Genomic DNA, 72,089 nt, shown 5'->3' on the forward strand with positions numbered 1-72,089 from the left:
TTCTTTATAGGTGGAATCCTCTGCAGCAGCTACCTCATGGTCCCTTGGCAGGGTTGTTCTGGACTGGTTCTTCATGTTGCCTGGAGTTTTCTGCTGATTCTTCCTCATGTGTGATTTCTTTTATCTGTTTCCTTGCCCTAATTTTCCTTTCACTTCCTCTTGCTGTTTAAGTTCTCGTGCCTGTGGACTCTGGGCGCCAGATCCCAGGGGCGCAGTCCTCTGGCTCCGCTCCAGCACTGCGCAGCCGCTGCTGCCGCCTCGGGCGTCTGGGAGACTCCAGGGAAGGCGCACGGCCGCCCGGAGCAGGGGCAAGCGCATCTCCTCTGTTTTTTTCTATTCTCTTTTTTTCTTGTTATTTTTCTTCTGTTCCTCTATTTGTTTTCCTTCCTCCCTCCTTCTTTGTTGTTCTGTCTCTCTCTCTCTCTGTCTCTTTAAAAATTTAAAGTTTTACTTTCTCATTGAAGACAAATTGAGTATATAGAACATAAAATTTTCATAGTAAAGACAGAATTAATAAGCCTAAATATCAGTTTCAGAATAAGTATTTCCCTAATACCTATAAAAATCATTAACATTTAAAAACTGCAATTATAAACTAATAAATTTTATATTTTTTCCTAATTAAATACATTTTAATTATCATTCATTAACCCAAAAAAACTCAAGTCAAAAACATAAAATTTGTTCCTGAGTCCTTCTGTTAGAATCCAGTGGTCTATGACATATTTCTCACTTTCTGGGATATGATTTCTAGGATAATTAAACATACCATAGAGAGGTCCTGTAAGTAAAATTTTCACTGGTTATTGATCTGTGTTTACTGTGTTTCTTTTTAAAAGTAGCAAAAAATCAAATGCAAATGTGCATGCCCTTATTTCCTTCCTTTCTTACTCCAATGGCTATATATGTTTGGGTTTATATGTTGCATGTATTCATATCCATAGGTATTGAAACTTTTTCTAGTACTTGATCTGATACATCTATACTCACCCATTTTTAGTCAGAGTTATCCTTTTTGAGTAACTGTGTTTTATCTATGTTTATTGTACAAAGTATAGAACTGTATTTTCCTTTTTGAGCAAATCTAAATTTTTTTTTTACTTGTAATTATTCAGTCAAATTCATTTATATTAACTTCAGTGACTGATGTGTTTGGTCCAAATTCTGTCATATTACTTTATTAATATTTTCCTACAGTATTAGATTTACTGTTTCTTTATATAGCTCATTTTAGTTGCTTCTTAAAATATTTCTTTTGGTAGTTAATATAGCTTACATTTTTGTTTTAGTTATTATCTTTATTTTAATACCTTTGTTAAATACCCACTCCCCTGTTTTTGTATTCATAATGCATATTTGGTTTCTCTTCTTTAAATTATTCTTTGACTACCTGTAGTTCTTATATGACAATTGGAGAGCAACATACCAGTCAACAGCTGCATCTTCTATTCTAGCTCTCTCCCTTCTCCTCTATTTACTTGTTTATACTTTTTATTTACTTTTTATTATTGACTTTAAGTTTATAAGATGGCACAGAGTTCCCACCTACACTTCCCCCAAGTGCTTTAGATGTGAACATCTAAACTGAGCTGTTAACAGTCATGCAATATTATTAATTAAACTACAGCTTTTATTTTGGATTTTAACAATTTTCCACTAATGTCCTTTTCTGGCCCAGGATCCTGTCTATTCAGGGACATTCTTCTTCTCCTTTGGGGATCACTATGATTCATATGTTTGAATACTTCGTGAAGTTCCATAATTCTCTAGTGAATGTTCTCCTTTCTCTCTCTTCTTTTCTGACTCTTCAAATGCTTGGGTTAGCTCAAGAGATTTATCCTCTAGTTCTGCACTTCTTTCTTCTCATAGTTTGATCTGTTACTGATACTTTCTACTGCATCTTTAAGTTCTATTATTGATTCCACATAGCCTTTCTATATTCTGCATATCTTTCACCCATTTTTTGGTTCTGTTTTTTCTACTTTGTCATTAGTTCCCTTTACTGCCTTTGCCATCCATATTTTAAATTCCCTTTCTGTCATTTCCATTATTTCTTATAGGTGGAATCCTCTGTGGTAGCTGTTTCATGGTCCCTTGGAAGGATTGCTTTGTTTTGGTTTTTCATGTTGCCAGAACTTTTCTGTTGGCTCCTCCTCATGTGATTTTTCTTCTTATTCACTTCCTTCTCCTACTTTTTTCTTCTGATTGCCTCCTTCACTTTAAATTACCTTGTCTCAGAGCTCAGGTGTTGAAGTGGTCTTTTGGTATAAGGCCAAAAGGAAGAGAAGGATAAAGAGTGAGAAGGGAGAAAAGAGAGAAAAAGAAAAAGAGGGGGTAAAGAAAAAAAGAGAGAGAGAAGAAAGAAAGAAAAAGAGGGGGTAAAAGAAGAGAAAGAGAATGACAGGAGAAATAGTGTTGTTCAGTACCATGCTATTGCCTGACCCACAACTCTAGGACTTTGGGGGGTCATATTGGACCATTCCTTCGAAGTCAAGAGCCCCTTATCTGCTGTACAAAAGGAAGATCCCACCTCCACCAAACATGGAAAGAGAAAAAAACAAAAACTTTAGACATTCAGCAGTACATTGCAGTGGAGACCTGACATTACTGTCTTTCCAAAGGCTAAGCTAAAGAGGTACCCTATTCTGTGAGCTTGTGACCTCCTTGAGCCAGACCAATGTGTGTATATATATATTGCTGTTTTGCTGTGAAAAATTAAGGCTGGAAGCCACTCTCTAGTTGCAAAGGAAGGGATTAGTCCTGTCTCCATGATTTAGTTGCCTTCAATCAGCATTCAGTCCCTGTAGGACTAGGGTCTTAAAGCTCTTACCAGACTCCTTAGGAAATCACACAGTGCCCCCTGATAACAATTCCCAGGGTTGCTCAGTTGACCCCCAAGGATTGATGCCTGCGCTGAGCAGGTATGCCAAAATCAGCCATGCCCTAGGACCCTGCAGACTATTTTGCCCATACAGCCTTCCCACATTTGCCTGTGCCCAGCTTCTAGCCAAACTAATGGGAGATCTACACCCCCTCCCATCTAGTATTCAATTCCAGCTCCTGAACACTAAGTCCACCCACTTGTTTATGTCCTCAAAGGCTGCCTCAAGTGAGCAGATTAGCCCAAAATCAAAAAACTGCAGTTCAGCCCTTTCTTGTCCCTATTCCTCCACAAGTGGGCTAGCTGGCTGATCACCATCCATTTCTAAGCACTCACCTTCTGTGTTGTTTTTCCTCAGCTGTAGACCTCCCCACTGGCTCCTGCTTCACTGTGCCCCCAGAGTGATGTTCCAGGGTGGGTTCCCCCAGCCAGAGGTGGGTGGAGTTTTCTTTCCCCTTCCTTGCCACAAGTAGCTAGTAAATGGGAAAAAAATCTGGACTTACACTTTTCCCTTTGAGTTTACTGAAAATGTGGATCCACACTTATCTTGTTTATATTTTGCTTTTGAGAAGCCAAATGCCAACCTGATTTACTTTCTTCAGAAGTGAAGTTGTCTTTCTACTTGAAGGTGCAGATAATTGATTTTTGTCTTAAAATTCTAACACTTTTACAAAGATTCACTTTTCTAGATCTATGATCCCAGCTATATTTCAATCTCAATAGGTATATTCAGTTCTTGTATTATTCTCCTAACTTTTCTTGGATTTTAGTTTCAAATACTATTTCTGTCCAATGAGAACGTCTTACCATATAGTTATCATTGTTTTGGTGAGAGGAATATTTGTTCCTTTGTTTTAGTATACTTCACCTTGGAGAATAAAGTTCTGAGATTTCAATTTTAGCTTAGGAAAACCGTTTTATCAATTTGTTAAGTCAGGAGAACTTCTGTGTAATCTTACGTATGATAGAAACAGAGTACCATGTAGAAATCTTTCACCCCTTTGGTTAAGCATATTGTAAAAGAATAAATTTTCGCAACTATTATAAATGGGATTAAGTTCTTGATTTAATTCTCAGCTTGGTTGTTAATAATAGACAGAAAATGCTTCTGATTTGTGTACATTGATTTTGTAACACAAGACTTTACTGAATTCATTTATCAATTCTAGGAGTCTTTTGGAGGAATCTCTGGGGTTTTCTATATATAAGATCATATGATCAGCAAACAGAGATGGTTGAATCCCTTTCTTCTTACATAAATGCCCTTTATTTCTTTCTCTTGCCTGATTGTTCTGGGTAGGACTGGAATATTGTGATAAATAGAAGTGATGACAGTAGGCACCTTTGTTGCACTCCAGTTCTAAATGGGAATGCTTTCAATTTTTTCCCATTTGGTATGATGTTGGCTGTGCATTTTTATTATTTAGAAGTTTGTTAAGGGTTTTTATCATTAAAGGTGCTGGATTTTATTAACGGCTTTTTCTATGTCTATTCAGATTATCACATGGTCTCTTTTTGCTATGGTTTATGTGATGAATCACATATATTAACTTTCATGGTTGAACCATATATACATTCCTTTACTTTGAAACCTATTTTACATTGGCAAATTATTTTTTTCATGTACTTTGGATTTGGTTTGTTAGTAATTTGTTGAGTATATTCTGCATCAGTCTTCCTGAGGAATATTGGACTACAGTTTTCTTTGTGTATGTGTGTCCTATCCTGGTTTTGGTAATAGAGTGACACTGACTTTGTAGAACAAATTAGAGAGCATTTAGCTCATTATTGATGAATGTTATGGACCAGTTTCAATAAGACTTGTGCTAGTTATTCTTTGTAAGCATGGCATAATTCAACCGTGAATCCTTTTCTATGCTTTTTGGTTGTCTGGTGATTCTTCATTATTGATTCAATCTTGCTACTCAGTATTGATCTGTTTGGGATTTCTATTTAAATGGATTCAAGCTTGAGTGGGTAGTATGTTTCCAAAAATTTATCTATTTCTTCTAGCTTTTCTAGTTTCTGTGCATAGATGTGTTCATAGTACTCTCAGAGTAGCTTTTAGATTTTGGTGGTATCCATTGCAATATCTCCCTTTTCATTTCTGATTGAAACACTGACGAAAGAAATCAGAGATGACACAAACAATTGCAAAACAGGAAGAACCAATATAATTAAAATGCCCATATTGCCCAAAGTAGTTTATATATTCATACAATTCACCAACATACAACATAATTTTTGACAGTATTGTACAAAACAATCCTAAATTTCATATGGAACTGAAAAAAAGACTTCCAATAACCAAGACAGTCCTAAGCAAAAAGAACAGATCTGGAGGCATCATACCAAATTATACAAGTCTATCACAACCAAAAGAGCATGGTACAGACATAGAAAAATGGACAGAACAGAGAACACAAAAATAAAACCATCTACCAGCAACCAACTGATCTTCAACAAAGCAGACAATAAAACACTGTGGAGAGGACACCCTATTCAATTAATGGTTCTGGGAAAAACGGATTGCCGCATACAGAAGAATGAAATTAGATCCCCACCTCTCACCATATAAAATAATTAACCCAAGATGAATTAAAGACTTAAATGTAAAACATAAGACCATAAAAATTTTAGAAGAAAACTTAGGAAAAACTCTGCTGAACATTCACCTAAGCAATGAGCCCAAAAGCAAATAGAGCAAAACCAAAAATGCATAAATTGACTTAATTAAATTAAATAGCTGCAAATCAAAGGAAATAACAATAAAATAAATAGATAATCTACAGAGTGGGAGAAAATATTCACAAACAATACATCTTACAAAAGGCTAATATCCAGACTCCATAAGAAACTCAAGCAAGTCATAAAAGAAGAAGAGGAGGAGGAGGAGGGGGAGGAGGAGGAGGAAGCACATTCTTCTTAGTAAAGTATCACAAGAATGGAAAAGCAAGTGTTCAATATACTCAAAACCAATATAAATACAACTACACTCCTACACTGGAGAAAAACACAAGTATAAGTATATTGTGGGGGGGGGAGAGAAAAGGAGGGAAGAGGATTGGTAAGCTCTCACCTAATGTGTACAATGTAAGGGTATACTGCAAAATCCTTGATGAAAGGCTCAACTACAGCTTAAACTATATCCTAGAAGTGCAAACAATGTAACCTAATCATTTCTAGCCTCATAGTCACTTGAAATTTTAGAAAGTGAGCAAAAGACATGAACAGACAAAAGAAGATACATATTTGCAAATGACCAAAAAGCATAAGAAAAGATGCTCAACATCACTAATAGTCATTAAAATGCAAATTAAATCCCGTCTCAACCAGCCAGAATGACCAGAATGACCATAATAAGAAGTCAAAAAACAATAGGCATTGTCTTGGATGCAGTGAAAAAATAATGCTTATACACTGTTATTGGAGGTGTAAATATGGAAATTAGTATTTCCCAAAGAATCAAAAATAGACCTACCATTTTATCCAGGAATCCCACTAATGGGTACCTTCCCAAAGGAAAATAAGTCATTTTATAAAAATGACAACTGCACTCAAATGTGTATCACAGCATAATTCACAAGTGAAAAAGGTATGGAATCCTCTTAAGTGCCCATCAACTAGTGAATGGATAATGAAAATGTGGTATATGTATATCATGAAACACTACTCAGCTATATAAAAGAATAAAATACTGCATCTTGCAGTATTGATGGAACTGGAGGTCACTATTCTAAATGAAGTATCTCAGGAATGAAAAAACAAATACTGCATGTTCATAAGTAGGAGCTAAGCTAAGAATATATATAGTCATACAAAGAGGCATAATGAAAATTGGAGACTCAGAAAGGAGGAAAGTGAGAAGGAGATGAGGGATAAAAAATGACTTATTGGGTACAATGTACACGATTCAAATATTGGTATTAGAGTGACACTGACTTTGTAGATTAAGAGTAGGATTTGTATGATTTCATCTGAGTAACAAAAAACATTTGTAACCACTAAATCTATTGAAATTGAAAATAGAAAGAAAGAAAGCGTGTATAAGTCATTGCCTATTACCATTTTATCTTTGCTGTAATCAAAGTTTCTTGGTCAAATGTAATTTTATACATCACTCTTTCAGTCTCAGATAGGGTGCTTTTTCAGAACTTGAAGAAAGGAAAAGTATCCAATGCCTGGATTTTGATAACTTCGGTCAACGTAACCTTCTACTCTCTTCAAAATAAAAGGCATTAACAGTAGTCAACTTGCTGCCAAGGGTCTAACCAATTGGCTTGTGGATGTTACCATATTGTGGTAGGCATATTGGTCTCTCCTGTTGTCAGATCTGAAATCTTGGAGAAACAGCTGCTCTATCAAACTTGGAAAGTCAGAGCCCATGTTGTTAGGCATGTTATGCCCCCATGCAAACACTATAGCCACTTTGCCCTCTCGGCTAGCACTAGAATTGTAGAAGATCAGAATTGGATGATGTCATTTCACCGAGATCAGACTTGAGATTCTCTTTACTTTGCTGTTTAGTGGCTCTTCCATGATACTCTCTTGGGAATTTAAATGTAATGTGAAGGCCTCCTCACTTAATACTCACTCCAGTACATTCATCCACATGCCCCTTCCTCAAATCTGACCCACTGTAGCCACTGACAACATCCTACCTATTCACTTCCACCCTTAATCTACATGTTTACCTTGGGACTTTTTCTTCTATACAGTGGAAACAGGTAATCATTTCACTGCCAGAAGGGAAGATTTCTCCTTATGGATGATGTTCAAAGTCAAACTAAACTATAGTTCAGAAACAAGATGTCTTGGCTTGCATGAACATTCCAAGCTGACTACCTAAGAGCCAAACTTGGCCTTTTGAAACCAGATATGTAAGCTGAGGAAGGAGTGTCAGTATAATGGTGGTAGATGACATGGGGTTCTGGGTCACTTGCTTGTGCAGCTTTGGTATTCTGTGCCCTGCTAATAATTGATCCTTGAATATGTCTCTTTTAAGGAATTTCTTCTGGGCCCACCCAGTCTCATACTTAGTCTGACAAATTCCTAGTTAGTTATGATTGGCAGGCCTTTTCCCTTAACCACTTAATGCCCTAGTGTCAGAAACTCTAACTCTATCTCTACAGGCCAGGGCTGGATTCGAACCTGCCAGCTCAGGTGTATGTGGCTGGCGCCTTACCCGCTTGAGCCACAGGCACCAAGCCAAAAAGTTTAGATTTTTAGTGTAGACTGAGTTAGATCAAGATTTTGCAATTTCTTTTAGTTTTATGCTGCCATCAGTATGGGGAGCATAGAGGAGGAGGTAAAATAATGAGAAAGGAAAAGAAAGGAGATGTGAGCGGGCGGAATTGCATAGAAAGGAAATGTGTAGCAGTGCTGTGGCCTGGCAGTGCAGGTTTTTTACAAACATCAGAGAGCTCAATGCAATGTTACCAGCAGTTCATCCTCCCAATTATGTTTTGTTTTTTCTTTGTGGTTTGAAGTACATGTGGTCCCAAAGCAGGTTGAAAACCACTGCTTGCTTTAACCTGATGATTAATGTACAGTCCTGGTGTTTCTAGGGTGCATATGCACCATCTCCCCTTTTCTGTGTGTGTTTAAACAATCACCACTGTTGGAGTGAAGAATCACTGTGTAATTTCAAAAGGGAAATTCTCATTTCCTCCAGAAGGAATAAGGACATTAGGAAATTTTTTGGAGTTATACCGGGTGGAAAGAAACTTGGAAGTGAAACTGTAAAGAAGATTGAGAAAACAAAGTCTGCTGAAGAAACATTAAAAACAAAGAAAGGAATAAAGGAAATCAAGGTAAATAGTTCTTCTAAGGAGGATGTCTCCAAACAGAAGCAACCAAACAAGAAAAAGAGGATCGTCTATGATTCAGATTCAGAATCAGAGGAGACAACACAGGTAAAAAATGCCAAAAAGCAAGAAAAATTGCCATTGTCTTCTAAACGTGGTAAAATTTTACGGCAGGATCCTGTTACGTACATTTCAGAAACAGATGAAGACGACGACTTTATCTGTAAAAAGACAGCCTCTAAGTCAAAAGAGAATGGAGGATCTGCAAATAGTTATCTTGGAGCATCAAACACGAACAAGAATGAAGAAAACACCAAGACCAAGAATAAGCCTTTATCAACAATAAAGCTTACACCCACATCAGTGTTGGATTATTTTGGAACTAGAAGTGTCCAAAGATCAGATAAGAAGATGGTGGCAAGCAAAAGGAAAGAGCCTCCAGAAAACACAGATGATTCTGCATTAAATGATGAAGCCATCGCCAAGCAGCTGCAGCTTGATGAAGATGCAGAGCTGGAGCGGCAGCTGCATGAAGATGAAGAGTTTGCCAGAACATTGGCCATATTAGATGAGGAGCCCAAGACTAAAAAGGCTCTAAAGGACACAGAAGAGGGAGAGACATTTTCATCTGTCCAAGCCAATTTAAGTAAAGCAGAAAAACATAAATATCCTCATAAAGTAAGAACAGAACAATTTTCAGATGAAAGAAAGAGCTACAGTCCTAAGAAGCAAAGTACATGTGAAAGTTTAATAGAAACTCAGCAACATTGCAAGCCATCAACTCACAAAACAGGCGAGTCCTCTTCTCAAAGGCCAGTTCTAAGCTGGCTCTTACGAATAAAAAAGAGAGCTCTTATAAAGAAACAGAGCCTGCAACCTCAAAAAGGAAAGACAATGCCATTGAATTGAAAGGAGAGACAAAAACTCCTAAGAAAAACAAAAGTTCTCCAGCTAAAAAAGAGTCTGTAAGTCCTGAAGATGCTGAAAAGAAACAGAGTAATTATCAAGCTTATCGAAGTTATTTAAATCGAGAGGGTCCCAAAGCTTTGGGCTCCAAAGAAATACCAAAGGGAGCCGAAAATTGCTTGGAAGTCCTCATATTTGTAATCACAGGCATGCTGGAGTCCATTGAACGAGATGAAGCCAAGTCTCTAATTGAACGTTATAGGGGGGAAAGTAACAGGAAATGTCAGCAAGAAAACCAGCTACCTTGTCATGGGCCGTGACAGTGGACAGTCCAAGAGTGATAAGGCAGCAGCCTTGGGGACAAAAATTATTGATGAAGATGGCCTACTGAATCTGATCCGAACTATGCCAGGCAAGAAGTCCAAGTATGAAACAGTATTTGAAGCCGAGATGAAGAAAGAAAAGTCCACATTGGTGAAAACACCCCAAAAAAATGAACAAGGAAAAAGAAAAATGAGTCCAACCAAAAGGGAATCAGAATCTAAAAAAAAGAAGCTGACGCCGAAAAGGGACATTTCTGTAAAGCCGGTACAAAAGGAAACAAGTGAGTTTAGGAGAGGCCTGGACTTCAAGAAGCAGGTGACCGAGGAGCCAAAGGCTAGGAACTCGGCTGATGACAGCAGTGAAAACAAGGTGGAAAACAAGGTAGATAAATATAAGCCAACCTCACTTAAGACCATGATCGGACAACAAGGTGACCAGAGCTGTGCCAACAAACTCCTACGCTGGCTTCGAAACTGGCACGAGAGTTCTTCAGAAGATAAGAAACACGCAACAAAGTTTGGTAAATTCGCTGGCAAAGATGACGGCTCTAGCTTTAAAGCAGCATTACTCTCAGGGCCCCCAGGTGTTGGCAAAACCACCACAGCTTCTCTGGTGTGTCAGGAATTGGGATATACCTACGTGGAACTGAATGCAAGTGATACTCGGAGTAAAAACAGTTTGAAGGCAGTTGTTGCCGAGACCCTGGATAATACCAGCATCAAAGGCTTCTATTCAGATGGAGCAGCCTCCTTAGGAAGCATGAAGCACGCCCTCATCATGGACGAGGTGGATGGCATGGCAGGCAGTGAGGACAGAGGAGGGATTCAGGAATTAATTGGCCTCATAAAACATACTAAAATCCCCATTATATGTATGTGCAATGATAGAAATCATCCCAGGATCCGCTCTTTGGTTCACTATTGTTCTGATCTTCATTTTCAAAGACCTCAGGTTGAACAGATTAAGGGTGCTATGATGTCTATTGCATTCAAAGAGGGTTTAAAGATTCCCCCTCCAGCTATGAATGAAATAATTTTGGGAGCCAATCAAGATATCAGACAGGTTTTACATAATCTGAGTATGTGGTGTGCAGGAAATAAGGCATTGACCTATGACCAGGCCAAGGCTGATTATCATAGAGCCAAAAAGGATATCAAACTGGGCCCATTTCATGTTGCCAGGAAAGTGTTTGCAGCTGGAGAGGACACTGCTCATATGTCACTTATGGATAAGTCAGATCTCTTTTTTCATGATTATTAAATAGCACCCTGTTTGTCCAGGAGAACTACCTACATGTGAAGCCTCTAGCTGCAGGGGGTGACATGAAAAAGCACTTGATGCTTTTAAGCCGAGCAGCAGATAGCATATGTGATGGGGACTTAGTGGACAGTCAGATCCGGAGTAAGCAAAACTGGACTCTTTTGCCTACACAGGCCATTTATGCCAGTGTTCTTTCTGGAGAGTTGATGAGGGGCTACATGACCCAGTTTCCTAGCTTTCCGAGCTGGCTGGGGAAGCACTCATCTACAGGCAAACATGATCGTATCACTCAGGACCTAGCATTGCACATGAGTCTCAGAACTTACTCCAGCAAAAGGACTGTAAACTTGGATTATCTGTCACACATGAGGGTTGCACTTGTACAGCCCTTGACCTCACAAGGGGTAGAAGGAGTCCAGGATGTTGTTGCACTTATGGACACGTATTACTTGATGAAAGAAGACTTTGAGAATATCATGGAAATTAGCAGCTGGGGTGGCACACCTGGTCTCTTTTCCAAGCTGGATCCCAAGGTGAAAGCAGCCTTCACAAGAGCTTACAATAAGGAAGCCCACCTTACTCCATATTCACTTCAGGCAGTAAAGACATCGAGACACAGCACAGGCCCATCACTGGATTCTGAATATAATGAAGAGTTACGTGAGGATGACTCTCAAGCTGATGAGAAAGACCAGGATGCTATAGAAACTGATGCTATGATCAAGAGAAAGACAAAGTCTTCAAAGCCTTTAAAACCAGACAAAGATGAGTCCAGAAAAGGAAAAGGAAAATGTTTGAAGAAATGAAATGATTTTTCACTACCTTCCAGTAGCCACTTCTTACTCACCTTTCAGACCAATCAAGCTGGTGTAGAGAAGGCCTTGTTTTTCCCAGAGCAACCATGTTTTAGCGTAATGATGATGGAATAAAAAAGCTTACTATATACCTTACTAACCAGTTGTGTGAAACATAACGTTGATGGTTGAAGAGTCAGAACTCTTAATTCCCAGCTCTACTCTGTGAGCACTGACCACATCTCTGCTGTGAACAAATCTCATGGAGAGGCCTCTGTTGTTACTAGAGGGTACAGGGGACTGCGGAAGGATGGTCAGACATTCTTACCCTGGAGTCTCAACCTATCAGGTTCAAGCAAGTAGGGCCCAGGCTGGGTCAGTCTTAGGCTCACTCTGTCATGTGACAACACTGGCTTTGTTCACTTGGTCCCTGGGAGATCTGGTCTTGTCCTATGGTTGATTCCACAAACCCCACTGGAACTTAAGATTGTTCCTGTATTTGTTGTATGGCCCTGAGGCTCTGAATCTAGCCAGCTATTTTTAAATCTTGACGGTAAATGCTCAGAGGTACGTGCTGTGCTGCCTCTGTGAGGTATGTGCTAAAAGGAATGTAAATAAGGATGGTATTCCTTGCCATCTCTGTTTCTACAAAACAGAGAGAGGACCATACAAGGATGGTACAAGATGGTATTCCTTGCCATCTCTGTTTCTACCAAACAGAGAGAGGAGAGGAGGTATAAAGTTCTTGAGACATTTAAAGTCTATTTACCAGTGTGGAAAAATGCCCTTTGTGGAGATTAATTCATTATGAAAATAAAACATGTCCTTAAAAAAAAAAAAAGAAAAGAAACTTTATCTCTATCAGGAATAATTATTGTTTTTTTTAATATTTATAATTTACTGCTATGGAGAGCAAAGCCTTGATCCAAAACCATAAGAGTCATTGTTAGGATTCTCTCATTGGAGTATTCCATAATCTTTCCATTTCTTCCCACTTTTGACAACCCTAACAGGTCTGTGAAATCATATGGCCTAACTGCCAGAACTGCTTATACCACAGTATGGACCTGCTAAAGAGCTGTATCCTGTTCTGAAATCCACTAAAAACTGTTATTCTTCTCCCATTTAGACAAATGTTTCTGCGTGAAGGTTCTTTTCCAGCTGCATCAGACATCCAAAAGTATTTGTAAATACATTTAAACAAGTCTTTGAATTAGTGTGTCACTGCGCTAAGACTCAAATATTGTAACACCGCTCTGGTCAGTGACAGACTACATATATGACAATGGTCCTAAAATATTAAAATTGAGTTAAAATTTTTCCTTTTTTTTTTTTTTTTTTGTAGAAACAGAGTCTCACTTTATGGCCCTCGGTAGAGTGCCGTGGCATCACACAGCTCACAGCAACCTCCAACTCCCAGGCTGAAGTGATTCTCTTGCCTCAGCCTCCCGAGTAGCTGGGACTACAGGCGCCCACCACAACGTCTGGCTATTTTTTGGTTGCAGTTCAGCCGGGGCCGGGTTTGAACCCGCCACCCTCGGTATATGGGGCCGGCGCCTTACCGACTGAGCCACAGGCGCCGCCCGAGTTAAAATTTTTCTATCACCTACTGATGTCATAGTTGTCATAATGTTTTAGCACAATGCATTACTCATGTGTAGATGGTGATGCTGGTGTATAAACATAACATGTTGCTGGTCCTATAAAAATATAGGCCACACAGTTATGTTCAATACATGTATTTGCTAATAATAATAAATGACCATGTCACTGCTTTGTGTACTTACAATACTGCATTTTTTATTACTATTTTAGAAGGTACTCCTTCTACTTATATTTTATTTTTTACTTTTTTTATTGTTTGGTATTCATTGAGGATACAAAGAAATAGATTGCACTGATTGCATTTGTTGGATAAAGTCCCTCTTATATTTGTATCCTGCCCCCAAGAGGTGTGCCATACACTATGTCCCATAACCCCTACTTATATTTTAAAAAGTTAACTGTATAACAGCCTCGGGCAAATCTGTTAGATGATATTATAGAAGAAAATGCCATGTGTGTTATTGCTCCTGAAGACCTTCCAGTGAGACAAGATATGGAGATAGAAGACAGTGATACTGATGATCCTGACCTAGCACAGGCCAAGCTAATGGGTGTGTTTGGACTTTAGTTTTATAAAAAAAAGTTTAAAAAGTAAAACAAAAACAATTTTAAAAATAGAATAAAACTTATAGAATAATGATATAAAGAAAATCCTTTTTCCAGTTGTATAATGTGTTTGTGTTTTAAGCTGAATGTTCTTACAAAAGAGTCAAAAGTTAAAAAAAATTAAAAGTTTATAAAGTAAAAAAGTGACAGTAAGCTAAAGTTAATTTAGTTTGAAGAAAAAAGTCCTTTATCAATTTATTGTAGCCTCAGTATACAGTGTTTATGAAGTCGACAGCAATGTACAGTAAAGATTAGCAACAAATTAATTGAAAAAGTGCACAGAGCAACAGTGAACAGGTGGGTTCTGTTCACTGGCCGAGTGCCCTGTGATACAAGGTAGAAGACAAGGGGATGAGTGCAGAGAGACTGTGGAGTAGCTGGGGTGCCAAATAAGAATAACAGATTTAGTTTGAAAAGTAGTGAGTAACCATTATAAATTCCAGAGTAGAGAAGTATCATTTTTTATTCATTCAACAAATATATATTGAGCACTACAAAGTGCCAGACACCATGGAAGGCGTTAAAATACAGGAATGAATATAATAAAGAAATTCCATCCCTCTAAGGTTAATGCTGGGTGGTGATAGGGAGTGATCAAGTATAGAAGCATATGCTAAGAAATAAATGTTTATAGCATATTGAGAGTGATCAGTGTCATGAAGAAAAGCCAGAGTAGAAAGGTAAAGGGCGTCTGTGGTGAACAGGAGAATAGTCTGTAATTCACATTGAAACTGAATAATAATATCAGAGTTTCTAAAGAAGGCTATGTAAGATATAAGTACAAAACTTGTAGGCTTCTTCAAACCTTAATTATCTTTATAAACTATATTAACATTGCGTCTTTCATTAAGGGATCAAACCAGCCTGAGACTCTTTTCTACCCACTTCGTGATTTATGTGCAGAATAGTAGTGAACATTAATTGCAAAAATGTGGTCAGTTACATATGAATCAGCAAGATATACTGAGGTCAGTTATACACAAATCACTTTTGTGAAGGTCATTTGTTTTCACCTCATTGTCTCACAGGGCACCTTCAATAATTGCCACAAGGTTTATAGCTTTTGGCGACTGAGTCTCTCCAGAGAAATACACTGATGCAGGAGAATCTCTTTAGGATTTTATGCAAAACTTTAACTTTGCATCGTAAGGAACATAGTTATTGACACCAACCCATTAGTAGTCTTCTTGTTTCATTCTTATAATGCCAATTGCTTTAGAGACCAAAGTTTATATAATGGAATTCTATGGGACCTCACATGGTATAGCGAACAATGAACTCTTACAGAGTTCTTGTCAGTGAAAACCAAGTAAGTATTCTACTTAATTCTTACCTGTAATAATACCATACATAAATATTTATTTCTCTTCATTGTTATGGCTTTTTTCATCATTCTCACATTCTATCCTCTAGCCTTCTCAAAATAGACATCTCTGGAAAACCAACAAGACACAATACTGAAATTCACCTATTTTTGATTATAAGATATAATTCCAAAGCATACAGGTAAGTTCACAAAGGTATTCTGTTAAATACCAATTCCAGCCACATACTTTGAAAGTTGTTTCTAACATACTTGAATAATTAAATGATTTATATTTAAACAAATAAATATTATTTATAGCCACTGCATTTCTAAATGTTTTGATTATGTAAAAATATCCATTTTGACCTTAGAAATTATATGATTAGAATTGTGAGCTAATTACTTAGAGTTAAAAAAAAATTTTTTTTATCTTAAAAACTGTAATGATATTTAAAGAGTTTCCTCTTATTTTAAGTGTTATAAAACTAAAAATAAAGGCAAGGTTGCTTTTATTTATTAGCAAAATTATTTATTTTGACATACTGTGGATCTACAGAAAATCTTATGTAATCATCTCAGTAAAGAGAAAAATAGTAGGAATCAATTCAAATTAAATAAAGGCACCATAAATTTTTTATGCAGTGACTTTTAAATCATTTCCTTCAAAGTTAGTAGTCTCAATTTGCAGAGGTCAAAGAGAACTTAAAGAATCACCGGTAGGTATCAAAAGCAAGGTCACCCATCCCAGGTCATTGGGGTACAGCTGCTTTTCCCCCTCGCACTTACAGCTTGTTTCACAGAAGTACAGGCCAGAGCTAACAACATACTTCCAATATAATAAGGAAATTGTGCAGACATACATGAAAAAAAGCAAGGTGGATCTTATATAAATAATTTTGTATTGTGTTGGCCGTATAAGACATGTTCCACACCTTACAGGGCAGTGTGATCAGGGGGTTTAGTTAAAACTTTATTAACTAGCATTATACATAAACTTTGCCTTACAAAAGAAGGAAAGGAATTAGATCTATGGGTGAAAATTATTGGTAATAAACTGTGGATAGCATCAGTGTTCAAAAAAATGAATATGACACTAGGGAAAGGGATGAGAGAAGTGATAATCTATACAAATTTATTTCTTTAGCTTTCTAAGGTAATTTCCTTTAAGATGAATAGTTCTCTTCTTAATTCTTAGTGATCTTTGTGAAATAGCTAAGATATAAATTTAACATATCTATAGCATGCTCTTTTAAAATATTCATTCCAGGCTGTGTATGGTGGATAACATGACTGTTATCCCAGCACTCTGGGAGGCCAAGGCAGGTGGATTGCTTGAGCTCAAGAGTTCGAGACCAGCCTGAGCAAGAGTAAGACCCTCTCTCTAAAAACATAGCCAGGTGTTGCGTTGGGCACCAATAGTCCCAGCAACTTGGTAGGCTGAGGCAAGCAGACGATTTAAGCCAAAGAGTGAGGTTGCTGTGAGCTATGATGGCACATCACTCTACCCAGGGTGACAAAGTGAGACTCTGTCTCAAAAATAAATTAAATTAAATTAATAAATATAGAAAATAAAATTTTCACTCTACTGGGAGTGCATATATGAACAATTTCCTAGTGGAAAAGACTTGATTGATAGATAGATAGATAGATAGATAGATAGATAGATAGATAGATAGATAGATAGATGTTCATATATACTGTATTGAATATTTATTTAATATTTTTTTAAAGATCTTAAATATAAAAATGACTTTGAAGTTATTTGGAAATAGTGAACCAAATATATCCCCTAGATTTGTACATTTTCTTGCAAAAATTCATAGACAAAAACTTTAAGCATCGTCCCTGGGATTATCAAATATATCCTTTTGAATACTGAGGGTCAGAGCTTGAGGTCACAGAGGCTGAAACTATACTAGAAAAAATGTTTCCCTAGAATTCTGTGGGTGTGTGTCTCAGAGACAGTAGGGGAAGCATGAAGAAGATGCTCATCTCCTTGTCATAAAAGGAAAAAATGTAAAGGAAAAATTATACGCTCTATATTATAACCTTGTGTTTCCATAATTCCTTTCTCAACAGACAAGGCTAACATGAATGAACATAACCACTCCTTGACAACAGAGTTCCTCCTCACAGGATTTGCAGACCACCCAGAGCTGAAGACCCTACTGTCTGTGGTGTTCTCTGCCATCTACGTGGTCACCATGGTGGGGAATCTTGGTTTGGTGGCGCTGATTTACACAGAACATCGTCTTCACACACCAATGTACATCTTTCTGGGTAACTTGGCTCTGATGGATTCTTGCTGCTCCTGTGCCATTACCCCCAAGATGTTACAGAACTTCTTTTCTGAGGACAGAAGGATTTCTCTCTATGAATGTATGGCCCAATTTTATTTTCTCTGCCTTGCTGAAACTACAGACTGCTTTCTTCTGGCGGCAATGGCCTATGACCGCTATGTGGCCATATGCAGCCCACTGCAGTACCACACCAAGATGTCCAAGAAGCTCTGCATTCAGATGACTATGGGAGCCTACATCGCTGGAAACCTGCATTCCATGATTCACGTAGGATTTCTGTTTAGGTTAACTTTCTGTGGGTCTCATCAAATCAATCACTTTTTCTGTGATGTTCTTCCCTTATACAGACTCTCCTGTGTGGACCCTTATATCAATGAATTGATGATACTTATCTTTGCAGGATCAATTCAAATTTCTACCATTACCATAGTCTTCATCTCTTATCTCTGCATCCTTCTCACAATATTCACAATGAAATCCAAAGAGGGAAGAAGCAAAGCCTTATCTACTTGTGCTTCCCACTTTCTCTCTGTCTCCATATTCTATGGCTCTCTTCTCTTCATGTATGTGAGACCAAGTTCAGTTAAAGAAGGAGATAAAGACATACCTGTCGCTATTTTTTATACTTTAGTAATTCCTTTATTAAATCCTTTTATTTATAGTCTAAGAAACAAGGAAGTAATAAATATTATGAGAAGAATTATGAAGAAAAAAAGTTTCATGACATTCTGAATCAAGTATCATTCCCTTTAGAAAATTAATTATATTTGATAAAATTTCTTTGGAAACCAAGAAATACTGTGATAGTAGAAAATGAAAACTTTAATATAAAACATGATGGCATGTGAATTGAGTCAAATATAAAATATATTAGTTTTGAAATCAGTGTGCTAAAATGCACTTTAAAATTAAGGTACTAGGGGCGGCGCCTGTGGCTCAGTGAGTAGGACGCCGGCCCCATATGCCGAGGGTGGCGGGTTCAAACCCAGCCCCGGCCAAACTGCAACAAAAAAATAGCTGGGTGCTGTGGCGGGCACCTGTAGTCCCGGCTGCTCGGGAGGCTGAGGCAAGAGAATCGCGTAAGCCCAAGAGTTAGAGGTTGCTGTGAGCCGTGTGACGCCACGGCACTCTACCCGAGGACGGTACAGTGAGACTCTGTCTCTACAAAAAAAAAAAAAAAAATTAAGGTACTAGGAGTAAGTAGTTGTATTTGGGGTCACAAGTAATTGCACTCTGAATCAATTGTGTCAATGTAAATAGTTATAATTTTCAATAAAATACTAGAAATAGAAGTCAATATACACAAAGGAAACTTCCTTTTAAAATTGGTGGCAAAATTTCAGAATATCAAAGTGTAATCTTGAAAAATTCTGTCACATTCCAAGTTCTAAAAAGTTAATTCCTTCTTACATATCATCATCTGTGGAATGTATATTGCATGTTTGAATTTGATTCTCGATTTTCTTTGAAATCATTCAAGAGGTTAAATTCATTGAATATGGATTCAAATCTGTATGTTTTAATCAAGAACATTCTCATTTTCAGTGATAGGAAATTAGACTCTCCAGTTCTCTGAAATAGAGGGTCTCTATAATGGTGGTTTATCTATGTGTTGTTGAAATTTGGTCTAAATGTTTTTCGCCTTGATATTACTCTTTGACTTTTTCTATACTGGGAGTATCACTAACATACACTTATTCCTATGAATATTAATTATGTGTTCATAACATTCACAAAAAATAGAAATGCTGAATTCAAGCATAAATGTGGCAGAAAATAGTTAAAATTCATAATACCCCAAAATGTTTATTTATCACTTAAAAATGCAAATGTGAAAGAAAAAATAATTACAAAACTATTACCTGTTAGGTCCTATACTAGACTTTTTATAAATATTACCTACCAATCAGTCAGGTTCTATTTTTTATGCATTTCCTTAGTAGAAATTCACATTTTAAAATATGGAGTAGCTTGCTCAAGATCAGACAGGTCACCTGGAAGGAGCTAGATCTTTGATTCCATATTGCCTCTTCTCCACATACTTTGGAGTTCAGAAAATAGAAATCCATGTAGCACAGTAGATTGCATTGTAAAGCAGCAAAAGTAAACCAAAGGAGGCCAGGCACAGCAGCTCATGCCTGTAATGCTAGCACTCTGGGAGGATGCCTGAGGTCAAGAGTTCAAGATCAGCCTGAGCAAGAATAAAACTCCATCTCTACTAAAAATAATAGAAAAATTAGCCAAGCATGGTTGTACATGCCTGTTGTCCTTTCTACTTGGGAGTATAAGACAGAAGAATAACTTGAACCCAGGAGTTTGAGGTTGCTGTGAGCTAGGTTGATACCAGGGCACTTTAGCCTGGGCAAGATTCTGTCTCAAAACAAACAAACAAACAAACCAAAAAAAAAAAAAAAAAAAAAGGAATTTCGAAAGTATACTGTGCCTAGTAAGATAGAAGGAATTTTTATATTTGGGGGGGGAATAGGAAACGAGCATGACCAGGGTTCAGTAATTATGGAAATGAGTGTAGAAGTAGAAGTTAGCCTGGGGGGTTGTCCACAAAGAGGCCAGACTGTAGGGGAAAGCTCTTGGTGAGTGTGGGAAGCAAGGATGGAGGTAGATCAGGTTACTGGAACCTTACATGCCACCCTAAAATACCTGAATTTATTTAGAGGTGTCAGACATTGGAGTCTTTTTGGCAACAGAGTAGTATGATTGTATCTTTTAGGAAACTAACCTGGAAATTGATTTGAAAGAGATTGAAAGTAATGAAACCAACCCAATAAATCCTATATGAGGTTATATGAGCTGGAACTGGAGAATATCCTAAGAAAACAGAGGAATGAATAGATATGAGCAACAGTTAAAAAGAAAACACTAAATTCTAACTATTGGATAATAAAGTCTCACCTTTCTGTATCAACCATGCCATATCTGATCTTATGTTACCAGTATTCCAATAGTGCCTGACATATTTGGGAACTCAGAAAATACTTTCTTCAAAATATTTTAATATAGTTATGCAAATTATTATGAAATGGGCTTTTTTATTTTGAATGATTAATAAATATTTTTAAATTTCTCAGTTTTAATCTCTAATACTACAGAGACTGATAGGTATAATCCACATAAACAAGAAAGCTCTTTAGGATCCTAAATACTTTTTTCAGAGTATAAAGGAATTCAGAGACTAAAAAGTTTTGAGAAGCTCTGGTTTAGATGGATATTGTATCTCTTGAATTCACTCTCTATTTTAACACACATTTTTAGTTGTTGGATTAATATTCATTGATTTTTTTCCCTTTTCTAAGTACCATGAGTTTTGTTATGTATTTCTAGAACATCCACTTCCAGCTTGTAGCAATAGTAAATTCCAGAGGTCCATCAAGAGAAGAATATGTGATGTATTTGGGCCAAAGAAACAGAAGCAGTGATTTTTCTGAAAGTTACTGAGAAATACGTTCCTTTTCCTATGAGTTCCACAAAAATGGCAGTCTTTCTCTCTGAATGTCATGGGGTATGGATGTGGAATACAGCACAGCTGACATCATTTGCCATCAAGAGGAAAACTAGCCTGGGGAGAAAATTGATACACAAAGAAGGCACAGCTGAGGGGCTCACACAGAAAAGAGACCCAGAGTCACCGGAATAAACCACTCCCGTTTGTATTATCCAGTAGATCTTATCATTACTTAAGTACATTTGAGAAAGATTTTTTTTGTTTTTGGAAACTGAATAAATGTTGATTCCTTCACCCTTCTGCCTTGTCTTTTACACTGCTCCCTGTAGATACGATTTTATATTAATCTTCAGACATTCTTTTAATTTACAGATAACTTTTCCATTTGGTGGAATCCATTTCAATATGAAAGCACATCTATTAACTCTTTTACTTTCATAACTATATTTTAACTTCCAATAGTCCCTTTTTAAAAAAATTTAGAGTCATAGAGATTTCATACTTTGTCCACGGACATACTTGTATGAAGGTGGAACTCAGGAATCAAACTCAGGCTATCTGTTTCCAGAATCTACAGTCTTAGCCACTAAGTCATACTGTATATAACATCAAGTAAATATAGTAAGAAAGGAAAATTTTTTAAGACGCTAAGAGGAAAAGCTTTGAAGTGGGAGAGAATTAGGGCAAGGATTCAAAAGAGATGTGGATGAATAAGATTTTTCCTTCAAATTTGTTTTGAAAAGTTTAAAACTTATGGAAGATTGAAAGAATTATGTGATTAATGCTAATTGCATTTTAACTATTTAAAAATCAATTAAGCCGGCGGGACCCGTGGTTAAAAGGAGTAGGGCACCGGCCCCATATACTGGAGGTGGCAGGTTCAAACTCGGCCCTGGCCAAAAAATGCAAAAAAAAAAAAAAAAATCAATTAAGCTACCAAACAATAGTAACTGCATTTGAGTCTCTAAATGTGTATAAGCATATACACATATACATATATAAATATAATACATATATAGGTAATGATATCATAACGCTTTATCCATAAGCACTTCAAAGCATATCACAACAAAACAAAGACATTTTCTATATGTTCATATTGTCTTTATTACCCCCAAGACATTTAACATTAACTAATATGTAGTTCACATTAAAATTTTTCCTAATTAGCTCAAAATTGCTCTCTATAACTATTTATTTTTTCATCAAGGATGTCATTAAGAGTCATTATTTATTTTTAGTTATTATCACATTACAATCCCCTTTATCCTAAAAAAAAAAATTCCTTTTAGATTTTTTTTTCCCTTTCATGACATTTAACTTTAAAGTATTTGGGTTAGATATAATATATCCCATAATCAGTATTTTTCTGATGTTTCCTCATACTACTAATTGGTTCAACTTGGGTAGCAACAGGTGAACTTATGCCTTCCTTTCTTATGGCAAGACCATCATTTTGTCTTGTTACTGGTGATGCTAACTTTAATAACTTCATGAAGGCAATACATCAGATATTTCCATGGTAAAGATAACTTGTTTCTTTGCTAATTAAAATTTAATCTGCAGGATGATACATTGATACTGTGTGAATTTCCTGTTTCCTAATAATTTTTAATCAATGTTTTTAACATCAATTGTCAATTTTTGTTAGGATAAATTCCTCCATTCGGTAGTAGAAAAGTGGTGATTTTTTTCCCCTAACTGCTATCTGGTAGTATTCTAAAATAAGAGATTTACCTCAAAGTTTTAAAAAAATAATGAATTTCTTAAAAATCTTAGAACATTGTTAGTTTCATAGAAAGTTACAAAGTACTGAGAGTTCCTGTATACTACACACCAATTTTCCTATATTATTGATATCTTACATGAGTGTGGTACACTTGTTACAGTTAATGAACCAATATTGAAACATTATTATGATCTAAAGTCCCTACTTTATTTATATTTCCATAGGTTTTACCTAATGTCTTTTTTTGGTTCAGAGCTCTATCTAGGATACTACATTGTATCTAGTCCTTTTAGGCTCCTCTTGGCTGTGACAGTTTCCTAAACATTACTTGTTTTTATTACCTTGCATATTTTGAATACTAGTGGTCAGATTATTTTGTAAAATGAACTTCAACTGGGATTTCACTGATTTTTTTCTTATGATTAGAGTTGGATTATGGGGTTTGGGGAGAAAGTCCACAGAGGTAAATTGCCATTGTCATCACATTGTATCAGTGGTAAATACTATCACATAGTAACTCATAACTCTTAAGTTCACCTTGACTCCCTGGCTGGTAAAGTTACTCTTTTCTTCCTTATCCATCTTGTACACAAGAAGGATTCATTATACGTCACCCATGTTAAGATGCAGGAACTTAGGCACCACCTCTTTCAGGGCAACATATCTACATAAATTATTTGGAATTCTGTGCAGGAGATTTGTCTATTCACACACTTATTCTATCTTGTATCTACATAATTTTGAATGTAATGATGTATATTTTGTTCTTTGAATTATAATAAAGTATTAACCTTGCTCATTAACCTTTGGCCACTGAAACTCTTTATTTTCTTTTTCCTGTATGTTTTTGACAAATGCCCATCACTGTGTACATGAATTGGGTTTATGTTTGTTCATTTTTAGCACTTTTTAACTGACTGCTCCCATCTTGGATATTTCCTACACCATTCCTAGAATCAGCCATTTCTCAAAGAACCCTGATTCTTTTTTAAGTGGAGAATGGTAGTAGAAAACAAGATCTGAAAGATACATGTGCTGCTTTCTTGTGCAGATTCACCTACTTCTAGGCCCTATCGGCTGGCAGGGTAAGGATATATTGATGTCTTCCAGTTGCTCAACATTCTTGCCAAAACTTGGAATTCAAAAATATTTTTTATTGTAGCCATTCTTTTGTGTCCAATTATTGTTTTAAATTGTAACTGCCTGAAGATAAACAATGCACATGTATATCTTCTTTGGTCAGATGCTTCACATTTTTCCTTTTTAAAAATTATGTTTTTTGTTTGCTTATTGTTGTTTTAACTGAACTTTGTATATTATTCCTACCCTGCTTACATTCTGTGACCTCTCGACCCATTTTTTTCCACTTCCCCATCTATTCTAAGTACTTGGTAAAGGAAAAACAGAAATGAAATTTTAGCAATGAATATAGGAAATACGTATTATGGATCTAGTGCAGTTTTCTGTGAAGCACCCAAAATATCTATGAAATGGCTCATGACTTAAGGACATTTAATCAAGATTTACATATCCATGAAACATAAGTACTCAAATCTTAAATGACATGTATATTATAAAAACATGAGTATTGTGTAGATCAGGAAGACAAAAAGCCAATTTGATTTCACAGATTAGAAAAGGTTTGAGGAATGAGATGATAGCTGAGCTAAAAAAAAAAAAAAAAAAAAAAAAACAGTAAAATTGAGATGGAATAAGAGGGAGAATTTGTTTTAGGTGAGGGAAACCTTGCTAGCATGTTAATTAAAGCAAGCACATGAGCAGAAATGAAGGGATGCACATGGCCAAGTTCCCTGAGATGAGAGAGAAAAGAAGTTGGTAAAATACAGACAGATTGAACAGGCATCTAGAACACCAGGATAAGAAAAATGGTTTGGGTTTGAAAAGTAATGACAAACTTTATAAATTTTTGGCAAGGCAATATTATTTTCTCCCTTCATTCAACAGCTATTTATTGAGCACTACAAAGTTCCAGACACTATTCAATGTTTTGAACACAGAAAAAGAAAAAAAATTCCCTCTAAGCCAGTATGCTAATGGTAGTGAAGTGAAAGGAGAGACCAATTACAGGTGTATATAGGTGTCCTAACACATAAATGTACAGTTTATGGAAGAGTTGCTAATGGTATTGAGAAGGAAAAAGCACAGGGTAAAGGTTTGTTTATTCACATATGAAACTAAATAATGATATCAAAGTTCCACTAAGGGCATTGTAGGAAGTAGGGACAAATTCAACTCACAGAGAGAAGCTGGTGAGCCTAGCTGAACCTTCTACACATTCCGTCATAATATCCTCTTTAAATGCTATTTTTCATGAACCATATCAATTCCAGTTGCTCCAGTAATGGGTCACACTAACATGAGACTATTTACTGCCTGTTTTATATTTTACGTACAGAATGGTGAAGAAAATAATAAAAATGAGCTTAGTTACATATGAATCTGCAATATGATTATCAAATAGACTTTAGTGAAGTCATTTGCTTTCGCCTCATTGTCTCACAGGGCATCTTTAATTAATTTCAAGTGGATTATATGTTTTTAGGACAGAATCTCTCTCCATAGAAATACATTGATGTCAGTGCAGGGAAATCCCTTTAGGATTTGATGGAAAACTTAACTTTTCAGTATAAGGGACATAATAATTATTGATGCTAACCTATCAGTAGTACCCTAGATTTTCATTCTTTTAATCCCAAATGTTTTAAAGACCCAAGGTTCATATTCTTAAATTCTATAAAACCTAAACAATGAGCTGTGACAAAGCTCTTCTCCACTAAAATCCTGGTGAGAGAAGTATGCTAACTTATTTTTACTTTTAATTTTAGCAACCATAAATATTTACATCTCTGAATTATTTAGCATTTTTCAATGTTCTTAAATTTTATTCTTCTTTTATCTTTCTAGCTCTTCTTAAAATTGAACACTGTGGAGAACTAGGTACAATATTACTGTTCATCTGCCTTTCTTTCTGATCATGAGATAGAATTTCAAAGCATAAAGGTAAGGTTACAAAGAAATTTTGTTAAATAATTCAGCCATGTGTACATTAATAATTATTTCTAACTTAACTGACTAATTACATGGCTTATCTTTAATAATTTTAATGCTAACTAAAAAAATCTTCAGCCAGCATCTTTTGTTTTGATATGTTAATTATAAAAATATAAACCCATTTGACCGTATTTACATGACTAAAATTATTAGTCAGTTTATCCTAATGAATCAATAAGTAATGTGAGGAAATAGCCTATTAAAGCAAAACAAAATTTGAATTCAAAAACCCATTAATATTTGAAGTTTTTTTCAAAGTGTTAGGAATTTATAGTATAAAGGTGAGCTTGTTTTTACTTATTAGCTTTTAATCTACTGGTATACTTCAGAAAATTTTATATAATTTTCTAAAGAAACAGAAAAGAGTCATTTCACATAAAAGAAAGATGCCTAAATATTTTTATATGATGATTTAAATCATTTTCTTTGTGGTCTCTTTTTTACCATTAACAGTCTTACTTTGCAAAGACCACAGAGGTCAGGTCCTGGGGGTAGAGAATGATAGAAATTAATACTACATACTCACTCCCAGCATTTTGCAACTCTTTCACAGAAGTGTGATTACTAGCCTAAAAATGGTTACAAATAATAAGAAAATTAGGCAGACACAGATGAAAAAAGGCAACGTACATTATATGCAAGAAATTCTGAATTGTGTGGGGTATATAAGATTGCTGCACTGTTCAGAACATGGAGATCTGAGTGGCCTGGGGAATTCAGTTAAAACTTTATTAAGTAGCATTACATGTTAATTGTGCCTTTAAAAAAGGAGGAACGATTTAGACATTTCAGAAAAAAATCAATGGTAACAATGGCATGGACAGACTCAGTGTTTAGGCAGATAGTTTTGACACTGGGGAAAGGGATGGGAGAGGTGACAAGCTATGGCTGCTTAGTTCACCTCAAACTTTGGTGAACTTTATGCAGTCCCTAAGATACAAATTTAACATAAATGTCATATGCTTTAAAAAAAATTTACTACACTAAGCGAAAACATAAAACTTCTTTTCTCAGTTATGTATATACACACATACATATAACATGCATACGTACATAGAAATATTAAAATGTTACATTTATTTTAATAATCTTTAATTCTAGGCTGAGAAAAAAATGAGCTCACTGTTCCCAAATAATTAAATAAATAATGATTAAATATGGGTACACTAGATCTTTACGCTATGCAGACACAAATTCATAAAGATGAACCTTTCCACTTTAAATCTCCTCCCTAGAATTATCAAAATGTCCTGTGAATCCTATGGGTCACAGCTTGAGGTCATAGACACTGACACTTAAAGAGAAGAAATGTTCCCTAGTAGTATGTTCAGGTGTATTTCAGAGGCAGCAGGGAAAGCACGAAGAGGAAACTCCTTTACCTCCTGTAAAGAGAAGCTATTATGCACTCACGGCTTACATGATTTCTATCTCAGCAGAGACTATAGAGATGCGCGAGGACAACCGCTCCTCCACAGCTGAGTTCCTCCTCACAGGATTTGCAGACCACCCAGAGCTGAAGACCCTGCTGTCTGTGGTGTTCTCTGCCATCTACGTGGTCACCATGGTGGGGAATCTTGGTTTGGTGGCGCTGATTTACACAGAACATCGTCTTCACACACCAATGTACATCTTTCTGGGTAACTTGGCTCTGATGGATTCTTGCTGCTCCTGTGCCATTACCCCCAAGATGTTACAGAACTTCTTTTCTGAGGACAGAAGGATTTCTCTCTATGAATGTATGGCCCAATTTTATTTTCTCTGCCTTGCTGAAACTACAGACTGCTTTCTTCTGGCGGCAATGGCCTATGATCGCTATGTGGCCATATGCAGCCCACTGCAGTACCACACCAAGATGTCCAAGAAGCTCTGCATTCAGATGACCATGGGAGCCTACATCGCTGGAAACCTGCATCCTATGATTGAAGTAGGGTTGCTGCTCAGGTTAACTTTCTGTGGGTCTCATCAAATCAATCACTTTTTCTGTGATGTTCTTCCCTTATACAGACTCTCCTGTGTGGACCCTTATATCAATGAATTAGTGTTACTTGTCTTGGCAGGGTCGATTCAAGTCTTCACTATTGCTATAGTCCTAGTCTCTTACTTCTACATCCTTTTCACAATATTCACAATGAAATCCAAAGAAGGAAGAGGCAAAGCCTTATCTACTTGTGCCTCTCACTTTCTCTCTGTCTCTATATTCTATGGTTCCCTTCTCTTCATGTATGCTCAACCAGGTGCAATTGATGAAGGGGATAAAGACATACCCGTTGCTATTTTTTATACCTTAGTAATTCCTTTATTAAATCCTTTTATTTATAGTCTAAGAAATAAGGAAGTAATCAATGTTATGAAAAAAACGTATGAGAAAGAAAAAGTTTTGTAACATTTTAGAACAAGTATCATCTCCTCTGGCAAAGTGATTTCAGGTTCATTTATTATAAATCAAGGAACACTGCAAAGATGGAAAAAGGACACTTTGAATATAAAATATTAAATTATTAAACATGATGACATATGAGTCAAAAATTTGAGAAAAGGATTCTGCTAAAATGTGCTTCAAAGTCTAAGCTACTTAGACTTTGGGTTAATCAGGAATAAACTAAATAATTATTTATGAGATCATAAATTGTGTCAGAATATAATTAGTCACAATTTTCAACAAATCAAACAAATTCTAGGAAGAATAATTTGTATAAATATAGCCTCCATGTACTATTGCTGACAAATTTCTATAATCCCGGAGCATAATCTTATAAATTCAGGCACAATTCAAGTTCTCAAATATCAATCCCTTCTTAAGCAGCACTGTCTGTGAGAAATAAACTGCTTAAATTTGATTCTCAACTTTGAGTTCTTTCAAGAGATTGTATTTGAAAATGTATTCATGAAGAATATGCATTCTGTAATCAAGAATATTTTCTTAGTTAGTGTAGTTATTTTACTCTCAAGTTCTCAAGTAGAGTATCTGTATAATGGTGATTTATCAATCTGTGGTTGAAAATGATGCTATTCATAATGATACACCTATAAATTTTACCTTTTTTCCATGTGACTTGCTCATCACTTATTGTAGTACAATTTCTGAATATATCAATTAAATCAAGGTTGATTTCTCTCTGATATTATTACTTGTGTCATTTGTAATTAAGAATACCAAATGCCTATACTAGTTCCAGTGAAAAGAAGTGATATATTCCTGGCATTAACAAAAGATAAAAATGCTGTTCTAGTATTAATTAGGCAAACAATTTTGAAAATCCTGAATATTTTTAAAATATTTATTTATCGGGCAGTGCCTGTGGCTCAAAGGAGTAGGGCCATATGCCAGAGGTTTAAACCCAGCCCCAGCCAAAAACTGCAAAAAAATAAAAAAATAAAATACATATATATATATACATCTCATGTATATAGATAAATATCTGTATATTTATATATATAATCTCAATTAAATCGGGGTCCTCAAACTGCAGCCTGCGGGCCACATGAGGCTATGTGACTGTATTTGTTCTTGTTTTGTTTTTTTACTTCAAAATAAGATATGTGCAGTGTGCATAGGAATTTGTTCATAGTTTTTTTTTTAAACTATAGTCCGGCCCTCCAAAGGTCTGAGGGACAGTGAATTGGCCCCCTATTTAAAAAGTTTGAGGATGCCTGAATTAAATGTACAATGTGAAAGAAAAATAATTCACTGAGAAAGTCTTATCTGCTAGGCAATAAGCTAGGCTTTGCATTGACATTCTATGGACCAATTGGTTAGCCGTTCTTTCTCATGCTTTTCCTTAGTAAAAACCTCCTATGTTAAAATGTTGAGAAGTGGCTCTAAATTCATCCAGATCTTCAAGACACAGCTGGAATTTGACTCAGAACTGACTTTTCTCAAAATGAAGGTTCTATTGTCTGTTATTTCATTGTTAAATAACATCATAATTAAACTGTGCCTTAGATGGAAAAAATATTGATATTTGGAGCAAAACAGAAATGAGCATGACCAGAATCAATGATTATGGGAATGAGTGTGATGCTAGGAGTGAGGGAAGAAGAAGGCAAACAATGGGACAGAGCCACCAAGGTGACAAAACTGTAGGAGAGAGCTTTTGGTGGCTATGGGGAGCAAAGATGGAAGAGTTGCTGGGATCACTTTAGGATCATTTAATGGGGAGTTTAAACATCTTAAGAAATCCAAATTTATTTAGAAGCAAGAGACATTGGAGTCTTCCTGGCCTCAGAGTAATATGATTATATCCTTTAGAAAACTAACCTGGCAATTGATTGAAAAGAGACTAGAAATGATGAGGCTAACCCCAATAAATCACATATGAGGTGATGAGGGCTGGAACTGAAGAATATTTTAAGAAAAGAAAGGATACAAAGATATAAGCAATATTTTAAGGAAGAAATAGTAAATCATAACTGCTTTAGTAAAAGTAATTTATAATAAAATGAAGGCCTACATTCTCTCTATATCAACCATGTCATGGTTGATATTCTATTACCAATATTCAAATAATACCTGACATACCTGGTCATTCAGTGAACATTTCTTCCAATATTTTTTAATATAATTATTTTAGTTAATATGTCATTGGTTCATTATTTTCAGTTTTCAATGAGTAGTAAATGTTTTTAAATTTCTCAGAAACAAAAATTCCTTGAGGTCTTAAGTACATTTGAACAGTATAAAAGAATCCAGAGACTAAAAAGTTTGAGAAGCTCTGAATGAGGTGGATGTTGAAACTTTTATAATAAATAGGCCCTCTATATTACTGAGCATTTTTAGTTGTCAGAATTACATCTATTGCTTTCTTTACCTTTTCTAATAATGCTATGATTTTTAAATTGTATTTCTGTATCATCCACCCTCAATTCTTACCAACAGTGAATCCCAGACATCTGTCGTTGGAAGAGTTTGTGGTTTATATGGGACCAGTGAGATAGAAAAGGTGATTTTTCTGCAAGTTTCTGAGAAATGTGTTCTTTTACATTACAGGAGATCCACATAAATGGCAGTTTTTCTCCTTCTGAATGTCATGGTGTGTCAATGTGAAATCTGTCGCAGCCAATTTGATTTCATCAAGAGGGAGGGAAATCAGAGAGAAACAGAACCATAGCTGCAGAAATCACAGAGAAACAGAACCAAAATCTCTGGACTAAATTATCCCTTTGATTGTATAACCTAATGAACTTTTTTACCCTGTAAGTTTGCTTGGAAAAGATGATTTATTCACAACTGAATAAATACCAACTGATACATTCATGTTTCTTCCCTATTGCTCATACTTGTCACTTTCTACTCTAAATTAATCTTCAGACATTCTTTTAGCTTCCAAATAACTCATTATTCAGCATATCTATTAACTTTTTTACTCTTACTACTATATCTTAATTTCTAATAATCTCACTTAAAAAAATTAAAAACAGAGATATTTCATAACTTTTCTACAGAAATATGACAGTATAGCTAAGAAATCAAACCCTGGATACTGACTCCATATATGCCATAAACTAAAATTATCATGAAAGGAAATGTTTTAATCTACAGCCATATCGCACTGAACACACCCAATCTTGTCTGATCTCAGAAGCTAAGCAAGGTTAAGCTGGGTTAGTAATTGGATGGGAAATGTTTTAGAAGTCTAAGCTCTGAAGTGGTCAGAGTAATAGAGCAGAGATTCAAGAGATGTGAATCAATGACATTAATCCAAAATTTATTTTAAAATTTCAAACCTACAGAAAAGCTTAGACAATTATACAACTAATACCCATATATATTTTTTAAGTCAATTAAACAATTGAACAATTGTTAAAGATGGTTGACAATTTTACAACACTTGTTTATCATCAAATGTGCATATACATACCTATAATACATATATATACATCTATTATATATTACATGTACTCATACATATTTATACCTAATACATATACACATAAATATATAATACATACATACATACATTTAACATATACATGCATACATATTTTATTTTATTCATACATAATCCAAACATCAAAGAAGGGCACTGGTTTATTTGTTTTTCTGCCAACTTGCCCTGATTTCATTATAAATTATTGATGTACTCATCGCACTAACAAAGGATGAAGATAATGTTCACGAATAAATGAGGCAGAAAATAGTGAAAATCCCAAACATCTAAACAAAATTATTTATTTATCAATTAATTATATTAATATGAAAGAAAATATAATTTTAAGAATGTATCATCCAGCTAGGCACTAAACTAGTGTCTAAGAAAATGAGAGGAGGACAAAAGTTAGCATGTTAAAGATGAATTTTATTCAGGACTGTTGTCACAGGAGAAAAAAAGATTCCAGTATAGAACTGGGCTGCATTCTAAATAATGCAGGAACAAGTGGATATCTGCAGCCAAGGAGCAAGAATAAATCAGTGAAAGGAAAAATAGCAAGAGGAGAAATTAAATCTAGGAGAAATTCTGGTTGAATCAGCTTAACAAGATTTCTGCTGAGAGCAAGCCAGTGTGGTTAGATACATACAAAGAACAGAGAATGAAGAATCTTGATCAGATATTCAAAGAGATCAGGCATTAAGGGCGGAGATTCTTGCTAAACTATCTTTGCAGCATTATTTACTAAAACTGAATTTTACAAAGATGTACACAGATGGGCCTAGGAGAGGGTCAGAAGCCTGACTATAATTTGGCTAAAGGATCTTTGGTAATTCCGTCTCTTGTTCTAGTTAAAAAGAGGAATTTTCCCTTAATTCCATTTCTCCTCCAGTTGCCTTTTGTTTATTTAGGACCAGCAGGACCATCTGCTGAGACTTGGTGAAGGTTGGTCATTGCTGTACTATGCAATGAATCAGACTCTTAATGATAGGGTTACCCATGAACTGTAGGCCCAACTTCAGAGACCTTCAGAGATCCATCAAAAGAATTTTCAGGACCCATTTTCCTTTCTTGTGATGTCAGTGTAATGGCAGTGATGCTAGTGTGATGACAGTGATGTGGTGAATCTTTGTTCAGCTCTTAAAACTTCCTGGCTACAGCAAAGACATCAAATAGATTGCCAAAGACAAAGGTGCAGGGGTCACTTCCTGCCATTGTGCAGGTTCTCCTCCTGCAGCTAGGATTATACTGAAGGCTATCCAGTTATGGAGAAAAGTGTGCTATGTTTCTTGTAACTGTCAGGTCTCAGCACAGATTCCAGACCAGTTGTCATGTTTCCAGGAACATGCTGGATTGCCTCAGTAGTAAGTAGATAAGTCCATTGTTGAGTCTAATTTTTTAGCAGTGGAGTAGATTTCTAGGGACCCAAAATGTGGCAAAACTTTCCCAAAATGTGAGATTGTGAATAGAATGTAGGCCCTGCTCAATCTGTTTTTTTCTAAATCACCTCCATAGGAACTAAGATCATCTACAAAGGCATTTGTGATGTTCTGGATACATTTTTTTGTTTGTTTCTATAGTGAAAACAAGGTTAACTGGAAGGGGTGGGCAAATTGCTTTAGAGACAGTTCAAGAAAGGAAGAAAATTGTGGACAATTAAGCAATATAAAAGAATTAGTGACATTGGTTGGATAACAAGATCTGGGCCACTACCTCTGTAACAGCTGCTAGACATGACTTCCACAAACAATATAAGAATCATCAAGAGCTATTCAATCACTATAGAAATAATTATCTGATATCTGAGGGTGATCAGAGAATGAAAATTTTGAGAATGGCAAAAGAATTTGTTGGAGGTGGCCTATGTGCAGTTGGGTTGGGAGGGCCAGTGGACATTTACATGATTGATACCCTCGGAACCTGGGGTTTAGAAGCCTTTTGTTGAACTTAGTGACACCGAGGTAGGTGCAATGACAAAATCTCATTCCCCATAAGTGGCCTGAAGTAAAATTATAATGGAAACAGACATGTCCCTTGTGAGGAAAGACTGGAATAGGTGTGGGAGTTTTATCACAATGAGCAATTCTGGAAGGGTTATAGCAAAATAGGTGTCCCAATTGATTAGAGGTATCTAGGAAATACCAATTGTGCCCATAAGAAAGAAAGAACAGTGCAAATGTCTGTTGCTTGTATAGTTTGGACATCTGTCCCCTCCAAATCCCATGAATAAATTTGATCCTCAATGTTAGAGGTGGGGATTGGAGGGAGGTACTTGGGTCACGGGCCATGACCTCATGAATGGCTGACTGCCCTCCTCATGGTAGTGAATAAATTTTCACTCTATTAGTTCATAATAGCTGGTTGTTTAAAGGCTCCTAGAACCTCCCCCCCATCTCTCACTGTCTCCTTCTCTTGCTATGACACACCAGCTCCCACAGAACATCCCACCTTGATTGGAAGCTCCCTGAAGCCCTCACCAGAACCAGATGCAGGTGCCATGCTTCTTGAACAGCCTGCAGAGCTGTGGGTCCAATAAACCTCTTTTATTTAGAAATTACCTAGCCTCTGGTATTTTCTTTACAGCACCGTTGGCATCCATGTGTGTTGTCCAGAGGCCTGGGGATCCTTCAACTTACATCATCTATCATCACAGATGCCAAACCATGCCTTACAGGAGCATGGTGCCCAGCCTGCACAATCAATTGCTGCCACTGATGGTGCATGCTAACACCACTCACCAGTTCGAGGGTTCACCCACCATTGCTACTAACAACTGAACATGCCATCTGGAAAGCCAAGGATCAGCCCTGCAGACTATTATCATCAATGCTCACATACACTACCAAGGAGTCTGAGGACTTGCATGTCCAGTCTTCAACTTCTAACACTAGTGCCTTACCACCAGACCAAAATAAAAAGCATAATGTCTATCATCATGAAAACAGACTGGCATGAGGAGCTGCCTGGAAATGTGCAAAGGCATTGCTTGAACTCAAATGGAGTCCCACAGGCTTCTGAACCTTGAGCATCTGTAGTTTGGTGAAATTCTAAGAACCCAACCCCAGACCTCTGCATCCTGCTCTGGGGTCACTACTACGTCTGCCAGCTTCCAGGCCAGGAAAAGAGAAGGGAAGTTAGGGGCTTTTGCATGCCTCAAGAACAAATATTGCCTCCCCCACTTTGGGCTGCTTCAAGATTGAGTTGTAGGCAGATTACATACCCCACAGCTGTATAAATCCTTCAGAGTTGTCTGCTTAGTTGCTCTCCCAGAGGAAGGCTTGCCCTTGCCAATGACAGGCCTGTAGTTCATCACTGCTTCCATTGCCTGAGTATATTCCTGGAAGTCTGGAGACCACTCTACTCCTACCTGACATAGCTAACACCACAACCCAGGTCGCCTAGGAACAAGTCTTCTAGCTCTATACCAACCCTCCAGGATTCAAGCATGCCATCCAGGGCCTGGGTGATAAAATTTGTGAAATAATTTAATGTCAAGCAGGGGAAAATTCCCCATGGTCAGAACTGAAAGGAGAGTATGGTGTGGGTTCACACAGGGTCACAGGAGTTGGATGCCCTACCATTGGCAAGACCTGACTTGGAAGGGTATGGCCTGGAACCCCAAGCTTCTGTCCCATTCAGGAACCCTACTCGCTGGGACTATTTTGCAACCTGGGCACAGGCAGCTCAGAAATTGGACTAGTTGTTTGGCCTGCTGCCAGAGAACCTGTTATGGTCTTCTAGTGGCAGGAGACCCTTCCACTGGTCAAGGTGGTAAGAGAAAGATACCACCTGCTAATCTGTGGATTCAGATTGCCTCTCCCTTCCAGTAGAAACTCTTTGCTACAGCATAGAAGCCCCCATCCCTCAAACACAAGGTTGACCCAGGGGCTTGAGAAAAGCTCCCCAATTCCCTTTGGAGACAGTACTTAAGCCTGACCTTGGGAAGCTTAAACATGGGCCTATCTAACCTAACCCTACAAAATCCCACTTTTAAATACCAGATAAAGAATTAAAAATATTGATTTTAAAGAAGCTCAATCAACACAAAAAAGTCAGAAAAATAATTAAGAATGAAAAATTTGCTAAACAAATACCTATTTAATAATTTTTTTGAACCACAGGATTTTTGGAAATGAAAGATTCATTGAAGGAGTTACAAATACAGACCTTTCTGCAAATTTCTGAAAACAGAATAGACTAAGCAGAAGAATTTCAGAGTTTGAAAATAGGTCTTTCCAATTAACCCAGTGAGATAAAAAAAAAAAAACTTTTAAAAATAATTATTTTAATGAGCAAAGTTTTTAGGAATTATGGGATTATGTAAAGGGTACAAACCTACAAATTATAGGTATTTCTGAGGGAGAAGAAGTAAAAGAAAATATGGAAAACCACAAGCTAATAATTGAAAAAATTTCCCTAGTCTTGCATGAGATCTAAGCATCCAGACACAAGAGGTTCAGTGAACACCAGGAAGTACATTGCAAGATGGACGTCACCAAAGCATATAGTGTTTTTACTGTCTAAAGTCAATGTGATGGAAAAAATCCTAAGAGCACCAAAGGAAAAGCATCTAATCACCTATAAAGGAAATCCCATCAGACTAACAAGAGAAACCTTATAATAGCAGGAACCCAGAAGGGATTGTGGTTCTGTTTTTAGTTTTATTAAGCAAAATACTATCAGCCAAGAATTTTGTACCCTGCTAAACTCCATAATAACTAAGTTCCATAATTGAAAGAGAAATACAGTCTTTCCCAGACCTGCAAACACTACGGGAATTTGTCACAACTAGACCAGCCCTATGAAAAATGTTCAAAGGACTCTGAAAGATGGAGATGAAACATTGATATACAGCATCATTAAAACACATAAACTCATCTTACAAGGGTACATGTGAAACTTACTAAATGTAGAATATAAATGTCATAACACAATAACTAAGAAAATGCCAGGAAGGCTATGTTAACCAGTTTGATCAAAATATTTCAAATTGTATATAAAACCAGTGCATAGTGCCCCATGATTGCATTAATGTACACAGCTATGATTTAATAAAAAATAAAATAAAAAATAAAACACATAAAGTCACAAAATCCATTGGTCTTATAAAATAATTATACAATTGAAACTAAAAAAAAGCTAGGTAATGACATTATGATAGAAACAGGGCTTCACATATAATTTATTTTGAATGTAAATGAACAAAACATTTCACTTAAAAGGTTTAGATTGGTGCAATGGATTAAGAGAACAAATTCAGACTATATACTGCCTATAGGAAACCCTTACACTTAAGGTAAAGGACAAAAAGATATTCCACAGAAAAGGAAACAAAAATGAGCAAGAGTAGTGTACTTCTAACAGATATGATAGAATTCAAATCAACAACAGGAACAAAAGACAAAACCATTTTATAGTAATCAAGGCATCAATTCAATAAGAAGAAATAACAATTCTAAATTGATGTCCATGCAACACTGGAGCATGAATTTCATAAAATAAATACTACTAGACCTATGAAAAGAGATAAACAACAGATGAGATCGTGAACAGCCAGGGTATAATCCTAGAACTCTGGGAGGCCGAGGTGGGTGGGTTGCTTGAGCTCACAGGTTTAAGACCAGCCTGAGCAAGTGCAAGACCCCACCTCTAAAAAATAGCCAGATGTCATGGCTTGCACCTGTAGTCCCAGCTGCTCGGGAGGGTGAGACAAGAGAATCACTTGAGCCCAGGAGTCTGAGGTTGCTGTGAGATATGATGCCACAGCACTCTACCAAGGGTGACAAAATGAGACTCTGTCTCAAAAAAAAAAAAAAGAGAGAGAGAGACAGAGAAATAAACAACAATCAACAATACAATAGTGGTGGGTATTCAACACCCCACTGACTACACTAGACATATCATTGAGAATCAGATCAACAAAGAAATACTGAATGTGAATTGTACTGTAGACCAATGGACCTAACAGACATTTGATATTCTCCCCCAACAACAGCAGAGCATGCATGCTTCTCATCAGTACATGGAACATTCTCTGAGATAGATCTTGTGTTAGACCAAAAGCAAATCTTAAGAACCTTTTAAAGAATCAAAATCATATCAAGTATCATATCAGACCATGGTGGAATAAAACTAGAAAAATCAATTATAAGAGGAACCTTCAAAACTACCCAAATACATAGAAATTAAATTACCTGCTCCTGAATCATTATTATAATCATTCAATTACAAAGTCACAATGCAAATTATTTTTGTTGTTGTTTTTTGAGACAGAGTCTCACTATGTCACCCTTGGTAGAGTACTGTGGGATCACAGCTCACAGCAACCTCAAACTCAGGGGCTTAAGCGATTCTCTTGCCTCAGCCTCCCAAGCGTCTGGGACTACAGGCACCCACCACAATGCCCAGCTATTTTTTGTTGCAGTTGTCATTGTTGTTTAGCTGGCCCAGGCTGGGTTTGAACCTGCCAACTTCAGTGTATGTGGCTGGTACCGTAACCACTGTGCTACAAGTGCCTCACAATAAGAATTTTAAAACGTTTCTTTGTTTGGGTTTTTTTTTTAGCATTTTTGATTAATCTTTAATTAATATTTCATTTTAATTTTCTTTCTTTTTTATTAAACCATTAATTATTTAATAAAATGATTAATTCATTATTAATTTAATTTAATAATACATTTAGTACATTAATGCAATTATGGGGTACAATGTGCTGGTTTCATATACAATTTGGAATACTTTCATCAAACTGGTTAACATAGCTTTCACCACATTTTTTTAGTTATTGTGTTAAGACATTTATATTCTACACTTAGTAGATTTAACCTTTACCCTTGTGAAATGCACCACAGGTGTGGTCCCTCCCTCCACTTATCCTCCCCCTCCTCTTTCCACTTCATCTTGGGCTGTGGTTGGGTTATAGCATTCATGTGGAAATGTGGGTGCTTATAAATTGGTTTCATAGTTGGGCTGAGTACATTGGATACTTTTTCTTCCATTCTTGAGATACTTTGCTAAGAAGAATATGTTCCAGCTCCATCCATGTAAACATAAAAGAGATAAAGTTTCCATCTTTTTTTAAGGCTGCAAAATATTCCATGGTGTATATATACCACAATTTATTAATCCCTTCATGGGTCGATGGGTACTTGGGCTTCTTCCATGACTTAGCAATTGTGAATTGGGTTGCAATAAACACTCTGGTGCAAATATCTTTGTTATAAAGTGATTTTTGGTCTTCTGGATATATACCTAGTAGAGGAATTGCAGGATGGAATGGCAGGTCTATTTTTAAATAAATGAAAAGGAAGACATAACACATCAAAACCTCTGTGATAAAGCAAAAGCAGTGCTAAGAGAGAAATTGATAGTAGTAAATGCCTACACTAAAAAGAAAGATCAACAAGACAAGGGTGCCCACTATCACCACTCTGCTGAACATAGTGCTAGAAGTCCTAGCCAGAGCACTCAGAGAGAGAGAAAAAAATAAAGGACATCCAAATCAGGAAAGAAGAGATTAAACTATTCCTGTTTCCTGATGATCTGATCCTATACCTAGAAGATCCTAAAGACTCCTCCACAAGACTTCTAGAATTAATAAATAAACTTAGCAAAGTATCAGGTCGGGTTACAGAATTAAGGTAACACAGATCAGTAGTATTTTAGTTTTCAGTGAAAAGTGCACCTCTTTTGTAAATTTGTTCCAAGGAATTTTCTTCTTTTTGATGCAATAGAAAATGGAATTGTTATATATATTGATCTTATATCCTGCACCCTTGCCAAACCTGTTTATTAATTCTAATGTTCTTGTAGTTGGCTCTTTAGGATTTTCTATATACAAGATTATGTCATCTGCAATAAGAGATATTTTTATTTTTTCCTATTCAACTTGTTTTTTGTTTTATTTTGTTTTGTTTTGTTTTGTTTTTACTCCATATCTTTTACTGACTAGAACCTTCAGAACAATTTTAAGTCAGAACAGCCAGGGCAGACATCCTTATTTTGTTCCTTATCTTAGGAGAAAAACTTTCAGTCTTCTGCCACTGATATAAGATTAGCTATGGATTTTTCAAAACTGTTTTGTTGTGTTTCTAGTATGTTTAGTGTTTTTATTATAAAGAAATGTTGAATTTTGTCTAATTTTTTTTCTGTCTAAGATAATCACATAGATTTTGTCCTTTCTATTATTTGCCTTTTTAATGTTAAATCAACATTGCATTTCATTCCTGGAGTAAATACCACTTTGTTGTAGAATATAATCCTTTCCATATTTTGCTGCATTTGTATTCAGATTTGCTATTACTTTTAAAGATTTTTAACCATATTCATAGTAAATATTGGTCTACAGTTTTCTTGTGAAATCTTTGTCTGATTTACAATCAAGGTAACACTGGCCTAATTAAATGAGTTGAGTAGGGTTCCTTTCCTTTGAGCCTTTGGAGAGAATTGGTGTTAATTATTTTCAAATCTGTGATTCATCAGTAAAGCCCACTTGGCCTGGGATTTTTGTTTGGGTATTTTTTAAAATTATACTTTCAATTTCTTTACTGTTTATATTCATTTATATTCTATTTATATTCAAATTTTCTATTTATTCCTGAATCTGTTTCGGTAGTTTGTTTGTTTGTGGAAAGTTGTCCATTTCGCAAGGTTATCTCATTTGTTGGCATGCATACAATTGTTCACAGTAGTTTTTAAGAGAGTCTTGCTCTGTCACCCAGGCTAGAATGCAGTGTTGTCACTATAACTCACTGCAACCTCAAACTGCTGGGCTCTGGTGATCCTCCTGCCTCAGAAGGCCAAGTAGCTGGGACTACAGGCACATGCCACCACACCCACCTAATTTTTCTGTTTTTCGTAGAGACAGGGTCTCACTCTTGTTCAGGCTGCTCTTGAATGCAGTATTTTTTATAATTCATTTTATTCCTGTAAGGTCAATAGTAACATCTCCTCTTTTATTCCTGCACTTGATAACTTGGTAATCTCTCTTTTTCTCTTTCTCTCTCTCATCTTTCTCTTGGCAGCTTGACTGATTTTTTTCAAAGAAATAACTTTTGGTTTCATTAATTTTCCCCATTAATATTTTATCCTCTGTTTCATTAACTTCTACTCCATTATTAATTATTTCTTTCTCTTTCAAGTTTTGGTTTTGTTTTCCTCTTATTTTTCTTAAAGTGCAAAATTAAGCCATGTCTTTCAGATCTTTTTTCTCTTTATAATATACATATTTACAACTATAAAATCCCAGTAAGCATTGCTTTCCCTGCATCCCTAGGTTTAAGCATATTGTGCCTTCATTTCCATTCCTCTTGAAATATTTTCTAATTATTCTTGTGATTTCTTTTTGAACCATTAATTATTTAGGAGTGTGTTATTAAATTTTCACACGAGAGTATTTGTGAGTTTCCTAAAAAAGTCCTTCTGTTGATTTCCAATTTTATTTCTTTGTAGACATAAAATATACTTCATATTATTTGAATGCTTTTAAATTTATTGAGAATATTTAATGTGAGAATAATTTTACCAGAGAATGTTTAATGTGAGCTTTAAAAAAATGTATATTCTGTTGTTGGGTAGAATGTTCTATAGATGCCTGTTTTACTTAGTTGATTTATAGTGTAGTTCAAATCTTGTATTTCTATGTTAATTTTTTTCTCTAGGTTTTCTATTATGAAAAGTATGATAGTAAGGCTTTCGATTGTAACTGTCAAATAATTTATTTCTTCTTTCTTTTCTGTCAGTTTGACTTTTTATGAGGTCTGGTAAGTAAGTTCACAAATTCATCCTAGAAAAAGTCCTATATACCTCATTGCTGAATATCACTAAGGTCGTTTTTGAATATTGTCCTTGGGAAACTAGGCACCAATGCCAACACTTATTCCACCCTCCAAAAAAATTTTGAAACTCTTTTTCTGGAATAACCATCAAAGCTGTTCTCATACTACCCTTGATGTTATGAATGTCATCAAAATGTTTTTCTGTCAATATTTTCCTTATCTTCAGGTAAAGAAAAAAGTCATTGGGGGACAGGGATGGTGTTTCAATATGGTTATTTGTTTAAACTAAAATCTCCCTCACAGATAGTTCTATGTGAGCTGGTCCATTATTATGATGCAAGAGTCATACCTTTTCATGTCAAGATTTTCAGTTAAGATTATCCTTACTGTTTCTCTATTAATGATTTCTTGTGCTTCTCACAGTCAGCCAATGATTTTGATGCACAATTTGATAAATTTTTGCAATGTTTTCACCAGTTCTGCTTGTTACTGGTTGGCTTAACCTCTTTCCATAAGTGATGTTCTTTCTCCCCTTAGAAAAATGTTTAATCCATTTGTACACTGCTATTTTCTTTATGGCATTATCCCCATAAACTTGGACTAATATGTCCCTCATTTATCTTCCACTCTTGCCAAGTTTAACAAGAAATTTAGAGGAACAAAATTAGAAGCTTACCCATGTGTGTTGTAAAGCTATTTGAAAAGTGAGCCTTCTGAATAGAAGTGCCCAAGTCACAATCTTCTTAAAAAGGGGTTGTAACAAATATATTTAATTTTAAAAGTTGGAGGAAAAAAAGAAATTTACGTATGTTTGTTTGTTGCTCTAATTAAAGCTTCACATTCTTGCACAGCACACAAAAACACACAGTAGTAATGAATACCACCATACATGGACATGAACACAGCTATGAGACACTGATATATTAAGGTTATAAAACCTTACCTAGTTATTTGTACAGTGCTACCAACATAAGAGCACAGTGACAAGTTCACAAACTTAATCGTCAAACCTCTGTGTTTTGGAGCTCTGTTATTAGTTGTTTATGTGTTTATAATTGCTATGTTATCCTGATAGACTAAACTTCTATCATTATAAAATGTCTTTTTTATAGAGTCTCACTTTGTCACCCTTGGTAGAGTGTCGTGGCATCATAGCTCACAGCAACCTCCAACTCCTCGGCTTAAGCAAATGTCTTGCCTCAGCCTCCCAAGTAGCTGGGACTAAAGGCACATGCCACAATGCCCAGCTATTTTTAGAGACGAGGTCTCACTCTGGCTCAGCCTGGTCTCAAACCTGTGAGCACAGGCAATCTGCCCACCTCAGCCTCCCAAGTTGCTGGGATTATAGGTGTGAGCTACCATGCCTGACCTTACAAAGTAAACTATGTTATCTCTACTAACTCTTTTGTTTTGCCAGTATTAGTATAACCTTTTGTTTTGCCAATATTAGTATAACCACTTTTAATGTGGTTTCTGTTTGCAAGATATATTTTTTCTGATCATTTTACTTTCAACCTTTTTATATGTATCTTTGATTCTGAAATTTACCTTCTGTGGGTAAAATATAACTGGATCATATTTTTGTCGACCCTGACAATATTTTCCATTTGATGAGATTGCTCAATATATTAACATTTAATGTTATTAATATAGTCAGGTTTATGTCCGACATTTTACCTTTTGATTCTGTATGTCTTGTGTTTTTTGTTTGCTTCTCCATTACTATTTTTATATGCATTAGATGCATATTTTCTTTTTTTTTTTTTTTTATTGTTGGGGATTCATTGAGGGTACAATAAGCCAGTTACACTGATTGCAATTGTTAGGTAAAGTCCCTCTTGCAATCATGTCTTGCCCCCATAAAGTGTGACACACACCAAGGCCCCACCCTCCTCCCTCCATCCCTCTTTCTTCTCCCCCCCATAACCTTAATTGTCATTAATTGTCCTCATATCTAATGTAGCATTTTAAGTGCTTTAACAATTTTCTCTCTACATATGTCAATCTACTTAGTTTTGTGTGATTGTTCTAGAGTTTATCATATACATCTTAATGGAATCAGCTTCAAATTTACACTAACTTAATTAAAGTGATATAGAGAAGTATTACTCCTATGTAGTTCTATTTACTTTTTACACTTTTATGGTATTATTATTTTTTTTTTACACTGATTGAATTTGTTAGGTAAAGTCCCTCTTACAATCATGTCTTGCCCCCAAAAGGTGTGGCACACACCAAGGCCTCACCCCACTCCTTCATGCCCTCTCTCTGATCTTTCTTTCCCCACCCCTTTCTCCTTTCTCTCTCTGCTCTCCACTTCCCCCACTCCCACCATGTCCTTAATTTTCCTCATATCAAAATTGAGTACATAGTATTCATGCTTCTCCATTCTTGTGATGCTTTATTGAGAATAATGTGTTCCACTTCCATCCAGGTTAATACAAAGGCTGTAAAGTCTTCATTTTTTTAATGGCTGAATAGGATTCCATGGTGCACATATACCACAGCTTGCTAATGCATTTCTGGGTTGGTGGGCATTTAGGCTATTTCCACATTTTGGGGATTGTAAATTGAGCTGCAATAAACAGTCCAGTGCAAGTGTCCTTATGATAGAAGGAATTTTTTTCTTTCTGGGTAGATGCCCAGTAATAGAATTGCAGGATCAAATGGGAGGTCTAACCTGAGTTCTTTGAGGTTTCTCCATACTTCCTTCCAAAAAGGTTGTATTAGTTTGCAGTCCCACCAGCAGTGTAAAAGCGTTCCCTTCTCTCCACATCCATGCCAGCAGGTGTAGTTTTGAGATTTCGTGATGTCGGCCATTCTCCCTGGGGTTAGATAGTATCTCAGGGTGGTTTTGATTTGCATTTCTTTAATAAATAGGGATGATGAGCATTTTTTCATATGTTTGTTAGGCATTTATCTGTCTTCTGTAGAGAAGGTTCTATTCATCTCTTTTGCCCATTTATATATGGGATTGTTGGCTTTTTTTCATGTGGATTAATTTGAGTTCTCTATAGATCCTAGTTATCAAGCTTTTGTCTGATTCAAAATATGCAAATATCCTTTCCCATTGTGTAGTTGCCTATTTGCTTTGTTTGTTGTCTCCTTAGCTGTACAGAAGCTTTTCAGTTTAACGAAGTCCCATTTGTTTATTTTTGTTGTTGTTGCAATTGCCACAGCAGTCTTCTTCATGAAGTCTTTCCCCAGGCCAATATCTCCCAGTGATTTCCCATTCTTTCTTTGAGGATTTTTATTGTTTCATGCCTTAAATTTAAGTCTTTTATCCATCTTGAATCAATTTTTGTGACTGGAGAAAGGTATGGGTCCAGTTTTAGCCATTTACATGTGGATATCCAGTTCTCCGAGCACCGTTTATTGAATAGGGAGTCTTTCACCCAAGGTATGTTCTTGTTTGGTTTATCAAAGATTAAGTGGTTGTAAGATGTTAGTTTCATTTCCTGGTTTTCTATTCAATTCCAAATGTTTATGTCTCTATTTTTGTGCCAGTACCATGCTATCTTGAGCACTATGATTTTGTAGTTCAGCCTAAAATCTGGTATGGTGATGCTCCCAGCTTTATTTTTATTACCAAGAACTGCCTTAGCTATATGGGGTTTTTCTGGTTCCATACAAAATGCAGAATCATTTTTTCCAAATCTTGAAAGTATGATGTTGGTATTTTAATAGGAATGGCATTGAATAAGTAGATTGCTTTGGGAAGTATAGACATTTTAACAACGTTGATTCTTCCCATCCATGAGCATGGTATGTTCTTCCATTTGTTAATATCCTCTGCTATTTCCTTTCTGAGGATTTCATAGTTTTCTTTATAGAGGTCCTTCATCTCCTTTTTTAGATATATTCCTAGGTATTTCATTTTCATTGAAGCTATGGTGAAGGGAGTTGTGTCCTTAATTAGCCTCTCATCTTGACTGTTATTGGCATATACAAGGTCAACTGATTTGTGGACATTGATTTTATATCCTGAGACATTACTGTATTTTTTGATGACTTCCAGGAGTCTTATGGTTGAGTCTTTGGGGTTCTCTAAGTATAAGATCATGTCATCAACAAAGAGGGAGAGTTTGACCTCCTCAGCTCCCATTTGGATTCCCTTTATTTCCTTGTCTTGCCTAATTGTATTGGCTGTTACTTCCAGCACTATGCTGAAAAGTAATGGTGACAGAGGACAACCTTGTCTGATTCCAGTTGTAAGAGGAAAAGCTTTCAGTTTTACTCCATTCAATAAAATATTAGCTGTGGGTTTGTCATAGATAGCTTCAATCAGTTTTAGAAATGTGCCAGCTATGCCTATACTCTTCAGTGTTCTAATTAGAAAAGGATGTTGTATTTTATCAAATGCTTTTTCTGCATCTATTGAGAGGATCATATGGTCTTTATTTTTGCTTCTGTTAATATGGTGGATAATGTTTATGGACTTGCATGTGTTAAACCAGCCTTGCATCTCTGCGATGAAACCTACTTGATCATGAGGTATGACTTTTTTGATGATAAGCTGTAATCTATTGGCAAGGATTTTGTTGAGAATTTTTGCATCCATATTCATTAATGAAATTGGTCTGAAATTCTCCTTTTTAGTTGGGTTTTTTCCTGGTTTTGATATCAGGGTGATGTTTGCTTCATAGAACATGTTGAGGATGATTCCTTCCTCCTTTTTTTGGAATAATTTCTGTAGTACGGGAATAAGCTCTTCCTTGAATGTTTGATAGAATTCTGGTGTGAAGCCATCTCGACCAGGGCATTTTTTTTATTGTTTCTTTAATCTTAGTTGTGAAGCCATCTGGACCATGGCTTTTTTATTGCTTCTTTAATCTCAGTGCATGAAATTGGTCTGTTCAGGAGCTCTATTTCTTCCTGGATAAGTCTAGGGAGAGGGTGTGATTCCAAATACTGGTCCATTTCCTTCACATTGTCAAATTTCTGTGCATAGAGTTTATGGTAGTATTCAGAGATGATCCTTGTATACCTGTGGCATCAGTTTTATGTCCCCTTTATCATTTCTGATTGAGGTTACTAGAGATTTTATTTTTCTATTTCTAGTTAGTCTGGCCAAAGGTTTATCTATTTTATTTATTTTTTCAAAAAACAACTCCTTGTTTCATTAATTTTCTGAATTATTCTTTTGTTTTCAATTTCATTGATGTCTGATTTAATTTTGGAGATTCCTTTTCTTCTGCTGGGTTTAGGCTTAGATTGTTCTTCTTTTTTCCATTCCATAAGATGGCTTGTGAGTTTGTTTATGCGCTCTCTTTCTGTTTTTCGAATGTAGGCATCTAAAGTGATAAATTTTCTCTTAAAACTGCTTTTGCAGTATCCCACAGGTTTTGGTAGCTTGTGTCATCATTGTTGTTATGCTCAAGGAAGTAGTGATTTCCTGTTTTATTTCTTCCTGCACCCAACTGTCATTCATCAGAAAGTTGGTTAATTTCCATGCCTTAGTTTAGGGTTGAACTTTTTTGTTGGAGTTGAGCTCCACCTTTAGTGCCTTGTGGTCTGAGAAGATACAAGGTTTAAAATTTCAATTCTTTTGATTCTGTTGAGGTTTGTTTTGTATACTAGCACATGATCAATTTTGGAGAATGTTCCATGGGGTGATGAGAAGAATGTATGTTCTTTATCTTTGGGATGGAGTGTTCTATATGCATCTATCAAGCACAGTTGTTCTAGGGTCTCATTTAAGTCCCTTATATCTTTGTTTAATTTCTGTTTAGAGGATCTGTCCAGCTCTGTGAGAGGAGTGTTGAAGTCCCCTGTTATTACAGTATTACAGTATATCATATTGCTTAGACTGACTAAGGTCTGTTTCAAGAATCTGGGAGCATTTCAAATTGGGTGCATAAATATTTAGAATTGAAACGTCTTCTTTTTGTATTTTTCCCTTGACCAATATGATGTGACCATCTTTGTCTTTTTTGACTTTAGTTGCTTTAAATCCACATGTATCTGGAAATAAGATTGCAACTCCTCTTTTCTTCTGAATTCCGTTTGCCTGAAAAATTGTCCTCCAACCCTTAACTCAGAGTTTTAATTTGTCTTTTGAAGCTAGGTGTGTTTCCTACAGACAGCAAATGGATGGCTTGTGTTTTTTAATTCAGTCAGCCAATCTATGCCTCTTCAGTGGGGAATTCAAACCATTAAAATTGATAAGTGTGGTACTGTTCTATTCATCTTATTTTGTGAGAGTCCTTTGCTTAATTTTATCTTTTGCATCAGTGTGGAAGTTAGGTTCTGTCCTTTAGTTTCTGAGTTCTTACTTTGCTGTTGATTCATTGTGATAGTCAGGGTGAAGAATAGGTTGAAGTATTTCCTGTAGAGCTGGTCTTGTTGTGGCGAATTTCCTCAGTGTTCATATATCAGTAAATGATTTGTTTCTCCTCAATTTTAAAGCTTAATTTATCAGGATATAGAATTCTGGGCTGGAAATTGTTCTGTTTAAGTAGATTAAAGGTAGATGACCATTTTCTTCTTGCTTGGAAAGTTTCATTAGAGACGTCTGTAGTCACCCTGATGGATTTGCCCCTGTACGTCAACTGACGCTTACTCCTGGCAGCTTGCAGAATGTTTTCTTTTGTCTTGACTTTGGACAGATTCATCACAATGTGTCTTGGAGAAGCTCTGTTAGAGTTGAGGCAACCTGGGGTCAGATATCCTTCTGAAAGGAGTATGTCAGAATCTTTGGTGATATTTGGGAAATCTTCATTTATAATATTCTCTAGTATGGCTTCCATTCCTCTGGGGCATTCTTCTTCCCTTTCTGGGATACCTATCACTTGTATGTTTGAATGCTTCATAAAATTCCATAATTCTGTCAATGAAAATTCTGCTTTTTTCTCTTCTTTTCTGCCTCTTTATCTGAGTTATCTCAAGAGCTTTGTCCTCTACCTCTGAGATTCTTTCTTCTGCATGGTTGAATCTGTTGTTGATACTTTCTATTGTATCTTTAAGTTCCCTAATTGGCTGCTTCAGTTCCTTCAGCTCTGCTATATCCTTTCTATATTCTTCCTATTATTCATCTCTTATTTTATTCTGTTTCTGGATTTCCCTTTGGTTATTTTCCACTTTATCAGCTGTTTCCTTCATTGTTTCCATCATCTGTATGCTAAATTCCCTTTCTGTCATTTCTAACATTTCTTTATAGGTGGAATCCTCTGCAGTAACTACCTCATGGTCCCTTGGGGGAGTTGTTCTGGACTGGTTGTTCATGTTGTCAGGATTTTTCAGCTGATTCTTCCTCATGAGTTATTTCTTTTATCTGTTTCTTTGCCCTAATTTTTCTTTCACTTTGTCTTGCTCTTTAAGTTGCCATGCCTCTGGACCAGGGTTTCAGTGAGTCCTTTTGGTACATGACCAGAAGGATGAGAAGGTTGAAGAGCAAGAAGGGGAAAAAGAAAGAGGAAAAAAAATAAAAGGAAAGAAGAGAAAGGAGAAGGAGTGGTTAAAAGGGAATATTGATAAAAAGAAGAGAGATGCAGAAGGAGGGAGACAGAGTAATATAGGTGTACAGTAGGGTACTTTGACCCAACCTTAAAAACCCGCAACCTCTGGGGGTGCCAGGTTGGGTGCTTGCCTTGAGGTCAGCAGCTCTTTGCTAGCCTATTCGTACACAGTACCCCACCTCCACCAAGTATAGAGGAAAGACAAATATGCTATACATCAAATCAAAACAAGCAAACAGAAAAACTTACTAAACACAGAATACAAATGCCTGCATACAGTAACTGAGAAAATGCCATGAAGGCTACGTTGAACAGTTTGATGAGAATATTTCAGATTGTACATGAAACTCGCACATTGTACCCCTTGATTGCACTAAAGTACACAGCTATGATTTAACAATAAAATAAAAAATAAATAAATAATAAAAATAAATAAATAAATAAATAAAAATTGATTACCATAAAAAAATTGGGAGGAAAACCAAATAATAGGGGTAAAACACTAGCTAAAATGAAATTCTAATTGTTGAAAACGGCAACAATGGGAAATTATATTTAACTAGAAAAATGAAGAAAGAAAAGAAAGAAAAAATAAGAAAAGAAAAATGTCTAGGGAAAATGTTGAAATTAAAAAACAAAACAACAACAACCAAAAAAAACAAACAAACAAACAAAAAAAAAAAGCAGTATATATCCCTGGCTGAATATTGTCTGGGCAACAGGTGATCTTCTGTAGTATGAGATGTCATAATGCTGATCCACCTGTATAAGATGGAGACTGGGGGCCTCTGCTGATTTCTCAAACCCCACAGGGGGGAGAACCTAAGTCTCTCCTCCATCTGTGTAAAAGGCACTTTAAACTGCTAAACTTGGCTAAACAGAAACTTTCCCAGGAAAGTGCTTGTTGCTGGGATCACTCCTGAGGTGGCTATCTACTGAACTAGTGTGCCAAAACCGGTCTTGCTTATGCCCCAAGGTCTAAGGCTGCAAGGTGTCTCAGTCCCTGTCTTTAGGCTGCTCAGTCACTACATTGCTAGCTCCCATCTGATCCTTGCTCTGCGACCCTGAGGGCAGAACTTGCCAGGGCACTTCTCCCACAATGGTCTGTTCAGCCCACAGCTGAATACTATTAGCTCCATCCAGTTCAGCAGCTCAGTCTGGGGCCCTAGACAATGCTCAAAGTCCTCCACACTCTTGCCCAAGTTCTCCCAAGGTAGTTCAACTGAGTGCCAAGTCCAAAAAAACCAAAGCAGCTCACAGGTAAGGCCTTTGCAGTTTGCAATCTCACTGCTGCTGTACTTACAGCTGCTGGTGGGATTAGATTGAACAAACACATGCAACCACTTGTCATTTTTCCACTGCTTTTGTCCTCCTGGGGTCCAGAAGTCTCTTGCTGACTTTCTGTGTCCTCAAAGGGATGTTTATAGGCATATCCCACCAGCCAGAGATGCCTGGAGTCTTGTCTTCCCAGACTCACCATGCCCAGTTACTCGGCCACCATCTTGCTTCTCCCCCGGTATTATTATTATTATTATACATATTATATGTATTATTATTAAAAACACACATACGTAGTTGTAATTTTTACTTTGCAGTATGTTATCATTTCCTTAGCCCAATACATCTTTGCTCCCAACTTTGTGTTAGTCCTGGCACATAGATTATGAACATATATGCAATAGGTCTAGGATTGCGTTATATACACATGATCTTATGTAATTGCTTTCTAAATAATGAGAAATAAGAGGAAAAATGTACTTTTAAGTTGTTTTTTGTGATTGCATAATTACCTTTAACAGTGTTCTTTTCTCTTGTGCATGTGGATATGATTTACCTTCTCAGACCACTTGCTTTCAATATTTCTTGTAAGTTAGGCATACAAACAATAAATTTTCTCACTTTATGTTTATTGGGAAAAGTCTTTATTTTGTGTTTATTTTTGAAACATAGTTTACCCCAACCAAGATAGAGGATTCTTGGTGGAAAGTGTTTTTGTTTCCCCATTAGCACTGTGAAAGTGTTATCCCCCTCCTTTAGGTCTCCATTCTTTTGGTTAAAAAGTGAAGTCAGTGATTGCTAGGTATAGTGGATCTCACCTATAATTCTAGCATTTTGAGAAGCCCAAGTGGTTAGACTGTTTGAGGTCAGGCATTCAATACCAGCCTGAGCAATATCCTGAGACCCCATCTCTACAAAAACAGAAAACATAGCCTGGTGTTGTGGAACATACCTGTAGTCCCACCTACTTGAGAGCTGAGGTGGGAGGATCACTTGAGCCCAGAAGTTTGAGATTGAATTGAGCTATCATGACCTCAATGCCCTCATGTCCAGGAAACAAAAAGTTGGCTGTTAAACTTATTGGGATTAACTTTTTCAACTGAAAAATAATACAATTTATAATTTTAGACAAATTTTATTTCTTACAAAGGGTCACAGCTATCAGGTTGGCCATCCTGATAGGCTGGAAAGGATAGCCTCTGCCAGCGACCGTAAGCAGGCCCTTCAAGGGAGGGGAGAGTAAGACAGAAATTTATACCTTATGGATTGGCTAAATATACATATGAAATAGATTATAGGAGGAGCTATGAATATTCACAAAGGGTATGCTAATGGATGCATATTGAATAAGCATGTATATTACATCATATGACCCATATTCATTTTGGAGTGAAGACTTACTATTTAAATGCATTACAATTAGACCCTATACAACAAAAGGTAAAGCAGGGACATGAAGCCATTCAGTGCACAGTCTCTATAAACCAGCTATACCCAGTCCATGGTCAGTGGTCTCTTATCAGGAGAAAGTTTGTAAAATTAGTCTCTTATCCAATTAAAACTGTAGCTATGGCTTCTGAAACAAGGGGTCAATTAGTCAGTGCCTGGTGGTCTATGAGTTGCAATTGTGTTAATATTTCTTATCTGGAGGCCAATGCTTGCTTAGATGCTAAAAAAAAAAAAAAGAAAAAAGAAAAAACCTTGCAGCACTTAGAACATACTTTATTCTTTAAGTGTAGGGACACTTGATTTGTAGAGGTATCCAAGCTTTGGCCTGTGGGCCACATGCAGATTATTCGAAGACTATCTTGCTTATCTGTGATGTCAAATATCACAAAAAGCATGCACAGATCTTTTCTTTGGCTCATCAGTTATCATTAGTGTTTATGTATTTAATTTGTGGCCCAAGACAACTCTCCTCCCAATGTGTGGCAGAAAAGAAAAAAGACTGGATAACTATAATCAAACACTGTAGTGTTTGAGTTCAGATATTTAACAAACATTGCACTGATGGTAGAAATTTCACTTAGTAATGATGAATAATCCTAATTGTACATTGCAGTTTGCTAATATTATGTTAAAGATTTTGAAATTGTATTCATGATGGCTACCAGTTAGCAGTAGTATTTTCCTGATAAAGTTTTTGTAAGGTTTGGTGTTAAGGTAAAAATTTCTCATATAAGGAAAAAAAAAAACAAAACACATGCTCAGTCAACCATGCAATATATACACTATCCAGAAACCTACTTTCAAGACTGAATTCTTTAGTTGTTCTCTTCCATGGCTGTATAAAGAGGAAGGACGTGCATTCCAAATTATCTCCAAACCAGAAAGCCTGGAACATAAACCATTTTAAACATAGCATCTGGCTAGAGACTAGTACAGTGCTAAGACTTGCTGTCACGTGAGGTTTTGAGATTGAAATGATGTCTGGAGGTTTGGGAACAAGTTTGAGAATAACAGCATTTGAGACCTGTCTTTGGATATAGGCTGTAGTTTGAATCAATGGCATTAGACATTTCACATTTCGCCATAGTAGTGGCCCCATTACTCCTCCATGCATCTTTGTGTACTTTGAAATAAAAACAACATATCCAATCACATATCAAATTTCTACAAGCTCCTGCCCATATATAATATGTGTGCTTGCATATACACATATCAGTGGCTACAAAACTTGCTAACTTTCCAAGGAAAGTATGATAAATTTCAGATGCTTGGGACCTATAATGAAGGCCGGGCTATAGTAACAGTTGTTGGGCTGTGACTGGGATGATAAGTGCACTTCAGAAGTCGAGGGTGGGGGACTGGGTTGCTCAGAGTTGAGAACTCCTTGAACACTGGACTATGCTTTACTCATCTTTTATTCCTGCCACAGCTCACTAAGAATGCCATGCGATGTGGATGTTACTTTTTGTACTAAAAAAGCGGAGCATTTTTCTGAATCTTTGATATTCTTCATTGAAATGACTCAGGTCCATGGGAAAACAGCTTTGATGGCATTTAGAGAAGGACATTGTGATGTCCAGATAGTACACAGGGCTGTGCACCTGTGAATATGCAATAAATCTCAGTTGGCTGGTTGGCTTGTGCAGGGAATACATGATATAGTTCTCCTAAAGATCAAGCAACGAACTAAATAATCTTGCAAGGTCTCTTCCAGTTTCATAATTCTATTTTTGTCTTTTTTTTAATTCACAGATGAAAGATGATACTGAGAGTTGCAATATTGCCTGTTTCTACATGTGAACTTTAATAAATGATGCATGACACATTATGCTTTCTACCTCAGGAAAAAAAAAGACAGAGACTAAATAACTCTGAATCCTTGCCTGGCATAGCCTTGGGTCTTGTGTCTAATTTGGAGTCTTATTGCCACAAAGAGTCCATTCTGTCAATCTTATAACCTCTATTTAATGGGAACTTAGTTTTTAAGGTTTCTCTGGGGTCTTCTTGGCCAAAGGAGAGTCCTTTGTTGGGAGCTTAGGATTTTATTTTTGATTCTCACCTTGTAAGTGAAGAGTGGTTTTTCTATTGCTACTTTCAAGATTTTCTCATTATCTTTGAGATTTAGCATTTTTATTATCATGTGCCTGTTTATGGATGTCTGCCTATGGAGTTACATGAGCTTCCTGAATGTGAATTGTATTGTTTTTCAATAAATTTTAGACATTGCCATTATTTCCTCAAATATGTTTTCTGTTCCGTTCTTGTTCCTTTCCTCCTGGTATTCATGCGTATTTTGATGCACACAGTAGTGGCCCCATTTCTCTAAGGCTCTGCTCATTTTTCCCTAGTCGTTATTCTCCGTGATTTTTCTTTTTTTTTTTTTTTTTTTGTAGAGACAGAGTCTCACTGTACCGCCCTCGGTAGAGTGCCATGACGTCACCCGGCTCACAGCAACCTCTAACTCTTGGGCTCACGCAATTCTCTTGCCTCAGCCTCCCGAGTAACTGGGACTACAGGCGCCCGCCACAACGCCCGGCTATTTTTTTGTTGCAGTTTGGCGGGGGCTAGGTTTGAAACCGCCACCCTCGGCATATGGGGCCCGCGCACTCTCTGTGATTTTTCAGTTGCATACTCTACTGATACATCTTCAAGCTCACAAAGTCTTTATTCTGCCAGTTCAAAAAATATACATACTTTCTCTTTGTTGATAGCCTCTATTGGATGCAATATTGTCATCATGTCTGGTCTTATTTATTGAATCCTGTTTTCCATTAGTTCTATGAAAATATTTATCATGGGTATTTTGAAGTCTTCTGTTAAATTCAAAGTCTGGTTGCTCCCTCAGGCAGTTTGGATTGCTGGCTTCTTTTTCTGGTGTATAATCTATATTTTTTGCCTGTCTCATGGTTTGTTTGTTTTGAGAACTTTTCATTTAAAGATAATGTAACAACTAGACACTGGCTCATACTTGGGGACTTGGTATTGACTTATTTGTTCAGTAACTGGCTAGATATTTTTGTGAAATCTATTTCCCCTGCAGTGTGAGGATTGATAGTGCTCTTCAGAGGGTGCAGCCATGAGTGCAGCACATGCACAGTCACCAAGGATGACCCAGGTTTTAGCGTAGCTCCTTCTAACTCTTTCTTTGATGCACCTCTTAGGCTCCACTAATTGATGGCTAATTGTGCCACTCTTTTTGACAATTTCCTGGGGAATAAATTGCTCCATATTTATGTCCAATTAAATGAAGGCCCCTTTGCTCAGATAGTTTTTTGAGGACAGCGTTTAAAGTTTGATATGACTCCAGGCAGGCTCTCACCAGATTTTTCCCTTCCGGATTATCTAAGGCAAACCAGTTGGCTTACAGTTGAGCTGATGATTCCACCAATTTTCATCCAATTGCCTTTCACCAAAATCTTTACTGTGTTTAAGAGCACCCTTAGGCTTTTTTATACTCTGTTTCAAACCAAAACAGTTCCTTTATGGAGCCCATTGGAGACTTCCGTTCTTATGGCCTTTCTTCCCTTCTCAGAAAAATCTCGAAAACCAGATTCCCAGACCTGGGGTGGGAACAGTGGCTGCTTTCTCTCCCAGAGAAACTCTTGTTTTAAGATGGGGGTGTCCAACCTTTTGGCTTCTCTTGGGCCACAATGAAAGAGGAATTGTATTGAGCCACACATTAAATACACAAACTCTAACAAAACTGATAAGCATAAAAAAGGTCCATGCATAATTTTCCTGACATCTGCCACTACAGATAAGTAAAAAAGTCCTCGCATAATGATCCTAATTATGCAGCAGCCTATTCAGAGAGTCTTAAAATCATGGAAAAGGGTTCAAAGTTTACAATCACTAATATAGAAAATGTACATATCTAAGTAATAAAATATCTTTTTGATTTTTTCATTATAACAGTAGAAGAAAAGTGGGCAACATAAAGCTAGTGAGATCTTAGACATTGCATTTGAGGAACAAATGCATCAGTATCTAATTCAATGGAAATGAGTTCTTAAGGTGCTCATCAAATATTTTTGTTCTAATTTTACTCTTAATGAGCTTCATTCTTGAAAACAAATGTAGGTGCTGTCAAAAAGCAGTGACATGAATAAGGAGTGATTGTGAAGTGAGGGATATTTTTCTCTGGGGAGGTAAATCTATAAAAGTCTAGTCAAGAGACATGATTGAATTTTTCTTCAAGTGGAATGTCATAGTTCAGCTCTATGCATTCTATTTGAAAATTGGCAGGTAACATATTTGTGTCAACTGAAAATGTAGTGGGAAATGAACCAAAATATTGTTTATTTTCCCAGAAATCTTGAAATTTATTTTCAAATTCTTGTTATCAAACAGGCTGCATATTTTTGACTGTTCACAGGGCTGTGTTTAGCCAACATGTCAATATATGTAAAATTGTTTTCCTTAATTTGAGCTTGCCATAATTTCATTTTCATTTGGAATGCTGTTATGGTTTGAAAGATTGTACTGATAAGTTGGTTTTCACATTTAAGATTATGTTTAACTCATTTAAATGTCATTAAATAAACTAAAAATGCTAAATCTGTAAGCCAGTTTTCATTATCAAATTCTGGCACCAATTTTATTTTGATACATAAATGACTTGATATGCTGCAAATCATAAAACCTTTTCAACATATGGCTTCAACTTAGCCATCTTATTTCCAAAAAGTAAATGGTGTAGCTATAGTCACCATCAATACCTTTAAGGAATTCCTAGAATTGGCAATGATTCAATTTCTTGGCCCTTAAGAAATTCACAGTTTTGAAGATAATGTGTGTGATCTCCATTTGTAAAGCTTTTGTGCATAAATGTTCTTGATGTACTATGCAATTATACTTCATCAATGTGAGTTGGGAGTGGCAATTTTATCATCTTCTATTAATTTTACAAGTTCCTTTCTTTTATCTGCCATTGCAGGGGCACCATCAGTAACTATACCAGATATGTTGGCAATGGACAAAGAAAATAACTTCAACATATTTTTTACTGCTTTATATAAATCTTTTGGTTTCATTGTGTCTTTTAACTGCATCAAAGAAGCCATTTTTGAATTCATCAGTGACATTATATTTGTCATCAATTACTCTAATAAAAAATAGCAAGTTGAACCATATTTGTAGAATCAGGGCTATCATCAATTGCCAAAACATAAAATTTTTAAATTAGCAGATTTACTCTCTAAATTTCTTTTGCTATATTTTCCAATTTGTTCAATTCATCTGGCTATATTTGGTGAAAGAAACTGAGTTTAGAAATATCCTTTTTTTCAGAGAAAATTAGACCCACTAGGCTTTCCGTATATTGCTTAGTAAACTCAACTTCAGTAATGGTTTTGACTTTTTGTTACTAAATATGATACCACGTAAGTAGCTTTTACAATGGAACCCATCTGAGGTTTAAGAAATTTTCGTTAAGAAAACAAACTTTTTCTTAGTTCTGCTATTTTGTCCTTATGATACAATTCTTCATAGGCATCAAACTTGGAAGCATGTTTTTGCAAATAATGCCTTTTTAAATTATAGTCTTTAAAAACATGCAAAAATTCACTACAAATAAAGCAGAGGGCCTTATTATTTGCCTTGACAAAAAGTAGTCATCTGTCCACTTTTCATTGAACAATATTTTTTTATCCATAATTTTTCTTTTGGGGGTCCTGTTTTTTTTTTTTTTGAGATATTGTAGAAGCCATGTTGGGATTGAAAAAAATAACAACATATAATGAACTATATTTACTTTTATTATGAAAATTAATTGATGCAAGATAAATTATGACATTGGGACAACTACCCTATCATTTAGCAATAAAGTTGGGTCATCATTCACATCTTATCCCAAAATGTATTTCATGTAGAAAAAAAAAAGTAAGACTCAAAATTAAATACAAATAGAAAAAATGATCTTGAGAAAGCAAAGGGTTTTATTAACAAGACACCAAAGCCAGAAATCATAAACAGAATAATTAATGTCGTTGATCATTCTCTTGCTTGCCTACAATCCATTTTCTTTTCTTTTCTTTTAACTTCAGATTAATGTGAGGGTACAATTAGGTAACAATGTTTGTATTAGTTAGCAAGAGTCCCTGTTGTAGTTGTGTCCCACATCCAGAAGGTGTGCCATATCTCCTTACATTGTGCCCATTAAGTATGAGTACACACATTCCTCTCCTTGTACCCTCTCCCCTCTCTCCTTCCCCTACCCCCATCTTGAATTGAAATGAATTTTTATAGTCTGTGGGCATGTATTAGATCATCTAGTGGCTTCATATTAGTATTGAGTACACTGGATACTTGCTTCTCCATTCTTTTTTTTTTTTTTTTTGGTTCTCCATTCTTGTGATGCTTTACTAAGAAGAATGTGTTTCAACTCCATGCAGTTTAATACAAACAATGTAAATCTCCATCTTTTTATGGCTGAATAGTATTCCATAGTATGCACATTTATTAATCCATTCCTGGGTTGATGGGCATTTAAGTTGTTTCCACATCTTGATGATTGTAAATTGAGCTGCAATAAACAATCTAGTGCAAATGTCCCTATGACAGAATGTTGTTTTTTTTTCTTTTGGGAAGATGCCTCGTAATGGAATTGCAGAAGCAAATGGTTGGTCTATTTCGAGTTCTTTGAGGATTCTCCATCCTTCTTTCCAAAGAGGCTGTATTATTTTGCAGTCCCACCAACAATGTAAAAGTTCTCCCTTCTCTCCACACCCATGTCAGCATCTGCAGCTTTGGGACTTTGTGAAGTGGGCTATTGTCACTGGAGTTAGGTGAATCTTAGAAAAAAATATGAGAAAAACTCTTAAGGATGTTGTCCTGGGGAAAAATTTTTATGAAGACTTCAGTGGAAATTGCAACAACAACAAAAAATTAAACAAATAAGACTTAATAAAGCTTCTGAATAGCCAAGGACAAAATTAAAACAAATAGACAAAAAAAACACGTAAATATAAAACAAATAGACAACCTTCAGAATGGGAAAAGATATTTGCATGTTATGAGTCTGACAAAGGTTTGATCACTAGAAGCTACAGAGAACTCATATTAATCAACAAGAAAAAGAGCTAACAACCCCATCTATTCCTGGGCAAGAAACATGAACAGAAACTTCTCTGAAGAAAACAAATCAATGGGAAACAAACATCAAAAATAATCATCCCTAATCATCTCTAGGGATGCTCATCATCCCTAGTCATCTGAGAAATGCAAATCAAAACCACCCCACAATCCATTTTCCAACTTCTGCTGGTGCATTTTGTATTATAATCAAATTACCTCTGTAAACTATATTTCCCAAAGTTCCCTTCAAATGACTTCTGACTAGATTTTCCCAAAGGAATACACTGATAAGAAATTGCAGAATGGGAGAAAATAAGCCACAATATTTCTTCTAATTTTGTCCTTAGTTATTCAGAAGCTTAATTAAGTCCCATTTGTTTATTGTTGTTGTTGCAATGTCTTTATCTACTATAGGCAATGTCTCCAGCTCTTAGCTGTATCTCCATAGTAATTCCACCTTCTGCAGGATAACTCATCCTACACCAGAATCCTGAGTTCTGTTAATACCACTCCTCCATAAAGTAACTCACAATCTCTGGGTTTCCTTGTTTGACTTTGCATTTTCCAGCTCCTTAAACTGTTTCCCAAACTACATTTGCTCTATTTAAGTAGATGGCAAGGACTCTTTTTTCCCGACTATTCCCTGCTGTAGTGACTATGTAAAACTTGAAAATTGCAAGAAAATACAAAAAAATATATATATATATTTAGGACACGTCTGAAAGAAAGAAAAAAATTAACACCCCTGATGCATATATACTCTTATAAAAGAGTAGGGAAAAGGGCAAATATTTGAATAGAAAGAAAGATCAATAGGTATTTACAAAACAAGAAATAGAACTGGCAGATAAGTTTTAAAAATAAATCTCTTCAACTTATTTAAACTTAAACATGGAAATTAGAACATTCTGAGGCTTTACCTATTTTAGTTTCTTGGGGGCAAGGGAAAATAGGAACTATCAGTTCATCAGAAATTAGAAAGTATTGATGATGGTCATTTTGATGGTGGCTTCACGGAGCAGAGACTTTTCCGAGATTGGCACTCTCCAGAAAGAGCACAGATTCCCAGTAGCTCTTTCTGAATAGCATGTTAACAAAATAGCTCAAAACCCTTTAAATCCAAACATTTCATTCCTATTGGATTAGAGAACAGGATATATTTGAAGAATATTGATTAGTAGTTTATTTGTAATAGGGAAAATGGAATTAAAATTAAAAGAGACTAAGTTTAAAATAGTGGTACACATAGATTACAAATAATTTAATACTAATTTTTGCTTATTGATATAGACAGACTTTTGCATTAAGTTATACTAATGCTATAGTTACATACACTTCCCAATATAATTCCAAGTTTCTAAAGAAATATGAAAAATAATTCTGAGAAGATACATGTTAAAATGTTAATACTAGTTATTTTTAGTTTAGCCAATAAATGTGTATATTTCACATATATTTTATTTTTATTTATTTTTTGAGACAGAGTCTTATTCTGTCTCACAGAGTGCTGTGGTGTCATCATAGCTCACAGCAACCTCAAACTCTTGGGCTCAAGCAATCCTCTTGCTTCAGCCTCCCAAGTAGCTGGGACTACAGGTGCCTGCCACAACAACTGGCTAGTTTTTCTATTTTTAGTGTGGATGGGGTCACAATCTTGCTTAGGCTGGTCCTGAACTCATGAGCTTAAGCAATCCACCTGCCTCACCCTCCCAGAGTGGTTAGGATTACAGGCATGAGCCACTATGCCTGGCCCACATAATTTTTATGTTAGTTTACCTTTTACATATTTCTAATTTATATGTCTTCTTTGATTAATTTTTCTATGAATGTGTATAAAAACAATAATTTTATAATAACAACTTTCCATTTTGAAAAATATAGATACATAATGAACTGGTAAACACTAGCATTTCTTTTCTATCTATAAAGTTACTTTCACTTATTGTCTTTAATGCCAGTGTCAAATTAGCCTGTAGCCTGAGTCAGGCTGGCCTGATTTAGCAACTGATATTAGCAACTCAAAGCCAACTTGAGTCAATGTGATGGAATTGGTGTCTCACCTATTTGATAAAGTAGGGGATGGACTATTTCTTCCAAACACTGTGGGTTTGCAGTGGCCAATCATAGCTATCCTACTTCACCCTCTCTAGAAGTGCTTTGATCATGGGGCAAATAAGAGCTTTAGCAGGAATCGAGAGTGATGAGTAATAAAGTTGAGCAACAAGCTATCATGAGCCCAAGAACTTCTGGATAAAAGATGGTAGTGAAAGTGAGATGAAGTAGAACAAAGGGAAGAATACGACCAGAGAGAACTGCTGTAATTAGACAGAGATGTGGAGAAGAGAGGGAAAATGGGCAATTATAGACCTAGACACAGTTATAGGAAGAGGGAAATGGAAAAGACACAGAAGAGAAGGAGCTACAAAACGAAAGAAAGTGCCATCGAGGACATCTACACCTGAGGCTGGTCTCAGTGGTAGTAACCTTACAAGGCAAATAAATAACAATTTATTGGAACACATAAGATTTTTACACTGTACTCCATGTGTATTTTATCTTTATTTTTATAAAACACATCAAGCCCCAGTTGGCAGCTCAGGATCTGATGGCTGAAAAATCAAATCTATTTACACTCACTAGTTGGAACCAAAGTATAAACAAACAAGCACCAAAAAAAAAAAAAAAAAACTATCCTCAGGCTTGGTTTCTATCTTCATTATAAAGATCATAGATACAAAAAAAATCTATAGAATAGGAAAAATATTGCATGCTCTACATCCAATGAAGTGCTGATAACCATAATCAATGAAGAACTCAAGTAAATCAGCAAGGAAAAGTCAAACAACCCTGTTAAAAAGTGTGCAAAATACATGAACAGAAACTTTTAAAATGAAGATAGTCTGATCAACAATAAACACATGAAAAAATGTTCAATTTCTCTAATCATCAGGGAAATACAAATCAAAACCACAATGAGATATCACCTAACTTTCATAAGAATAGCTCTTATCAAAAAGTCTTCAAACAACAGCTGTGGATTCCGGAAGGAAAGGAGATGCCTTAAAGAACTAAAAGTAAACCTTCCATTTGATCCAAAAATCCCATTACCAGGAATTCTCCCAGAGGAAAAAAGAAATTTTATTTTAAAAAGACACTTGTATTCAAATGATTATAGTATGACAATTCACAACTGCAAAGATGTGGAAACAGCCTAAGTACCCATCAACATGTGAGTGGATTAACAAAATGCGTTTTATGTATACCATGGAGTATACTTGCCCATCAAAAACTGGTGATCTCATATCTTTCATAATAACCTGGCTGGAACTGGAGACCATTCCTCTAAATGAAGTATCGTGAGAATGGAAAAACAAACACCATGTGTACTCACCAGTAAATTGTAGCTAGTCGAGGTGCGCATATGAAAGTAAAACTCAACAAAAATCAAGTAGATTGGAAGGAAAGGAGAAATTAGGTAAATTCACACCTAAGTGGTACAATGCACACTTTCTGGGTGAAAGACACACTTATAACTGTGACTTAAAATGTACAGAAGCAAATTATATAATGATGATGTGTGTAGTGTACTCTATTCTGAAATAAAATAAATAAGTAAACAAATATAAATAACTTGATACTTATATCCATATATTTGCATCAATATTTTGGTATATTATTTAAAAATCAATATTTACATCAACATAAATATAAAATATTCTGATAAAGAACACCAAAATACATTAAATAGCATAATTTATAAGTACTCCTTTTTACTTTTGTCTCCTTTTAACTCCAGATTAGGAAATACTGAAGATCTTCTTGGATACTACTCTTGGAAAACAAATTACACTCACTGAGAGTCATTAAATCTATGTATGACGTGGCTATTTTAACTTTAACTGGTTAGCTGGAGAGATCTGCCTAAATTAATAACACTCAGTGAAATTTTTAGTAAACCTGAATGTCCTCACTGGAGACTTTATTAAAAGTTTGGCACCATAGAGAGTGGAAATTGGACAAGTTCCCTGACTGTAAACAGCTTTTGTTGCACTTGCAAACAATGCACAGTGGGCATTATTAGGAAATAGGGATTTCTTGTAAAAGTACTGTGGTTTGACAGAATGAGAAGAGCATTTGTATCGAGGCATCCCTCTGGGCCAGAGACATCATTAGCAGGAAGAGTTTAAGTTTATTCTTCAAGGATCACTATTTTCATTATATAAAACAAAGTACCCTACAAAACTCCAGAAAGCTGATAACAAGACCTTTTATTAAAGAAAAAGAGGATAACAATCTAATAGTAGGCAAATTATCCTACTGCCCTGTCTCCTGGATAGTCAATATCAAAGATTTATCTTATGAAAAACCTTTACATTCTTCAGCTTTTTAAAAACAGTATGACCACTCTAGTAAAGAACTTTGAAATGGTTTTAGGCTAAATTCCTCCTAGCACCATCAAACCATGATAATTTAATCAATAAATATTCCTTTCCCTTCTTTTCTTGCAAAACATTGTGAGGACTCTGAACTCCAAAAGCACTCTCTAACAAAAATAATGGCTGCTTTTATGGAGAGCTTCAGCCTTTACAAATACCACATATCAGTTAATAATAATAACAACCCCCCAAAGTTTCACCTTCAAGGAAATAAGATGCCAGTTTGGTAATTAAAGTTTGAATAGGAAAATGTAAGAAATAATATTGGTGAACGTATGTGCCATCTTAATTTGAGTTTCTCCCACATAAAAGGGAGTTTATGTAGGAGAGAATCTTAAGAAGCATAATGAGGAATGGAAAAGTGAAACTGAGGAAGGAAGAAAGCCCAAACATTATATTAATGAGCAGGTTACATCTTCAAGAAATCAAAAAACTTCTGGAAGATAGTGTAAAATATACCTCAAAATTGGCCAACCAAGGAATAAGAAAATCAAGGTCACCACTCTCATTTGTCATGGGTTGTGGGCCATTTCTAGAGTGTTATTTCCTGATGATTTCATCCAGGCCCTTTCCAAAGCCATGTGCATTTGTGTGGCCAGAGAACACCTATAGGGATAAAGACACAAAAAGACTTTGTTGGCCTTTCGAGTAACTGTCCGCATGCAACCTGCTTGGTATCCCAGAGGCAATGAGCAAAGAAAGTATGTCTATGATAGGAGCTGGCAATTGGCACAGAGTTCAAGACCAAAGAGCAATTAGCCTCTAGGAAGATTCAAGAAGGAAATGAATAAGAGCTGAGTGGGCTGTCTGACAAAAGTAAAAAGAAGAAGTAGGAGGGTCTGTGACCCAGTCACCTACATTACAAGTTTGGCCATTGTAGAAAGTTCTTGTAGACAAGGAGACATATATGTAGATGTCTTCAGGAGGTACAAATATTTAAAACATTTTAGTTTCCCACTGCGTATAAAAGTTGTTTATTCTATACCATAGAGGTTAGTTCTAATAACTATGCAAGGGCATTGTGTCAAGAAAAGTATATACCTTAATTTAAAAATACTTGATTTTTAAAAATTGCTAGCAATCATCTGAGCCTTCGGCTAGTAGTAATAGTGTTGGTTGAGAGTCTTGCCTCAGTGTTGATACCTGTTGACAAATCAGGATGGTGGTTCATGTAGGTTGGCCTGGCTCTGGAAACTCCTTAAAACAAGACAATGAAGTTTGTGCATTGACTGACTCTTCTTTCTTCCTTTCACAAAAGAATTTTACATAGCATGTGATGCTGTTCAATAGCATTTTAAAAAATTGTTTTATAGAAAAACTATGTTGCCCAGGCTGTCCTCAAACTCCTGTTGCACAGTAATCCTTTTGCCTCTGCCTCCTGAGTAGCTAGGAGTACAGGTATGTGCCAATGTGCCTGATTCTTGATAGTATTATACTCAAAGAAGAACTTTCAAAATGGAATTGCTTCTTTCTTACCCTGTCACTGCTTTATCAGCTAAATTTAAGCCCTATTCTAACTTCTTTGATGTCATTTTGAGAGCCCATGTAGTGAGATAAAATGGAGTCTATCAGACTAGAGTCAGAATGACACAGCTACTTGGATTAGGTCCTAAGTGACCTTTACTTCATGTCTCCCATTCTTGCTGTTTTGTAAACTCACCTTTAACCAAAAAGTATATATCTTGAGTAATTTAGGGCAACTGGTTTAGGAGATTAACTTTTAAATTAGACCCCTGTTTCGGGTCATGAGTTATGTCTATTATTGTTTACTATGGGTCATGAGTTAGGATAATTACTATTGTTTAAAATAAGGGCCAGAACTTTTTGTGGTTTTAACTTTTATGTATAAAACTATGATTTTGGAAATGGAAGAAGAGAACAGTCTTGGAAAGGCTACTTTTAACTGTTCTCCAGAATTGCTGGCCTTTTGACAAAGTTTGGTGGACCTATCCCCATCTCCTCATTTTGGCTGACAGTGACAGGAGGCTGGACCTTCTTTGTCTAGTAGCAGTTTCAACACTGTTCACCACATCTTCACCAAAAGTAGGTTCCATCTCAAGGAAACACTTTCTTTGCTCCTTCATGAAACCAACTCCTCATCCATTTCTAATTCCAGTTCTCTTGCTATTTCTACCACATCTACAGTTACTTCCCCCATGTAGTCTGGAATGCCTCAAAGTTATCTATGAGGGCTATAAGCAACTTGTTCCAAATTCCCTCTAATTTTGATATTTTTACCTCTTTCTATGAATCATGAATACTCTTAATGGAATCTAGAATGGTGAATCCTTTCCAGAAAATTTTCTATTTACTTTTTCCAGATCCATCAGTGAGATCATTGGTGGATTTAATAAGGTTATAAATATATTTTCTAAATAATAAAACCTGAAAGTTGAAATTAGTCTTTGATCCATCGGCCACAAAATGGATGTTGTGTCAGTAGGCAATGACAACTCTATTCTCTTTGTACATTTCCTTTACAACTCTAGAGTGACCAGGTACATTGTCAATGAGCAGTAACATTTTCAAAGAAATCTTTTTATTTTTTTCCTGAACAGTAGGTCTCAACAGTGTGGGCTTAAAATATTCAGTACACCAGGCTATACACAGCTGTGCTGTCACCCATTTCTAGAGCACAGGAAGAGCAAATTTAGCATTATCCTTAAGGGCTCTAAGATCTTTAGAATTGTTAATAAATACTGGCTTCATCTGAATGTCACCAACTGCACTAACCCTAATGTGACAAACCCAGCTTATCTTGTAAAACTTTGAAGCTAGGAATTGACTTCCCCTGTTTAGCTATGAAAGTCTTAGATGACATCTATAAAAAGCTATTTCACCTAAATTGAAAATCTATTGTTCAGTGTTGCTACCTTCATCCATCTTAGCTAGTTTCTTGTACATAATTTGCTGCAGCTTCTACATTAGCACTCACAACTCAACTTCACATTGTACTTCTATGTTATAGAGACAGTCTCCGTCTTTAAAACACATGAACCAACCTTTGCTACCTCTGACTTCTCTGCTGAAGCTTCCTCACCTCTCTCAGCCTTCATAAAATTGAAGAAAGTTTATTATTGTGAACTAAAATAAAATCTTAAGGCTACCCCCTCAGCAACGGACTGACTGGACCCCATCTTGAGTAAGGTGTCCAGTTGCTACCCATCAGAAAGGAGATCAGATGTGCCTCATCATGCCCTCTCCCCTTCTTAGAGATGTTCTTTGTGACTCTCTAACAGGCCCAAAGCTATGCAAGACCTACCTGCAGGCCTTTCATATACATAACAAACCACTTGAATCTGTCCAGTACTTTCTCTCTAATTAACAGACTCTTTACCTTAAGCATGCCTTTTCACTGACTTCTGGTCTTCTGGACAGAGTTTAGCTCTTTCAGCCAGTTGTCAGCTAAAGAATCTTTAAACCTACCTCTCAGCAAGCTCCCAGCTTCCAAATGTCCCACATTTTTGGACCAAACCAATGTATATTTTCCACATATTGATTTATGACCTCACCTCTAATCCCTGTCTCCCTAAAATGTATAAAACCAAACTGTAACCCCACCACCTCAACTTCACATGTTCAAAGCTTCTTGGGTGTGGCTCTGTTTCATGGTCCTCAAATTTGGCTCAGAACAAACTTCTTTAAGTGTACGGCTTCTTTTCCATCGACAGGACCTCGCTCCAGATTAAGCCTTGGTTAAAGGAATGTTGTCACTGGTTTGGTCTTCCTTCCAGACCATTAAAGTATTCTTATCACTAATAGGGCTGTTTTGCTTTCCTGTCATTCACATGTTCATTAGAGTAGTACTTCTAATTTCTTAATTTCCGTCAAGGGATTATTTATTTATTTATTTTTGTATTCACAACTTGGCTACCCTGTTTGGCACTACAAGATTAGCATTCCACCTGTCTCGTCTTTCCACATGCCTTCTTCAATAAGATAAATTATTTGTAGCTTTGAAGTGAGAGATGTGACACTTATTTTCACTTTACAGAGCCCATTGTGGGGTTATTAACTGGCCTAAATTTAATATTTTTTCTCAAGGAACAGAGAAGTCTGAGGAGGGGGACACAGATGGGGGAACATCCAGTTAATGGAGCAGTCAGAACACACATGACATTTATCAACTAATTTCATAGCCTTATGTGAATACAATTTATAGTGCCCTCCCCAATAATTACAACAGTAATATCAAAGATCACTGATCACAGATCACCATAACAGAGAGAATAATAACAAAAAAGTAAGAAATATTACAAGAATGACTAAAAGGTGACACAGAGATACAAAGTGAGCACATGCTGTTGGAAAAATGGCACAGTGAGACTTGCTTAACACAGGGTTGCCATAGAACTTCAATTTGGGAAAAAAACGAAAGCAGTATCTGTGAAACGCAGTAAGAGATGTGCCTGTGTATAAAATGGATGTAAGCAAGACAAGAATCATTACAAGAGCTATTGTTTTATGGGGTATTTTTTTTTTTTTTGAGACAAAGTCTCTCTTGTTGCCCTAGGGTAGAGTACCAAGCTATGGCCTCATATCTCATAGCAAGTTCAAACTCCTGGGCTCAAGTGATCCTCTTGCCTCAGCTTCCCAAGAAGCTGGAACTAAAAGTGCTTACCACAATGCCTGGATAACTTTTTCTTTCCTTTTATTTATTTATTCTTTTATTTTTTTAGTAGAGATAGGGTCTCACTCTTGCTCAGGCTGTTCTTGAACTCTTGAGCTCAAGGGATCCACCCTCCTCTGTCTCCCAGGGTGCTAGGATTACAGGCCTCAGCCACCTCGCCTGGCAACAGGGAGATGTTGTAATAGTCTAGAAATGAGACAATAAAGCAATCTCAAACATTTTTGTATTGTTTGTAATAATCACTGAAATACTAGCTATTTTAGCATCGCAATCTAAAAAAAAAAATGAAAAGACACAAGAGCATAAATAAAACCATAATAATTACAACAAAATTACTACTAAGTATAATAACATTTTATAATATCTGTAAGTGTCCACTATTAATGAAATCTTTTCTTGGTTGTCACCTATAAAGTGTTTCTATCTTGACAGAATTCTTCACTGAGGTAATCACTCTCCCTTATGGATACTTGAGGCAAAATTTCAGCATTTTTCTGTAGTACCAACTCAAAGTCGTAGTAACAAACAATGTTGTTATGGTATTTTATAGCTCTGAAACACACAAAATAGGAATCATAGGGAAACAATACTGAATAAAAGTAGAAGTGACTGGCATGAGAGACTTTATTAGAGAAAAGTCTATGGAACTTGACAACTTCCTAACAAGTTGGGTATGAGGAGTGAGCATAATGGCTCAATGCCACAGATGGTACAGAAGGGTGGGCCCAGGAGATAGTCAGTTTCTCCCAGGTGCTCTTGCAACACACTTGGGAGACTTGATCCTATACTGCAAGGCCCTGTGATATCTGATCCCTGCTTATATCCCATTTTCAAAGACAGGTGGGGGAGCCAGTTCTTGAACTTTGACATCCTGCTGCTGTTTCTCTTATCATCTGACACCAATCAGTATTTTTTTCTTTCTCTTTGTCCCCCCTTATTTACTTTTTTTTATTCTTTTTTTTTTCTTTTGAGACAGTCTCACTTTGTAGCCCTCGGTATAATGCCATGGCGTCACAGCTCACAGCAACCTCAAACTCTTGGGCTTAAGTGATTCTCTTGCCTCAGCCTCCTAAGTAGCTGGGATGACAAGTACCTGCCACAAGGCCCAGCTGTTTTTAGAGATGAGGTCTCGCTCTAGCTCAGGCTGATCTCAAACCTGTGAGCTTAGGCAATCCACCCACCTCAGCCTCCCAAGTACTAGGATTACAGGCGTGAGCCACCACACCCAATCCCTTCTTTGTCCCCCCTTAAAATCAGCCAGCCACTTGGCTTCAAGGATGGCACCTCCCTTCTCTTTGGGATGCAATGCTGTCTCTTTTCCTCCCTTCCCTCCCCTCTCTTTCACACTCTCTCTGTCCTCTAAGAAGATAAATGTTTTTACTTTTACATGTCCTAATCTCTCTGTGAGAAATTTTTCTCTACTCATACCATGAACTACTAGTGAGTTTTCATATCCTAATGCTAAAGGGCTGAAAACGAAGATTTGGTGCCAGTTTCATCGAAATTTCAATTAACATTTTTTAAGAGAAAATAAATGGGCAGAAATAAAACTTCAAAAAATGCCCATGTTGAGAAGGAAATGCTTTTACTGATAGAAACACATCGGACTTCAAAGACTTTGTGAAAAAAAAGTAAATTAAAATATTTTTAAAAATTTTATTATATGTCAAGATGACAATATTTCAGACATATTAAGTTAAAGAAAATACATTATTAAAATTAATTCTATGTTTCCTTTTATTATCTTTTTTTTTACATATACATGTCTTTATTAGGTTTCCACTTTTTGCCTTCATAAAATTAAAAAAACTTAAAATTTAATAACAATTACAATGTTTAAGGTAAGGACTGGAAACAAAAACCTCGTAAAGAATGAACAAAGGTAAATACATTCAGAAAAGAAATCAGACAATTGCTGCACCAAAATATTAAGCAATAATAATAATAATGCAAAGAAAGTAACATTCACATTGTCAGATAAGAATATGTCTATTATAGAATGCTTTGACTCTGAGGTTCAGTATGGAGTCATCAGTTAACTTCTTATTTTTTTTCCAAAGTCTCAAAAAATAGACAACTAATATTTATAAATAAAAGTAAAAGATAATTTCAAAAAATAGATCATGCCAAATCTTACAGACAATAGATATGTGGCTTACATTATATTTTTACTGGACAGCATCCCTCTAGACTTTCTTATCTAAACTTTCTTCCTAGGTTTCAGATACCACCTCCAGATAGTTGACACGTAAACATACGTCTTCACATGAACATACATTTAGATGCCATCTCTGAGCTCCCAAACCATATGTTTAATTGCCAATTAGACATCTTTTTTTAGAAGTGTCAGAGGCATCTCATACTCAGCGTGTGTGAAACCAAACTTATCTCCTGCTCTCCTCTTTCCTCAATCTTAATCCTGTTCCCATGTTTCTAGTATCAGTCAAGGTCATCGTCAACCTGTTGCATTAGCCGTAAGTTTGGATCCTCCTTCTTTGAACCTTACATCCAATTCAGCTCACAGTTCTGTTCATTCCACATCTTAAATATTTCTGATTTGACCATTTAACTTTCATCTCCACCAAGTAGCTCATGCTCCTATATCTTTCCTAGAGAATTTCAATAGTTAGTCTGCCCAACCAATTTTGCCAACCCCCAATATGTTCTTCATGCTTCAGCTAGGATTACTATAAAATGAATATCTGATCGTGTTAGACTTATTTACAAAAACTTTCCACAGATTCTAATGAGAATCTCTTCTCTTAGAAGAGAATCCAATTATTAATAACGTTTACAATGCCCCATAACGTCAGCATAATATTAGTCTCCTGCCCACCTCTCGACCGTCTCTTACACCATTTCTCCTCTCTTTGCCTCACTGACCTTCTTTCAGTGCCTTGAAGGTGCTGCGCTCCCTCTGGAAATAGGGCCTTTATTATACATAATACTTTCTCTGCACAACTCACCCACTCCATGCTTCCCTATTAACTTCAGCTCAGTCAGTTTCTTCAAGGGAATCTCTCTATTAATTCCTCCTACTGCCACTCATCACAAGTAATAAGGCCTTGGTGGTGAGAACATTTAGCATTTATTGAGCAGTGGGCAATTGCTCATAACTCAGGGTACCCACAGCAGTTATGTCACACAATCGTGTCCTCTGCCAGCTTGCTTTCTCGGTGGGAAGAAAGGGTTGAGACCTGCCTTCTACTTGTATATTATGACAATTTGTTTCCCAGCAGCTATCTCCTAGTCCAGTAAAGGCACGTACAAAGGATCCCTCCTACTCTTATCTGTGCTGCAGGGAATCATCTTGACCAGAGTGAGTGTGAATGGGACACCAGGGCCATCTTGTGGTCCACATAGTTTGGGCAGCAATGGTGACTGCTTTGGGAGAATGAGGAGGGAATAAGCATCCAGGAAAAGGGTAGGGGAATATAAAGCCCATTGCTCCTTTCACATGGAGATTTGCTCTCTACTTGCCAAATGAGACTGTTATTTTATTATGGAAAAGGAAATTTTATTACAGAAAGCTTTTTTAACACCCCTGGGCAAATTAAGTCCCCTCCCCTCTGTCCTCCTATAGTTGTGAATTTATGACTATACTATGGATTTTATCACTTTGCATTCTATTTGCTCACGTGACCACTTCTCTAGTACATTGAGAGGTTACAGCAAACTGGGCCTCATACTGCCTTAAATTATTAAATTGCTCAATAGCAGTTTGCTTGGCATTACAGTAAGCACAATCAAATCTTGATCAATGAATCAAACATAATCAGAAATGAAAACTGACATTTGGCACATTCAGTTTTTCTTTGTTGTTATTATTCTAAACAAACTCAGATTAAAGTCATCTTTATTCTACAGTTTTAATCTTATGTTGTACATAAGAAGCTTTAAACAAACATTTGTTGATTAACTTATCTATGCCTTGTCAACATATAAAATGTTAGCATAGATAAGAAAGCAATGAGTCGCACACAAAGCTGTTTAAATGAAACTTACATTTTATGGAATCAGTGTCTTGAAAAATTTATTTGTGGCCTACACTGTGACTTGACATTCTGGTCTT

General features: G+C 36.2%; 3 protein-coding genes across 3 annotated transcripts; all 3 read left to right on the top strand.

Annotated features, from left to right (window-relative positions):
• Window positions 1-8,168: 8,168 nt before the first annotated feature.
• LOC128567420 (replication factor C subunit 1-like) lies at window positions 8,169-12,439 on the top strand. The gene is given in 5 exon segments (XM_053564616.1): window positions 8,169-8,189; window positions 8,449-9,493; window positions 9,496-9,854; window positions 9,856-11,185; window positions 11,188-12,439. Coding segments are annotated over 5 exon segments (3,552 nt in total). The 3' UTR covers window positions 11,985-12,439.
• A 5,140-nt stretch (window positions 12,440-17,579) lies between these two features.
• On the top strand, window positions 17,580-18,521 carry LOC128567982 (olfactory receptor 5K3-like). Its single transcript, XM_053565620.1, has one exon. The coding sequence runs from the start codon at window positions 17,580-17,582 to the stop codon at window positions 18,519-18,521; it is 942 nt and encodes a 313-aa protein (XP_053421595.1).
• Window positions 18,522-27,497: 8,976 nt separating this feature from the next.
• Window positions 27,498-28,464, top strand: LOC128567963 (olfactory receptor 5K3-like). The gene has a single exon (XM_053565588.1). The coding sequence runs from the start codon at window positions 27,498-27,500 to the stop codon at window positions 28,431-28,433; it is 936 nt and encodes a 311-aa protein (XP_053421563.1). The 3' UTR covers window positions 28,434-28,464.
• Window positions 28,465-72,089: the final 43,625 nt, after the last annotated feature.

Source organism: Nycticebus coucang, chromosome 16, assembly GCF_027406575.1.
Source record: "Nycticebus coucang isolate mNycCou1 chromosome 16, mNycCou1.pri, whole genome shotgun sequence".
In the NCBI taxonomy this organism is placed as follows: domain Eukaryota; kingdom Metazoa; phylum Chordata; class Mammalia; order Primates; family Lorisidae; genus Nycticebus; species Nycticebus coucang.

Excerpts from the sequence above, each read along its gene's own strand:
- LOC128567963 (XM_053565588.1), top strand. The coding sequence starts at position 27,498 with ATGCGCGAGGACAACCGCTCCTCCACAGCTGAGTTCCTCCTCACAGGA.
- LOC128567982 (XM_053565620.1), top strand. The coding sequence starts at position 17,580 with ATGAATGAACATAACCACTCCTTGACAACAGAGTTCCTCCTCACAGGA.